Raw genomic sequence first — 72,089 nt, 5'->3', positions numbered from 1 at the left:
AGACAGGGTTGTGCCATCTTTTCACATAAGAGCCCATGTTTTCATGAAACACAAGTGTGACTTGATTATATATTATGACTAACTGTTCACCACGTCCATCAATCTCTTTGGATGTTATTTTGTATTATTACAATTAGCACACCCATCCCATTTCTTCCCTGCCCCCTTTCCATCTTTGAATATCTTTTTTCTGAACACGTATCCCACTTTGAGTCCTTTGCCTCAGCTCCGAGGCATAGTTGGACAGACTAGTGTTCTTTCCACTGGTTTTGATCTGGCTGTGCTTCAGCTTCACCCCAGAATGGAGTCTTTTTTTTTCCCAGCATGACTCATACGCAAATCCGAATTATCCTTAAATGCTACCCTATACTATTCATAGAAAACCATATTCAAAAGGGAAATGAAAAGGAAATCTTAATAGTTCTCAATGCATATTTGGAAATTTCCAGACATCTTTAATTCACCACTAAACAAACTAAGGAATACACTTTTCTAAGCAGAACCATTTATTGAAAGAGTTGAGAGATAAGCAGAGTAGTTAGGTCATGAAGAGACAGTTTCTGGAAGTATAGTCAGAATACTTCCTGGACTTTACTAGTAAGAGCTGGAGAGAGGGACAAGCTTACTGGGACCCAACTCCGCTACAAGAATATTTTAGTTTTAGTACATGGATGATTTGCTATGACCCCAATAATGTTAATGGAAATGATCAAAACCTTTCCAAATATTTCTTGCTTTTACTTTAAAAATCAATAGCCTGCTTTCCATCGAATTACCATGAGAAACCAAGCCAAGATATAGACTTTCCACAATCTGCCAGAACGCCTATTTCAAATGATCTCATGCAGGTTAAATTACACTAATATGCTTTGTGACACCCCCCCTCCCCCAGTGATTAAGCCACTGACATTCAGACTCGTGTCTTCTGAGCTAAGCCTAACAAGAACAGAGCACACCAACAGTATGGCTCTTTTTCTGGACTAAGATCAGAAACCCAGTTTCTACAGTCACGAAATTTCTTCCCCTGCTTGCTGTATTGACCTTGGACCTTGTCTACAGAAGAGTGCTCACATCACATTCAGACATCCAGACTCTCACATGAGACACTACTTGATGTCTGCCTGATTCAGATCTACCTGTCTTCGTGTTTAAGGGGCTGTTTTGTGTGCTTTAGTCACGTATTTGAGTAACAAATATTTGTTGAATCGTTAAACTGTGCTTGCCAGGTTCAGGATGAAATTTCGCTGCCTTCACTTAGTGTCCAGTCTATCTCGGTGATGTAAATTTAATAAGAAATTGCATAAAATATGGTGAATTTTAATTAGAGAATTTTTGTGTGCTCAAGTGGTTAGGGCTTGAGCTCTGCTCACACAATAGCTTATTAATTGTCAGGTTCCCCACCCTCTTCCCCTGGCTTCACCACAGTAAGCTCTCCCTGTCATAGTCTATGCTTAAAAACACTGGCTACATAAATCCGGATTCACTCTCCCGCCGGCTGCCTGCTCAGTTCTCCAGCCAGCCTCTGTTGCAAGATAGTAAACGTTAGTAGGACTTTGTGTAAATGTCTCAAAGAAGTGAGACCCTCCCCGCCCATACTAACTCAGTCCTGAGATCCCGAGTGGGCACTTAGAGGAGGCTGGAAACAGTCTCACTGTCTTCCCATGAATGTCCCCCCAACCCGGAACTGGCTTTCTCTACAGCCATAGCAAGTCAATGCCTTCTTAACAGACACTGCAGTACTTATTTAAGGAGTTGGCAAGCTCTTAGAAAGAGCCCAATCTCCTTTAAGACTGTTGTCCTGTTTACTTCCTCAATGGAGGATATACTATAGTCTCATGAAAACTAAAGACAAAATGCAAGGGTCAGAAAGATGTAACGTGGGGGAAGAATTCTTACTGCAAGAGCAGCATACACACTTAAACACCTTTATACATGCTTTCCAGGGGGCATTCCAGGGGTATAAAGAAGCGTTATACCCACCAAAAAGACTTGCTTATGCCCACGCAAGTCAGATTTACTCTTCACTGGGTGCCAGTTTTGTTTTCTAGTAAATGAAGGGCTTGGGGTGGGTATCTTCCTAGCACTCCTGTTGACTCCGTGACTGTCATTTCTTACTGATGATTAATCCACACCATATGATCAGCTAATACCCAGGTCCACGCATAACTGACATTTATTACACACAAAGCAGGAACAAGTGAACGTATCGCATATCTGCACACATGCCATGATTTAACACCTGGTCATGGTGATTGATGGATCGATCTAATTTTGAAGAGAAGTAGCGTATGTGGAAAACTGTCAGCGTCAGCATGCATTAAATATTAAATAAATGACAGTAGAATGAAGAACAGAATAAACTTATGCGAGCTAATGCAAGTGGATCATTTACCCTCATAATAAATGTGGGTGACACATATAAGGTGAAAGACAGAAAACCTTGATAATGTTCGTAATTTAATCATGGCAAAAGACTGGCTGGCAAGAATCCACACGCATGCTAATTACACAATGTAATGTAGGATTTCACTCTTCATACAAGACTAGTTGTCGAGAAACTCTATGTTCCTTACTAACTGATCTCTCTTCTGTTCTGGGAACCTGTTGTGAGCACAAAAGTTTACTGATAACATTAACTATGGACAACAGATATAGAACAGAAATGATCTGGGCAAATAAGAATGTGTGACTATTGTATTTTTTTTCAACTTTGTAAAGAAGGAGGAAAAGGTATAGTGATTTAGAGCAGGATCGTTTCCACAAACTCAGGGTCACACAGTAGGGACCCAAATGAGTATTTGGACTTGCTTAGTCACCATTATAACCTATCTCTACTCAGCTGCTGTGTAGGATACCCAGATCACAGCTGTTGACAGCAGACACCAATTGGTCTGTAGTTGAATCTTCATTTCCTAATCATGTGATAGATATCAAATTACATAGCTTGTCTTTGCTTGAATTTCCTCATCAAAACAGGGATGAAATCGCGAACACTTATGTAACAAGGTATTTATTTCAAAATATATTGTCTACTCTTATAATAGCTAATTAAAATTTTATATATATATATATATATATATATTCTAACAGGAGCTTGGCTAGGGAGTTCAGAAGGTTAACATCCCGACACTTGACGAAGAGCATCATTAGCTAGAAAACAGTGGATTTGAAGTTAGGAGTCTTTGGTGAAGATCCAGATCCTCTATAAACACTTCTTGGCAGGTCACATGATACACTTGACTTTCAGCACCTTCTTTGCATAAACCAGATCTAATACCCACCCCCTCCTGCGGTCAAATCCAGCACACAGTCATTACATTGTTGCTATTGGCAACTTGCAAATGTTTTTTGAGTTTTGAACCATGCCCTTGCATTACCTATTAGATAACTTGTTAGTTATCACTACAAGGCTCAATTAAAAGCTAAAAATAAAATCAGAGTTGCCAGTTCATGGTAAGGGCTATTGTGCTTAGAGGTTGTTTCTGGAGCCAAAGGGTGATCCTGAGAGCAATCAGTTACAAAATGCTCCTTGTATCCACGCATTTGAGAAATAGCAAGCTGAGCCATCCTGAATATGTGTTCTAAGTTCCAACATTGAAATATAAATTATTAAGCTGCTGCAGTCAGAAGACCAGTTCTGCTTGCTGGAGACCTCTGTGGTGCATTGCAGGGAAATATGAAAAATGTCAAATCCAGTTACACAAGGCAGCTCTGAGTCCTATGTGCTCCGGCTGTGAGGCAGCCCAAGGTACCCAGGGCACGGAGCTCAGCAACGGGATCGAAGGATCTTGGGGCAAATTTGCAGGGTAAAACAATGGCAAATTGGGGGAGAGCAGAACCTCTCTGTTCTGCTTCATACTGCTGCAAGCACCATGTTAAACGCAGAGGATTCCAAGGGAGAGTCCTCTGAAAGCGAGTCTTCAAAAATGTATTTTTCAAACCTGATATTTTCAAAGGACATAGTGACTGAAAGGGGATACTAGTCACTGACCTTGAATGAAATATGATAGGTCTCATGAGCACCCTTGCGGCCTGAGCAGATTCTGGCTACTTGGCATTATGATGCCGTTATTATCTTGATCATTATTCCATCAGCTAGGATCACTCCATTTTCTAGTTGAAGAAACTGATTAAGTTAACTGCGCTGAGATCAGAAACAAGCTAGTTTCAGAGTTGTTCTTTCTACTTAGTAACCCCTACCATGGCTCGAGTATACCAAGGAGGGAGATTTCATAAAATGCACTTTAAACTTAAGTGATTGAAAGAGCTCACGGTTTCCTAGCAACAGGGCTTTCGGAGGTAAGCAATGTGACAGGCTGAAGAAAACCTCTAGGCAGTAGAGGAAACCTGGCGTCTCCTTGCAGATTGCCTGCTGCAGTAAGTGGGAAACCCTTTGAGCAATTGGCATAAAGACCTGCAAAATGACCCCTGGGGATTGGGTGATCACCGAGTTCCTTTTACTGTGGTATCTGTCAAAAATGAACCATCAGGCTACTAAAGTCTCAGTTCCTGAGTATAGATCCTGTTTTTTTTTTTTTTAAATTTGTTTGTTTGTTTTCCTTTTTGATCATGGACCAGAATCTTCAGCTGATTCTGATCAAATACCGTATCTCACTCTTTGTGACTTAGCACTCTGTCACCACATGGTCCTTCTGCATAATTACTTGCAGCCTGAGTGCTTCTGCAGTGAGCAGAGTGCTCCTGGCGTGTGCTTACGCTCAAGAAATAAGTATGAATACATCTCATAGCCCGTCTCCTAAATCGTCAAAGGTCTGTAAAGGATAAGAAGATGCATACAGGTACCCTGAACATGGGGGAAGGGTTTTCTGTAAAGGCCCCTTAGCTAAGAACCTTTTAGTTAAATTCCAACGCTCTTTAGTGATCTTGGTGAACTTTATTTTATGATAAGGTTTAAATTATCATCAGTTCTGAAACTTCTCATTCATGTCCTATATCCTGAAAAAAAAAAAAAAGGGAGGGGGATTGAAACTCAATTGGCTTGCTTGTAATCACACAAGGCCAGCAGCAAAGATAGGATCCAGACTCATGCTTTCTGGTTACATATTCAACATTTCTGTGCAGGGTCTTAGATTCAAGCAGAGAATAGATAGTTACATGTAGTAGTTACAGTCGGATAGTTCCGCACAAGCCAGCGATACTGTTAGGAGCAGTCAGGCATGGGCCGGAGACACAGCTCTACACTGCCCCCTGCAGCCCGAGGAGTTCATTTCAGAGATCTCCACCCAAAGAAGCCAGGAGCCTCAGCTTTGCTTCAGAGAGGAATTTACCGAAGAGCCAGCATGCAGCAGCCTTGGAGTTTAGCAAAAGGAGACTGTAAGCGTAGAATAAAGACATAGGTACTCAAAGGCCATTAAAGATATAGGTGCTCAAATAAAGGAGGAGACAAATCAAAGTGTGGGTGTGAGGTTCTCAAAGAAGTGTCACCCTTGACTGTTTGGACAGTAGCCACTTACATGATTTGGGAGGCTGTGAGCTTCTATCTTCAAAGAATTGCTAAGAAACCTAAATGACCTCAGAGGCTGGTTTTTGAAGGGCACCAGACAGGATAATTGAAGTTGATGAGCTAAAACCCCAAATCCTAAGACTTGCACAGGAAGTTACGATCTTCACTGTAAACAAAAATTAACAGCCCTTTTTGTGAACTTTCTAGAAAATGTCTGAGAAAGGAAAAATGTCATGCTCAAGGTTTTATTGCTCAGTCCATAAGCATCCACTGGACCTTAACATTCCTTGGAAAATATTTCTACATTAAACGATTATTGTCTCTACATCAGCAACCTTCACAGCAAGCATTAATTGTGGTAGAATTTTTGACTCTTAGCTGGCAAGTCTGAAGTTAGGAATCCCCTTTTCTTCCCCTGTTTATTCACTTCCCCCCATCTTTCTATTCTGTTTTCATAATGATAAATGAAGCAATAAAGGAGAGAGACATTACATCAGGAAGGAATGGGGAAATAATTCATGAAAAAAGTAGCACTTTAATTGAACATTGTAGAATAAGCACAATTAAGACTCTGGACTTAAAAGTGTCTTTAGAAGAGGAAAGATTATAATTATATGAAGCAAAAGTATTGACAGTAAGATGACACGAGAGAGCTGATGAAATTGGCCAAGTATGTAACAAGAATGAGGAGGGAAGGATGGGCGGGTGGCAAAGGGAATAGTTAGCACAGTATATAGGGTGGGTCCAGTAGCTGTGATTGTGCTTCGCAAGCCACTGGGAGCTGTCAGCAGCGTTGACAATGGAGTAGCATCACTGAATGTGGTGACTTAATGAAGTTGCATTTATACTGCATATAAAATGTAGTAGCTCTAAAGACGGATTATATAGCTACTGTCACTATCCAGGAGAAGGCATGAGGTGACAAGGAGAATGAAGGCTGTTGGGGAAAAAGAAGGAATGGACTCAAGGCGTAACAGGCAGAAGGCATGGAACTGTGGAGTGGGACTGTCCAAGGTGAGTATCATGGGCACAAGCCAAGGCTGGCAGTAGGGTGATGATGCCAGAGATATAGTCATAAAGTTGGGCATCATCTATCCACAGGAGAACATTTTGTGAGTGGAGGTAGATCAATGCCCAAGACAAATAATGTGTATTATTTATAAATCTGTAGCACCCAAATGAAGCAGCAGGGTTCTGAATTATAGCAGATATGATTTTTAATAATGTTTTAATTAGAATATAATATACATTCAGGAAAGTACACCTACTCAGATCAGAAAGTATCCGGTTAGAGAAGGACGACAGTATAACATGATATGATTTTGCGTTGTAGTTCATGTACTGTTCAACGATTTGAAATGTAAAGAAACACTACTAGGACCTTCTTGTGTCTTTAGCAGCACAAATGTAAATATTTACATCTGCAATAGCACCGAGAGTCCGCAAACACGCATATGAGCGTATGTGTCTAAAGTGAAGGAGGTACAGCCTCTGCTGTGAAGTGTGGTGGGTCACAGTGAACCACTTAGAGCTGCTCCCGGAGGAGCGGAATGAGCAGACACAGGTCAGGCTAGAATATGGACACAAAGAAGAAAGATAGCATCTGAAGCCATGAGCAAGAGTGTGGCTCCGAGGCAGAGTGCTCGTCTAGCTTCTAAGACCATATGCAAATATTAGTGGGAGTGTCTATGAGTAACATTAGGTAATTGTTGATGGGGCTGCCACTTCTCTCTAAGAACATCTGATATGACTGTGGTTTAAAACATATAAAGACTTCCGTAGTGTGGCCATGCCTTATCCAGTGAAATCCAGGGTCCAGATGTTAATTTTGCTTAGAACAAAGTGTAAATCAGTGCGGGTGGTAGAGAAAATAGGTTCAGTTCCCAAGACACATGCCAATGAAGTTACATCAAATTCAGTGGGAGTGTTCATATTTCTCTGATTCCAGCCTCAAGTTCCCATGCCGCCAGGAAACATCAGTAGACACAGACAGAAGTCTAAGAGTGTGGTCTAGGAACTCATGGTTGAAACTGATCTCAGATTACAGTTCAGCCTTTAATCTAGTGATCCTGGGTGACTAGAGAACAGACTCTGAACTGGCTGAAGCAAGATCAGTCATCGACAGCATACAAGCATGCAAGTCAGTTTCCTCGCTGTCTTCTTTGGTTCCATTTAAAATGGTTCGGGACTAAGTTGGGGGGGTTAATTTTCCTCAAGGGTCTGGTTCCTGATAGGTGGAACACACTCCAGTGGATTCCTCCACCCCTGAGAGTACATAGACATTATATAGACAAAAGATAGATAATATTTAGACAGCACTGACTGGATTAGATAGGCTTAGAAATAATGAGGACATAAAGTTGGGTGGGTATGGAATGGGTATGGTGGGTCAGGAGGGGTTGACCAATGTGGGAAGGCCCATTTTAACTGTTGATAGGATTATTCCCGAAACAGATGAGTAAATTGAGCTGAGCACCAATGATTCCCTTAATAATTCTCTGCATCTTGATTGCAGATGCAATGTGACCAGCTCTCTGAAGCGCCTGCCACCATGGCATTCTCACCATGGTGACTTCAACGTTGAGTTGAAGTAATTTCTTTATCTCTTGAGTTCCTTTTATCAGAATAATTTATCTCAGCAATAGCAAAAGTAATTGAGTGAATTTCACAATTGCCAAAAACATGCCTTTATTTTCCAACTTTGAGTAAATAATGCCTTGTGATTTTAAGATCTGGCGTCCTAAAAATGCTTTGATTTGTTTGTTCTAGACATGACGGCATCCTGGGGGATCTGGGAATATGACTTTTTTCTCTTTGATTATGCATTGTTGCTTTCAGTGTCTCCTATCCTGCACGAGGCATTTTCAGGATTTGTGGATGTCTTCAACAAAATGTCACCAGAAAGAGAATAAAAATAGGGAAGTATGGAGTTAAAGAAGGTCCCTTTCGCACGACAACAACGACTAAACTGTTGTACAAGGCTCTGGCATTACTGTGAAGAGATTGCTCAGAGGCTGAAGATGCCTGTCGCCAAGCCTGACCACCTGAGTTCAATTCCCAGCGTCCCACTTGCTAGAAGGAGAGAACTGACTCTTGCAAGATGTCCTCTGACCTCTGCGCACACATCATGACACTTAGGGGCAACAAACTTGCGCATGTGCTTGCACACACACACACACATATATATATATATATATGCACAAAATAAATAAATATCTTAATAAAAATAGTAATTGCCAGCAATAGAGGATATGGGTCCTAGTATTACAGTTTACTTCTGTGGAAACTGAAGCACTGAGAATTTACTGAGCTTACTATTTCATATATGTGTATATATATATATATATATATATGTGTGTGTATATATATATATATACACATATGTGTGTGTGTGTGAAGAGTGTAGCTAAGAATCATTAATGGGCTTTTTCAGCCCACTCAGTGAACCGTCTCACTATGCTGTCCCTAAAGACCTATAAATAATATAGATAAAAAACATATCCTAGTTTCTTAAGTAAACCCCAACTTTGGCAACTTCTATAAATTGTGTATTCATCTGCACCAGTCATGATAAATCAATGGCCTAAAGTACAGATGTGGAAATAGGTATCCAAGCATAAATATCCAAGACTGCAGAGCTGGTGTGGAAGGAGGCGCATGCTAATGTACCCCTACCGTGCAGCTGAGAGGGGCTGCGTTGCTCTGCACACACATTATTGCTGCAAGTTTTCCCCAGCCTGTTTCAGTTTCTTTGTTGCTTCTCCGTGTCTCATGTTTATTCTGACTGTGGTCTAAAGAGATCCCGCAACCTGTCTTTTTCTATAGCTAGAAGAGGATAGGAAGACTAACTCCCACATTCTAGACCATGCAGAATCCCATTTTGCTTAAATATACCATCCCAAAAAAATTTAGTCTGGGGAGCTCTGAGGCTGGAGTAGCTGGAAAATAGTTGATGCTGTCAATGCAGTACAAACTAGAACAACAGCCATGCAATGCTTATACCAATGCAGGCACACAATCAATAAAACCCAAGGAAATGAATGAAAAGCAGGCATTGGTTAGAACACAGGACAATCTCCTGCTCCCCACCTGAGTGGATTTTTACTACACTATGTAATTTCAGATGGCTCAAGGCTGAAGGTCCATTAGCCTGTGTGATGGCATCAACACGCTAGTGATGCTAATGGTACTTCACAACTCACAGTACTAGTTTCTAGGACTTCCAGACCTGCCTTGGTAATTGTTTTCATTTTGCTCTCTAGCATGGAGAATAGTTCTCCGGGACCACAGCAATTCTGGAGTTAGATGGCTGTTTACTAATCTAGGACATTAATATTACTCAGCAAAACTTTAATACTTGATCTCTATCCCTGCCTTTGATGCTATAGAGCAGACCATATTCCTTGATATGCATTTAAAAATGAGGATGACTTGCTAAATCACTTTAATGATTTCCTCATGGAGCAAGCACTAACAAGGAAAGCAAACCCCTTGACAAAGGCAGGACACGATCACACTTCAGACAGGGGCCTGCTAATTGGAAACCACAAAACATGCACATGTGATTTTCCTGTGTGGAAACAAATTGTGTTTGTTTGATTTGGGGACAGAGTTGGTGCTTGCGATGAGTCACCTTATGTTGGGTTGAAGGGCATGAGTTTGGATTCTGGAAGGAAGGGTTATTTTCAGCTTTGTTACTTACTAGGTAAGCGACCTAGAATCTCAGTTTCCTATGTTATAAAACTGAGATACTTCCTGCATCCCCCTGCCCATAACATCTCTTCTTCTCATCTCCTCTTGTTGATGGACTTGTGAGAGATGAATGAGATAGTTGAAGTGTCCAGAAAATTGTCTATCCTACTGTTTTCTTAAGTTTGTTATGTAAATTGTTTGGAGAAGTTTGTTCAATAAGCAGTCCATAAAAGCACCACAAAAGGGAAGCCCCATTGGTACCAGTCCTTCTCATCTGGCTCCTGTGTTTAGAACAAAATAGAATAGTGTTGAGTGCATCAGTTAGACTATTTTTGAAACTTGATTCAAAATAGGCCATTGTACAGGCATAGGTCATGGAAATACAGCTGGAACAAACATGGAGGGAAGCATGTTGGATTGGAAGCAACACAGGGCAAATAGCAACTGTTTAGGGCTGAGCAGTCTGCTCTCTGCAAGATGTGGAACTTCTCCCAGGGTTTGTTTCCTCATCTGCATCCCAGCTGCAGCCACTGTTTGACTACGAAGCCAAATTCCTGAACACAAGGGGGATTTCTACAGCTCAGTAGACAAGCCTGCTGCCCTGGGAGTCAGAAGCTTTTACAAGAGGTGGCCGCTCACTCTCGCTACCATTTCCTGAGTGAGTATTTAGCTTAAGCAGTTTTTTGGGGATCCCATGCTGAAGCTGATGGTGTCAAGGAGGACGAGAGCTCAGTTGGTTATTTCCAAATGGGGAGTGCTCCACATAGCCAGGCCTGTTTTTCTTTTCTTTCCTTTTCTTTTTTTTCCCAGTTTATTTATTTTTTATTAAAAATTGCCATCTCCTCCCCTCCTCCTCCTCCTCCCCCTTCCCTCCCCTCCCCTCCACCCATACCCCCACTCCCTCCCTCTCCAGGCCAAAGAGCCATCAGGGTTCTCTACACTATGTTGAGTCCAAGGTCCTCCCAACTCCCTCCAGGTCCAGGAAGGTGAGCAACCAAACTGACAAGGCTCACACAGAGCCCGTACATGTCGTAGAAACCAAGCCCATCGCCATTGTCCTTGGCTTCTCAGTCAGCCTCCACCGTCAGCCACTTTCAGAGAGTCCGGTTTGGTCACATGTTCCATCAGTCCCATTCCAAGTGGACTTGGTGGTCTCCCATTAGTTCTGTCCTGCCGTCTCAGTGGGTGAACGCATCCCTCATGGTTCTGACTTTCCCCTTTTCCTTTGTGTTTCTTTTTCTATTGATTTTTATTGAGCTGTACAGTTTTCTCTGCTAGCCTCGCTGCCTCTCCCCTCCCCCTCAACCCTCTCCCAAGTTCCCCATACTCCCAATTTACTCAGGAGATCTTGTTTTTTTCTACTTCCCATGTAGATTAGATTTATGTATGTCTCTCTTAGGGTCCTCATTGTTGTCTAAGTTCTCTGGGATTGTGATTTGTAGGCTGGTTTTCTTTGATTTATGTTTAAAAACTACTTATGGGTGAGTACATGTAATAATTGTCCTTCTGGGTCTGGGTTATCTCACCCAAAATAATGTTTTCTAGCTCCATCCATTTTGCCTGCAATTTTCAAGATGTCATTTTTTTTTCTGCTGTGTAGTATTCCATTGTGTAAATGTACCACATGTTCCTTATCCATTCTTCAGTTGAGGGTTGTTTAGGTTATTTCCTGGTTCTGGCTATGACAAACAATGCTGCTATGAACATAGTTGAGCATATGTTCTTGTGGCATGGTTGAACATATACCCAAAAGTTGTATTGTTGGGTCTTGAGGAAGGTTGTTTTCTAATTTTCTGAGAAATTGCCACACTGATATCCACAGGAGCTGTACCAATTTGCACTCCCACCAGCAATGCAGAAATGTTCCTTTACCCCACATCCACTCTAGCATAAGTTGTCACCAGTGTTCTTGATCTTGGCCATTCTTACAGTTGTAAGATGGAATCTCAGAGTTGTTTTGATTTACATTTCTCTATTGGTTAAGGATGTTGGATTTTCTTAAGTGTCTTTCAGCCATTTTAGATTCCTCTGTTGAGAGTTCTCTGTTTAGGTCTGTATTCCATTTTTTAAAACTGAATTATTTTTGATGACCAATTTCTTGAGTTCTTTGTAGATTTTATAGACCAGATCTCTGTCTAATGTGGGGTTGGTGAAGATCCTTTCCCATTCTGAAGGCTGTCGCTCTATCTTGTTGACAGTGTCCTTAGCTTTACAGAAGCTTTTCAGTTTCAGGTGTCCCATTAGTTAACTGTTTCTCTCAGTGTCAGAATTTCTGGAGGCATCACAATCCCTGACTTCAAATTCTACTACAGAGCTACATTATGTAAAACAGCCTGGTACTGACATAAAAACAGACAGGAGGCCCAATGGAACCAACTCAAAGACCCAGATTTTAATCCACACACTTTTGAACACCTGATTTTTGACAAAGAAATAAAAAAAAATCAAATGGAAAAAAGAAAGCATATTTAACAAATGGTGCTGGCATAACTGGATATCAACATGTAGAAGAATGAAAATAGATCCATATCTATCACCATGCACAAAACTCTAGTCCAAATGGACCAAAGACCAGCCCGGTTTTTCTTACCGTGAGAGAATAAGAGGTAATTTAAAAGACATTTTCTAGTTCTAAATTCTGTGTTTTCAGTTAATTTGTATACTAGAATTATACATAGCCTCAAAGATTTGCTTGGGAACTGCACAGACTAAAGAGACACTAAAATGCCTCTTCTGCTCAAATATAGAATTGACTTACCAGTGCTAAACTCATTGCAGTCTTCTTAAACCTTGTGTTCAAATCCTCCACAATGTGTTACTTAACACTTTCAATATGACACATTCTGTGGTCCCTTTTGAAACATAATATTAAATATGCAGTGCAGAACTGATGTAGGTGTGTCTTCTATCTATCTGATGATTTCATTGGTTAATTAATAAAGAAACTGCCTTGGCTAGCCCTTAGGTGGGTGGAATAGACAGAACAGGAAGAAGGAAGTGAGGTAGATGGCTCAGTCAGATTGCCATGCCTTGCTTCTCTGGGGCAGACTGCCGTGCCTCTCCTCAGGGAGAGAGACGCAATGAAGCTCCAGCCCAAGATGGATGTATGCTAGAATCTTCCTGGTAAGACACCACTTTGTGGTGCTACACAGATTATTAGATATGGGTTAATCAAGATGTGAGTAAGAGGCTTAAACTAATGGGCCAGGCAGTGTTTAAATGAATGCAGTTTGTGTGTTGTTATTTCGGGCATAAGCTAGCCAGGCAGCCTGGAGCCGGATGGCAGGGATGCAGCCCGCAGCTCCCCACTACACAGAACTTTAGAGGATTTAGGGATTTAGGAAAATTTTCTTGTCACAATTGTTCATGGTTAGCTAGGGTCCATGGTCTGTAGTCCCAGCACTCTAGAAATGGAGTCAAGAGAATTGTCCTGAGTTCAAATCCAGTCTCAGTGTGATTGCTAGCAATTCTTAGTGGTCAATTCGACCACATTTAAAATTTATTAAGACCTCAAAAATTCTTTGAAGGATTTTTCTTGGTTGAATTATTTGAAGTGGGAAGATCCATTCTAAATCCAGATCTTTTGAGGTGGGAAGAGCCACCTTCAATCTGGGTTAAACTTTCTGGGGGGTAGCTTATATAAAAGATATAGAAGGAAGTGTTTTTTTTTTCTGGTTGCCCTTTCTCTTAGAGCCCATTTCTTCAGGATTCCAACATATACTGAAGACTAGCTAAGACATCCAGGCTTGTGAACTGAACAAATTGAATTTTTAGACTTTTGTTGGCAGACACCCATTGTGTGGACTAGTTGGATCACTCTAATAAATAAATCTAATAAATATCATATATATATATATATATATATATATATATATCCTATTATTTATGTTACTTTAGAGAATCCTGACTATTATAGCAGGCTTCATAGTGATACCCACTCTTTAAAACACACACAATTATCCGTTTCCTCACTTCATGTTATGTGTGTATGTACTTATATAAGTTCTTTTTTGTCAATTAGTTTAACTTTTTAAGGAATTTCATGCAGATATACAATAAAATATGATCATATCTACTCGCCAATCCCTGCCTTCAGTTCTCCTCATATGCACCCCAGCACGTCCTCCTCCCAACTAGATGCCTGCTTTGGTGGTAGTGATAACTTGCTCAGTCTAGCAAATTGACCATTGGCTGCTAGTCCCAGTTAGATAAAGCTTCTCTGAGCAAGGATGGGAGCATCCCAGGCCTGTGGGTTTAAACATAAATATTTAGAAGGCAAGTGTACAGCATGGCTTTGGCAAAACAACAACAACAGCAGGCTCTACCCTATGATGTATGGTTTCTTGAGTCATGGGCTTTTGATTGGGATTACAGTACCAGGTATGAAATTCTTCTCCTGTGAAGCAGACCTCTGATTCAGAAAGTAATTATTTGCCCCAATAGTCATCATGCCGCCATTGCACCAGTAGGCACATCATGGCTAGCAGGTTGGTATTGTAACATGTGAGCTTCAGCACTGGGAGGTCGTTTATGTGGTTTTCTCCCTCAGAATTTTGCACAGCACTGTGAAAGCTAACCAGTATGGAGGAAGTGTCTGGGTTTGTTTGGAATGAAGGCTCTACATCCTGCAGCCAAAATGTCCTTACCTCATGTCAGCCACCATAAATAAAGTACGTAGCTTTTCTTGTAGTTTGCATCACTGTGTTAAATATAATGCACAACAAAATACATGAAAGTTTAAATGAAAAATTATATAAAGTCTTATTTTCTTTGAAGTACACACATCAAAAGAGGTTTTGAAACCAATGGAAAAGTGAGGAAGGAGCATAAAGTGGAGGTCCTTTCACTAGAAACTTCATCCAGATCAGAGAGCTGGAACACTGATGGCACGAGAGCCGGGGGTTAGCCTTGAAGTGTCTTAGATGGATGCTCAGACGTTCTGGGTTAAACACATGCTGTAGATCAGATGTCCTTAGACTGTGTCCCCAGAGGCTCGTGTGCTAAAGCACAGCCCCCAGTGTGGTAGCGTGGCACTGTTGAGACTGTGGAGTGCCTGAGAGGTAGGGAATAGTAGGAAGGGGTCAGGTCATGGGAGTGTATGTTCATAGGTGGGATTGATGTGCTCTGCTTGGACCCTTCTTAGTTTCTTTGAAAGCAAGATTATGTAAGAAGAACACACCTGTCTCTTGACTCTTTCTGTCCCTTTCTTAACTTATGATTTCTACCCCTCCCACCTATGTTTTCCACATGATACCATCTGTCATATATATATATATATATATATATATGTGTGTGTGTGTGTGTGTGTGATATTATATATATATATATTTTTTATATATACTGGCTCCATGTTCTTAAATGTATGAACTATGGTTTAAACCATCTTTGTTTCCTCTGTCCAGAGAGGTTAATTTTTTTATAATAATAAAATTATAGAAAACAGATTAATAGTGATAAAGCTGTATAGCATGCAGAAGACATCAATTATGAAAAAGCAAGTGTCCTGATTTAAAACTTACTGGTGTAGCCCTAAGCAAACTGGACAGCACTTATGGACAGTTATTATTAAGTGAGGACATGTATTGCGGGATATTTAATTATACTGTGAATCCTGAGTTTGCATTAATAAAATAAAATTTTGAGTCAGGAGGCAGAGCCAGCAACGATCTGACAGGAAGTAGCCATAGAGAGTTAGAGGTAGTCTGGAACATGGATAGAGAAATGCACAGGAAGTAATAGGGAGGGACTTGTTGTGTGGTGGTCTTTTCTGGTTGGTGATGGAGGAAGACTCTCTTTCTGGGTGCCTGACTAAGGAGGAAGGTCAACCAATTGCTTCTCTGCCTTTCTGAGCTAGCAGGTTTTCACCTCAGTATTGGACTCTGGAGTCTTTATTGGTTAAAAAGAACAATAGAGACATTTGACTGCAGAGGCAGAGACAATTCCGGGAGGATGCAGAAGTCCTGCTGGAACTCAGACTAAGAAGAGGGCAGTGGGTTTGGAGTCACAATCAGTAGCTGAACCAGCAGTTGACTCAGGTCCAGCCACTGTGCTGACGCTGAACAACAACAATACACAGCAAGCAGCACAGAACACGGTTCTTTTATAGAGCTCACGATCTATTTAGTTTTTTCTCTAAATATTTTATAATTTGTGCCCTCCTCTACAGAGATAAAAAGTGTTGTCTACATGCGGTGTAATGCTTAGAAAGCTACTCTGCAATCTCTAAACTTATTGGAATCCATGCAAGGTAGAATTTCTGTGCAGCCATTTCTGGTTATTTCCATCTCTTTATTCCCCTTCAATGTGCTTCTTTTAGACTAAAAAAAATCAAATAATGCATCATTGCCAAGAATTATTATCCTCTCAGTGTTCAAGAAATAAGCAATAGGAACCTTTCTGTAAGGCAGCCTCTTTGGGTTAAGTTTCTGAACACACTGACAGATTTGTGGTTTCCAAGTGCAGAATGTATCCAAGGCCTACACATCAGTCATCTCTCCTCCACCCAACAGACTGCCAGCAAAACACCATAATTCTTGTAGGGCTCTTATAAACAAAGATTTAAAGATCTCCATATGTGTTATTGTGGAAGAACTGACCTGGGCTCCTGTTGTACCTACATCATCCTAAAGGTTAATATTGGCCTTCTGAGAGAGAACTTGCAAGGTTCCAAGGTCATGCTGAATTAGCTAAAATTGCCAGAGCAGAATTTCTGGCAGACATCCATTACTAGTCTTCTCGGGTCGATTTTAGAACTTGTTGTTTTCTAGTTGTGAACTGCAAAGAATCTAGATATTTCTGGGTGACATTTAATATCTTGGGGGGAGTGGCTCCCTCTCCTCATTCAGCTCATGTTCCCATGTCCTCTAGATCTGTTCTTCACAATGGTAACGACCTCTCTGGCTGTCTCTGCACAAATGGGACTCTTCCCTAAGATGCCCCTGAACTCTTTCATCTTCCTAATATGTCAAGGTCCTATCATTCTCATCTCACCAGTAAACTCTTTTATGATTTTTCCGACTTTTGTAAATTACAAGTTTCTTGCTCTCTTTTCACATCTATCCCTGAAATGGGGGATACACTGCTTTGATGTGCAAAGGCCTTTGAGTACCACGTTATCCTCCCCTTATCACAACAGCCACCAGTCCTGAAGATTTGCTGAGCATATATCAAAGAATCCACACAGTGCAACCAGAAACAAAAGGGTGCAATTTAAACAGAACATAATATCCCTAAGTGCCATGTATGGGGAGACCTCCAAATGGTAATGGTCAAAAATATTTCAGCTACAGTACATCTCAGAGCCAGAAGTCTTGCTTGCTTGCTTGGGGGCAGGGCACAACTCTTCTTAGGAGTCTGTGTTTTAAAATTCCACTCTCCTACCTCGAATCTGAAGTCATAGTAAGTGGGTACTTGGCACATCTGGGTCATCTGGCTCTTGTTGTATAGTTTTTTCTCTGAATTGAAACACTCCCTTCTGGATGGAGAAAGGAACTTTGTATGATGAAGGAAGTAAATGAAATTCACACGGCTCAGGAAGACCTGAAAATTACAAGATTCACAGGGCATCTCCCCGAGGTTATTCAAAGAGTAAAAAGCTGTTGATGAAGGAGACTCTGGTTGGCTGAGCTGCCTGCAAGACATGTGAGTTGTCTCCCTTGCCTGGTAGACATTTTGGTAGTGCAGGTGCCTTAGAGGTACTTGTGCTCTGGGGATAACCCTTCACTATACACCTGTAAGGAACCCCAGTGCACCCTCTGACCCACCAGTGGAGACATGAATGAATTTATTTCTTTGGGATGTCACTGGAACCCTATCTGAAGTGAACAGATATTTGTTCATGTCATGCCAGAAAAACATTACACAACAGCACTTTACATTTCATGCCCAAACATCTAGCCCTGAGTGCTTATTTTGTTGTTGTTTTGTTTTTTCAAGAAGGGCTTCTCTGTGTAGTCCTGGCTGTCCTGGAACTTTCTCTATAGACAAGGCTGGCCTTGAACTCACAGAGATCCGACTGCCTCCACCTCCTGAGTGCTGGGATTAGAGGCGTGTACCATTATTGCCTGACTTGAATTCCATACTCTTATGCATTTGTAAATCTTGTTTTCCCAGTCTAAATAGAAGGTTAAGAATTGCTTTTTCCTTTTATAGATGTGATATGAATTTAAGAAGCTAACATCTGGGCAAATAGTTGATAGTAATTGAATATTATCGACAACTTGACAACTTTCAAAGCCAGAATTTGAGGGCTATAGAGGCAATTCATCAGTTAAGTTCATATGGCTCCTATAGAGGACCCAAGTTTGGTTCCCAGCACCCGTGTTTGTCAGCTCACAACTGCCTGTAACTCCAGCTATAGAGGATCTGACACCCACTTCTGACATCTAAGGTTACTTACATACACGTGACATACACTCACATACCCAATAAAAAGTTAAAAATAAACTGTGCGGCTCTGACTGTTTTACCCATACATAATTTCTAATGATTGACACACAAGGCCGTGGACATGGATGCTGGGAGCTGATTGCTGTGTGCCTCAGTTTAAAGTGTTCACGCCTCCAACATTGGTCAGCATAGTGCCACCTTTCCATATTCCATCTGGTGCACTTTCTGACTGGTGAGGATGCAAGGATCCCCCAAACACAAGTGGGATTATTGTGGGGGTTATGTGTCAGAATGATTTAAAAAGACAGTGAAAAAAGTGAGATCCGATCATCCTCGCAAATGCACACACTTACATATAAACAGATGCCCCGGTGGTCTCTGTAAATGAGCATTTGCATGTAGTTCGGTGCTGTTGCAGGAACTAAGTTGTCATCCTTCATAGTCGGACAGTGGAAACCAGAGAAAATCCTGCATCTCAAGAAGGTGTAGAAACCCCTCTAATACACTTGGTGCTGCTTCTCACTTCCTTTTGAACTGCAGTTTCTCTCTCACAGGATAATGACTAGCGAGTCACGTTTTCCCACACACCAGAGTCGGGTGTGCTCATCTGTGAGACTCATTTCCAGTAATCCAGGTATGCTGGGAACCCTGGTAGCTTTCAATATAGAAAAGAGGTGGGCAATGAGGCTGAAACACATCTGAGGCACCTGCCTTTGCACCAAGGGGGCATCAGGTGGGGTGAGTAGTTGAAGCTGTGCCATGAAAGTTCATTTGCTATAATCTGATTATCAGAGGTCCTCAGACAGTGTATTCTCAAAATGGTCAGATATCACTTGTTTTTCTATCTTAGAAAATGCACTCCTTAAGTTGCAAAAAAAAGTTCATCTAAGTTCCTATAAGCTTACAAAACAAAAATCTAAAAGGTCTTTAAAACGTACATTTGTTTATTTGTGTTAGGAGTCGGGGTGGAGGTCAGAGGATCACTAGCAAGAGTTGAGTCTCTGCTTCCACTGTGAGGATACTGGGGAGTCGGGCTTGGTGACGAGCACCTTTACTCCATGGACTGCCTCACCATTCCAAGATGGAATTTAAATAATCCTCAGGTTTTGTTTATTTTATTTTTTTCTTCCTTGTTGGAAGCAGTATAAAACAACCATGAGGCTCTTCCTATTCAGATTCAAGTGCACGGGAAACATGGATCTCTCTCGTTCATACATTCATCACTGTCTGTTCCCCTTGGTTTCTCTTTTCCATGTAAGTCTTTAGTCCCAAACTGGTAGGAGTGCTTTGAGGACAAGGATTGACTTGAACATCTTCTCTGTTTCCTTTCACAAGGCAAACAGAAATCAGGCAGCACCAAGGTGAACTTTTGCCATTTCCAACCACACTTTGGTGACCCACCGGAAATACTGAAATATCACTGAGTATCATTAACTTTATATGAAAAAAATAGAAACAGTACCTGGCATGGTAGCACATGCCTGTAATCCTAGCACTTGAGTGGCTGAGACCTGAGGACAGTGAGTCATCTTGGGTTACATGATAGGAAATGGTCTCAAAACAAAAGTCTTTCTCCCTCTCCCTCTCCCGTCTATCTGTTGTAGGAAGCTGTTTGTTTGTTCCTGGCCGCTCAGCCCAGAAATAATCACACAGAAACTATATTATTTAAATCACTGCTTGGCTCATTAGCTCCAACTTCTTATTGACTAGCTTTTACATTTTAATGTAACCCATTTCAATTAATCTGTGTATTGCCACTTAGTTGTGGCTTATGGGCAAGGCTGGGCATCTATTTCTGGTGGTGGCTCCATGGCTTCTCCTCAACTCTGCCTCCTTTCTCCCAGCAACCAGTTTTGTTTTCCCTGCATAGCTCTGTTCTACGCTATCAGACCAAGCCATTTTCTTTATTAACCAATGGTATTCACAGCATACAAAGGGGAATACCACATCATCTCTCACTCTTTTTCTGTCTCCATTACACACTCTCTTTCTCTCCCCCCCTCACCCCCCACACCCAAAAGCTTTCACTACTTCCCTTTCTAATAGCTTGTCAAACACAACTGCATTAAGAAATCATTCTAGCTTTGTCTGAGAGCTGCTGGCCTGCAAGGGGACCTGAAAGTCTGCAGGAGGATCCATCGTTCTTTGGGGAGGATCCATCATTCTTTGGGGACACCAGACACCTCCGCGCTCCTTTTGAAGGAAGAGATGGGCAGGCGCCAATGCAGGAGCTCCTCCAACAACATGAAAGGCAACATGACATCACCACAAGCCAGACATCCCGAAACAACAAGAATTGAACACCCTACCCCAGAAGATATAGAAGAAACCGACATTAAACAGTACTTTATAAAAATAATAGAGGACCTTAAACAGGAGGTAAAAAACTGCCATAAAGAAATGGAGATGACAAACAAAAAGGTAGACGAAATAAATAAATCTCTCAAAGATACCCAAGAAAAACAAGAAAAACAAGAAAAAGCAATCAAACAGGTAAGGGAAACAGTACAAGACCTGATAAATGAAATGGAGGTATTGAAGAAAACACAATCTGAGGGACGACTGGAAATGGAAACTCTGAGTAAACGAACAGAAACTTCAGAGACAAGTATTTCCAACCGAATACAAGAGATGGAAGAAAGAATCTCGGACTCTGAAGATACTATAGAGGAAATAAACTCACAGATTAAAGAACTAAACAAATCTAACAAATTCTTAACACAAAACATTCAGGAAATCTGGGACACCATGAAAAGACCAAACCTAAGAATAATTGGGGTAGAAGAAGGAGAAGAATTACAACTCAAAGGCCCAGAAAACATATTCAACAAAATTATAGAAGAAAACTTCCCCAACCTAAAGAAGGATGTTCCTATGAAGGTACAAGAAGCCTACAGAACACCAAATAGACTGGATCAAAAGAAAGCATCCCCACGCCATATAATAATCAAAACACAAAACATACAGAATAAAGAACAGATATTAAGAGCTGCAAAGGAAAAAGGTCAAGTAACATATAAAGGGAAACCTATCAGAATTACACCTGATTTCTCAATGGAAACCATGAAAGCCAGAAGAGCTTGGATAGATGTGCTACAGACACTTAGGGAACATGGATGCAAGCCTAGACTATTATACCCAGCAAAGCTTGCATTCACCATTGATGGAAAACAAGATATTCCAGGACAAAAACAGATTTAAACAATACGCAGCCACAAATCCAGCCTTGCAGAAAGTAATAGAAGGAAAATCACAAACCAAGGAGTCCAACAACGCAGACAATAACTCAGGCATCTAGCGACCCTTCACCAGCACAACTAGAAGAAGGGAAACACACAAACTCTACTACTAAAAATGACTGAAGTTAACAACCACTGGTCATTAATATCACTTAATATCAATGGACTCAATTCACCTATAAAAAGGCACAGGCTAAGAGACTGGATACGAAAACAGAATCCAACATTTTGCTGTTTACAAGAAACACACCTCAACCACAAAGACAGGCACCTACTCAGAGTAAAGGGTTGGGAAAAGGTTTATCAAGCAAATGGCCCTAAGAAACAAGCGGGTGTGGCCATACTAATTTCCAACAAAGTTGACTTCAAACTAAAATCAATCAGAAGAGATGGAAAGGGACACTTTATACTCATAACAGGAAAAATCCTTCAGAATGAAGTCTCAATCCTGAATATCTATGCCCCTAATATAAAAGCTCCCACTTATGTAAAAGAAACACTTCTAGAACTCAAGGCAGCCATCAAACCACACACACTAATAGTTGGAGACTTCAACACTCCTCTCTCACCAATGGACAGGTCAATCAGACAGAAACCTAACAGAGAATTGAAAGACTTAATGGAGGTAATGAACCAAATGGACTTAACAGACATCTATAGAACATTCCACCCAAATAGGAAAGAATATACCTTCTTCTCTGCGGCTCATGGAACCTTTTCGAAAATTGACCATATACTTGGTAACAAAGCAAACTTCCACAGTTACAAAAAAATATTAGTAACCACCTGTGTCTTATCGGATCACCATGGATTAAAATTAGAATTCAACAACAATGCTACCCCCCAGAAGGCCCACAAACTCATGGAAACTGAACAGTCAACTACTGACCCACACCTGGGTCAAGGAAGAAATAAAGAAAGAAATTAAAGTCTTTCTTGAATTTAATGAAAACAAAGACACAACATACTCAAACCTATGGGACACAATGAAAGCAGTGCTAAGAGGAAAGTTCATAGCACTAAGTGCCCACTTAAAGAAAACGGAGAAAGCACTCATTGGTGACTTAACAGCACACCTGAAAGCTCTGGAAAAAAAAGAAGCAGACTCACCTAGGAGAAGTAGAAGACTGGAAATAATCAAACTGAGGGCAGAAATCAACAAAATAGAAACACAGAAAACAATCCAAAGAATCAATGAAACAAGAAGCTGGTTCTTGGAGAAAATCAACAAGATTGACAAACCCTTAGCCAAACTAATCAAACGGCAGAGGGAGAACACGCAAATTAACAAGATCAGAAATGAAAAGGGGGACATAACCACAGACACAGAGGAAATTCAGAAAATCATTAGATCTTACTACAAAAGCCTGTATGCCACAAAATTGGAAAATGTAAAAGAAATGGACAGTTTTTTAGATAAATACCATATACCAAAGTTAAACCAGGACCAGGTAAATGCTCTAAATCGTCCTGTTAGTCGCGAAGAATTAGAAACTGTTATCAGAAACCTCCCTACCAAAAGAGCCCAGGACCAGATGGTTTCAATGCGGAATTCTACCAGAACTTCCAAGAAGACCTAATACCTATACTCCTTAAGGTATTTCATAATATAGAAACACAAGAGTCACTGCCAAATTCCTTCTATGAAGCTACAGTTACCCTGATACCTAAACCACACAAAGACTCAACCAAGAAAGAGAATTACAGGCCAATCTCACTCATGAACATGGACGCAAAAATTCTCAATAAAATACTGGCAAACCGAATCCAAGAACACATTAGAAAAATTATCCATTACGATCAAGTAGGCTTCATCCCAGAGATGCAGGGCTGGTTCAACATACGAAAATCTATTAATGTAATCCATCATATAAACAAACTGAAGGAAAAAAAACCATATGGTCATCTCATTAGATGCTGAAAAAGCATTTGACAAAATTCAGCACCCTTTTATGATAAAGGTCTTGGAGAGATTAGGGATACAAGGGTCATTCCTAAATATAATAAAAGCTATTTACAGCAAGCCGACAGCTAACATCAAATTAAACGGAGAGAAACTCAAGGCTATCCCACTAAATTCAGGAACACGACAAGGCTGTCCACTCTCTCCTTATCTCTTCAATATAGTGCTTGAAGTTCTAGCAATAGCAATAAGACAACATAAGGGAATCAAGGGGATTCAATTTGGAAAGGAAGAAGTTAAACTTTCATTATTTGCAGATGATATGATAGTATACATAAGCGACCCCAAAAACTCCACCAAAGAACTCCTACAGCTGATAAACTCCTTCAGTAACGTGGCAGGATACAAGATCAACTCCAAAAAATCAGTCGCCCTCCTATACACAAAGGATAAGGAAGCAGAGAGGGAAATCAGAGAAGTATCACCTTTCACAATAGCCACAAATAGCATAAGATATCTGGGAGTATCGCTAACCAAGGAAGTGAAGGATTTATTTGACAAGAACTTTAAGTCTTTGAAGAAAGAAATTGAAGAGGATACCAGAAAATGGAAGGATCTCCCCTGCTCGTGGATTGGGAGGATCAACATAGTAAAAATGGCAATTCTACCAAAAGCAATCTATAGATTCAATGCAATCCCAATCAAGGTCCCATTAAAATTCTTCACAGAGATTGAGAGGACAATAATCAACTTTATATGGAAAAACAAGAACCCAGGATAGCCAAAAAAATCTTATACAATAAAGGTACTTCTGGAGGCATTACCATCCCTGACTTCAAACTCTATTACAGAGCTACAGTATTGAAAACGGCTTGGTATTGGCATAAGAACAGAGAAGTTGACCAATGGAATCGTATAGAAGACCTGGATCTTAAACCACAAACCTATGAACACCTGATTTTTGATAAAGGAGCCAAAAGTACACAATGGAAAAAAGAGGGCATCTTCAACAAATGGTGCTGGCATAACTGGATGTCAACCTGTAGAAGAATGAAAGTAGATCCATATCTATCACCATGCACAAAACTCAAGTCCAAATGGATTAAAGAACCTCAATATTAATTTGAACACATTGAGATTGATAGAGGAGAAAGTGGGAAGTACTCTACAACAAATGGGCACAGGGAACCGTTTCCTATGCATAACCCCAGCTGCACAGACTTTAAGGGCAACATTGAATAAATGGGACCTCCTGAAGTTGAGCAGCTTCTGTAAAGCAAAGGACATTGTCACTAAGACACAAAGGCAGCCTACTGACTGGGAAAAGATCTTCACCAACCCTGCAACTGACAAAGGTCTGATCTCTAAAATATATAAGGAACTCAAGAGACTAGACGGTAAAATGCCAATTAACCCAATTAAAAAATGGGGCGATGAACTGAACAGAGAATTCTCAACAGAAGAAGCTCGAATGGCCAAAAGACACTTAAGGTCATGCTCAACCTCCCTAGCTATCAGGGAAATGCAAATCAAAACAACTTTGAGATATCATCTTACACCTGTCAGATTGGCTAAAATCCAAAACACCAATAATAACCTTTGCTGGAGAGGTTGTGGGGTAAGGGGCACACTCATCCATTGCTGGTGGGAATGCAAACTTGTGCAACCACTTTGGAAAGCAGTGTGGCGGTTTCTCAGGAAATTCGGGATCAACCTACCCCAGGACCCAGCAATTCCACTATTGGGAATCTACCCAAGAGATGCCCAATCATACAACAAAAGCATATGCTCATCTATGTTCATAGCAGCATTATTTGTAATAGCCAGATCCTGGAGACAGCCTAGATGCCCTTCAGTGGAAGAATGGATGAAGAAACTGTGGAATATATACATGCTAGAATACTACTCAGCGGTAAAAAACAATGACATCTTGAATTTTGCAGGCAAATGGATGGAAATAGAAAACACTATTCTGAGTGAGGTAACCCAGACCCATAAAGATGAACATGGGATGTACTCACTCATATTCGGTTTCTAGCCATGATTAAAGGACATCGAGCCTATAAGTTTGGGATCCTTGAGAAGATAATAAGAAGGTGAACTCCCAAAAAGGATATAGTAATCCTCCTGGATATTGGAGGTGGACACGATCGCCAGGCAAAATTGGGAACTTGAGGGTTGGGCAAGACTGGGCCAAGGGAAGATGGGGAGAGAAAAGTGTGAAGGGGAGAGCGGGGGGAGCTCGGAGGAATGGGGTGCTTGGGATATAGGAGGGGTGGATGTGAGAGCAGGGAAGCATATATCTGAATTTAAGGAGCTACCTGAGGGTTGTCGAGAGACTTGACCCTAGGGGGGTTCCCGGGTTTCCAGGGAGACGCCCCCGGTTGGTTCCTTGGGCAGCTGAGGAGAGGGAGCCTGAAGGGGCCGGTTCCTGTAGCCATACTGATGAATTTCTTGCATATCACCATAGAACCTCCACCTGACGATAGATGAAGAAAATGACAGAGCCCCACCTTGGAGCACCGGACTGAGCTCCCAAGGTCCCGATGAGGAGCGGAAGGAGAGAGAGCATGAGAAGGAAAGTCAGGACCGTGAGGGAACCTCCAGCTGGCGACAGATGGGGAAGGTGACTGAGCCCCACATTGGAGCACTGGACTGAGCTCCCAAGGTCCCGATGAGGAGCAGAGGGAGCGAGAACATGAGGGAGAAAGTCAGGAACGAGAGGGGTGCGTTCACTCATGGAGACGGTGGGACAGAACTAATGGGAGATCACCAACTCCAGTTGGAATGGGACTGATGGATCATGCGACCAAACCCGTCTCTCTGAGTGTGGCCGACGGAGGGGGCTGACTGAGAAGCAAAGGACAATGGCTCTGGGCTCTGATTGTTCTTCATGGACGGGCTCTGTGGGAGCCTTCTCAGCTTGGTCGATCGCCTTCCTGGACCTGGGGGGAGTTGGGAGGACCTTGGTCTTGGCATGGAGTGGGGAGCCCTGATGGCTCCTTGGCCTTGAGAGGGAGGGGGGGGGGGGGGGGGGGGGGGGGAGGGGAGGGAGGGGGGGGGAAGGAGGGGAGAGAAAGGGAAGAAGGAGGGGAGGGAGGGGGGAGGAGGAGGGAAGGAGATGGAAATTTTTAAATATAAAAAAAAAATAAACCATGAGAAAAAAAAAATAATAAAAAAAAAAAAAGAAATCATTCTATAGCTTTTGTAACCAAGGATAAAAAGTAACACATGTAGCATATTATCCTTGAGAAATTAGATTATGAATAAAGAGATTTTTAATCAAATGAGAGCAAGAGTTAGATGTCATTAGCTTAAACTATTTCCTAGTTTTTATTTTAACATAATCATCCTTAAAAAAAAGTCTGACTTCTCCTATACATAGCCACATCCTTGGAATCCACTAAAAATATTAAGATATCAGCAAACAATGCAAAACTGCACAGTCACTGTCTAGTACTATGATGTAATCCAAGATAAAAGCCTAAGAACTGTGTCTAATTAAAAGAGTAGATCACTTCGGAGAATCCTTGGGTTATCGTGAAAGCCTTCGCTCTGTTAGCTGATCAGTGCCCCTGATAGATTGAAGCTCTCCTAGACCCCATCTTCTAAAGCTGGGTGGACTTACACATGCAAAACAATATACATAGAAAATCCACACAAGCAAGCAGACTTGGTGGACACTGGCTCCCCGCTCTGGGACTACTCATTCCATCTGCTTTCGCCGATTCTTACCAAGTCACCTACATGCCCAGTTCAAACTAGTTTCAGCTTTTAGGTCTTGATGCTCCCTACATCACAGTTCTAAGGCATCATGCTGCCCTAGCTTCTCCCACTCACCCTCTGCTTTGTTTCTGTCAGAATTTTCGATGGACCTCTGGCACCACATAGTGTTGATCAAGTTTGACAGCCAGCAGGGACATCAGGGACACAGCCCTTCTCCTGCGTTCTCCACTAGGGAAAGCCAACATTAAATAATGGGGAAACATTTTTTTTATTGAGGGATAGAAATATTGCCTCTTTTGGTGTTTCAATGAGGAAATAAAGACAGCAAGGTTATGTCAAATTGATCATTACTTACTCATTTGTGTGAACGAGCACTGTAGTTTCTTAAATAACTTACTGGGTCTCATTACTTACCCCCTTTGAAATGTTTTATATAAATTACACATAACTAAATATAGCAAATAATGGTAAAGCATGTCTGACGAAATATAGAAACCTCTGCCCTTGATGTTCCAGTCCTGGTTCCCTTTGTTACATTATGCACAAAATAACACCAAACTGTTAAGTTTTTTTTTCACTTTCAGCTGAGCCCATATGTACTTTTTGTGGGCTGTTGTGCTGTTAGGGTTAGAACTTTACACAGAGACATGGAAGAGTTACATGCAATTCAGGCTTTGCACTAGATCAGTGGCTCCAGACTGGGCACAAGAAAATTTTGTTGGACAGAGATAGATGAGAGTGCCATTGCCTTCTAAAATAAAACATCTCTGTCCCTTCAGTGACATTTATGGGGCTCAGAATAAGAGTTATAGTGGGGCCTAATGGGAGAGAGAAACTGGATCGGCGGGGACATTGCTGGAACGACATTTTAGTCTGTTCTGTTCTTGCTGTTCTTTGAGGACGAGCAGAGAACGTGCACTGTCTGAGAAGTCGGGAGCTAGACCCTGTTTCCAAGATTATGGATATTTAGCTATTTTCTACTTATTTAACCTCATTGTGCTTCGTTTTCATTGCTTATCAAAGCAACACATTTTATTTACATCTAAATCAATATTAATACATCTCTGTATTCCTGGAATAAGATTTTGGGTTGTCAGCTATTAACATAGTATATGAGTAAGACTATTTATACATATATGTGTATTATATATATTAGATTTTAAGAAATCTAACATATACTTTTTTAACAAATATGCATATGTATATATACTAAATTTTACTTTTATTTTTAATTATGTTTGTCTGTGTGTCTGAGAGGGGGAGAGGGGATCGTTCATCGTCCATATGCGTGCAGTGCCCAAGGTGGAACAGAGGAGGGTGTCAGATTTTCTGGACCTGGAGGCCCAGTTGCCTGCCGAGACCTGAAGTAGCGCCCTCTGTCAGAGAAGTGGGAGCTATTTACCACTGAGCTTTCTCTTAGCTCTTGAGCTGATATTTAAAGCAATATTGTTTTTACATGAAGTGTTTGCTGATGTATATTTATTATCAATTATCATATTGGTTCGCTATAATTATGTAAAGGTTTGCTTTAAATACCTCAGACTTAGTCTGCATTATCACCTCTGTTTCGACTTGCTTGCCATTCAACATTTCTTTTCTCAGTGAAGTGACTTGTGAGGCCTCAGGGCTGCATGTCAGTTTAGAGAGCAGCTGAACTTCCCACTCTCCCTGTCCCCTCTCCACACGCTCTTCTCTCTGTTTCTGTTATTTCTGACTCTGTGAAGCCTGGCACCTTTTTACTAGAGTAGTCATTCCCCTCAGCGTTGTCCCCTTTTTTCTCAAATACAAATTAAGCCATATTTTCATTTAAGTCATCCGATTGCCTGTAAGACAACCACAACAAGAAATATCCCACAAAAGCCACCTTCAGTCTTCCTCAGTATACACTCTCCTATATGCAGTGCATCATACATCAGTGCATCATACAACAGCGCATCTTCGTGTCCTTGAAATAAAAGGTCAAATACAATAGCAGGCGCAGCAGGAACACAGGTGCAACCTCACAAGTTTACAATAAGTGTGGGTTGAACGGTGTGGGCTAATAGAAATGGAAACCAGCTGGAGATAGTGCGTTTCATCACGCATCTTAATTACTTTTAATCTCATACTTTCCCACAGAAATCTATAGTCACTCTGGAACTCTGACTCCCTCTTTGTTTGGCTGTTTTAGAAGAGAAGCAGCCTTTGGTAACCTGGTAAAGAAGATGGCAATTTTGGCTATCGAGATGCGGGAAGGGGCGCCATGTAACTTTACCACATTACCATCTCTCTGAGTGCATGTGTTCTCCCACTTGTTGGGTTAGGGTTCAAGACAAGTGACTTCCGGAGCAGAGCCCTCCTGCTAGCATTTGGTTTAGGCTTGGTGTTAGTGGAAGCACTAGGGTTAGGTTTAAGAGCAAGGATAAGGTTAGGGTTAGTTTTAGGGTTAGGGTTAGAATTAGGGTTGAGGTTCAGTTATTTCCAGAACTTGTCAATGTCTTCTTCAGAGTAAACACCAGAGACATTCCAGAAGATTGCGTTAATCTCCAGTACCTTTATCTGCTGAACCTGACATTCACAGACCTGAGTCAGGACTTCCAAGGAAAAGCAACTCCAGACTCAGGATGTGACCTGCATGTTTCTTTCTCATCCTTAGCATTGACATGAGGATGCTGGTGCTGATGATGCGAGGAAAGGTTCTCTAAATACAGATGACAGCAGGACTCATCTCAGTTCATTTATGTTTTTCCAAGAAGTGAACAATGACTTTTATTTTTTTTTTTTCTGGATCCCTGCCAGATGACCATCAACCTTTGAAGTTTGTCTTCCCTCTAGGCTTGACTAGTGGAAATCTGCGAAATTGATACCTTGCTGCTTTGTGGAGAAACCAAGTAGGGGAAGGGAAAGCTGATAGCTGATGTCTTCCCAATAGCTCCTAAAGGATCAAGTCTCTTCCCAAGGTGCTGCTCCTAGGGCATTTCATTGTCTGGATGAATCTATGGTCACATCAATCAGCTCAGTACTGGGGCGGGTAATGGTTGCAATCAAGACTTTGGCTTGAGTTCTGTTTAGATTCTTGTATTCCCACTTGCTAGCGGTGAGCTGGCATTTCACACCTGGGATCACGGTGGCGGGAAAGTCACACCAAGGCCTGGGGCCCCTCCGAGAGACCAGGCAGACTCCCTCTTTTGTCTGTCTTATCAAAGTGATCACTCTTCTGGCACATTTTTGTTTTACTAAAGGAAGGTGGACTCTATCAAAGCCTCTGTCTCCTTGCTGAGCACTGTCACCCTGAAGTCACCAGCCTCTACTGCAGCATCAACTCTGTCGTCCTCCTTCTTTGCTTAGTGATGATGGCAACAGCCATAGAGGACTTTCCAGGCACACAAAGCTGAACTAAGAGACCACACAGGGAGGGTCCATTCTGTGGGAAAACATATTCCAGAATGTGAGGACTTTGAAGACAGAAGGGTTTTCAGAATCACAAAAGATCTGCTAAGGAGTGGCCCTAGAAACCAGTAAAAGCTATTAAGATTACAGATGGAGTGTTACCTTGAACATGAACATCTCAGTTACGGTCTGCTCTTTCCTTCACCTGCCTCTGCCTCCCATGTGCTGGGATTAAAGGCATGCGCCACCACGGCCCAGCATGCCCTGTGTTTTTTTGCTTCATCAGAATTGTATCTCACCATCATAGGATGGAGGAAAAGCATGCTCCTTAGAGTTTCTCTTAGAAACTAAGAGAGCAAAGCATGCTCTCTAAATCTGAGACACCATTTGACTTGTTTGGATGTCAGTTTTCTTAAGGTATCACTTGGAATTAATAGTTAACTCAAAGAGTTGTTTTATATTACATAAAATAATGCAAACGAAGTGTGTAGAGCAATGTTCTGCACATAGCATGTGCTCAGTAAAAGTGTTTGTCCTCAAGGCAAATATCTGATATCCTACAGTAGGCAGCCCTGCCTCTGAATTCACTTGATTACGAGTCTCTAAGACAATTCGTCCACCGTTTCTACCTAGCTAGCATCCCCTGTGTTCCCCTTCTATACCATTTGTCCCCAAAGACCCCTGAAGCCTTCAAGTTATCTCTGTCTTCTTTTCCTGGCAATCAATACCCATTACACATAGCTCGGGATTATAGACGTCCTGGTGAAAAACGTTAATGGAGCCGGTCAAGCCACATCACAACCACTTCCTTATAGAGAGGCACTCGAGTCTTCTAAAAGCCTGACCTTCAGTTAGAAAGTGATCGGGAAGCTTCAAATAAGCCAGAGAATCTGATCAATATTTCTCACTCTTTGGCTGTGATTAGCAGAAGGACATCAGTTGTCACTAATACTCTACCACAAAGCCAGATACATCAACTAAGTGTCCAGCATTTCTTCACATTGGTCATCCATTGCAGATCATTAGGATGAGGGACAAGGGCTTTTCAGGTTTCTATGGCAGCAGAGGGCCTCTTGCTGACCTTCATAGAAACAAATGACAGGACAGTACATACTGAAAACAAATAAAGCCTATCCCCCTTTAGCGTTCAGAAGTCTCGGTTTTTGCTGTGTTAGTGTCAAGAACATCAGAGCTGAAAGTAAAGCCATGTGTTTTTCTGGTTGGATGTCTCCAATCAAAGGTGTCAGATTGCCGTTCATCTCCCATTCTGTTTTGTTTCGGTGTATGTCTTCCCTTTGACCCATAATCTTGGCAGAGTGAGAAATGAGAGCGGCAAAATTTCACACCAATTTCCATTTCTGAGAATTGAGAATAAAGTTAGTAAATTTCTTAGTAAGTTTATTTCAAGTCATCTCTTTGAAAAGTCCAGGGTTCTCTGGGTAAAGATTCATTCACCTGAAATACAGCTAGCTATGTCGCCACCTTGTGTTCCTTCTGTGAACTTCATTGCGGAAATGCTAGCTAGCTCTCCAGTTTGAGCACTTTGAAAGTGAGTTTTCTATTCTGCAGTCATTGACAGGATACATGGCTTGAGAAAATGGGAGTGAGGTCTATAATGACAGATATGTGTGTTTGGGATCCTGGAGGGGACCACTTTGAGTCGTCGAGACTATCTCGCGGATCATTTCTATAGCTCATTTTGTGGCCCCATAGCTTCATTCCTGACAAAACTGACTTGAAAATATATTTGAGATTCCTTGGCATCACAACCTTTGGAAAATATCGCAAATGTCGATTCTGTTTTATGTGTTGAGTGTTTGAAAGGTGACTCTACTCCTCACAAACCTCTCTGTGACCACATGGTCCTTCAATGTGCAGTCACTGAGGCGTCTGATCATGTTTCAACCACCATATTCTAGGTGTTTCTATGAGTTGCTCATGTCTACGTAGTTTACAGCTCAGTGATTTGGGTAGTAGTTTCACCTAAACCCTAGGAAGTAATGGTCTGTGTGTAGACTGTAGAGCATGGTCACCGGTCAGCTGGTCTTCAGTCCTTATTCTCTATGTTCTGGCTCTGGTTCCGAACCCCACACTGAGGGATACATGGATGGACAATGGAAACATGGACGCTTGAGTTCATTCTTAGAGATCCTCTCCATCCAGTGATCAGGTTGGTCCTCCCCCAGTCTCAGCTGCAACTAGCAAGCTCAGTTTAATCAAAGTACATCTCCGTTCTGTTTTTCAGCTACAGGCTTTGACACTTGTGCACATAAAGATCTTGCTTTTCTCCTACAGTCCATTGCAGGCCAATTAAAAACCAATTAAAAGATGAAGCTTGATAATAGAATGTGTGTTTTGCATGCACCAAGACCTGAGTTCGATGCCCAGTTGAGAGGAAAAAAATAGCAATAAACACAGAGGTAAAATGAGCTGAAAGATACTGGGACATTACAAGAAGTTGTGCTCAGGAGAAGCTTCAGCTTTCTCTACTTCCTGATACATATGCCTCAGCTAGGGACAAATGGGATATGATTCATCGGCAGATTAGCTTGAGCAAGCTTAGAGAACTATAGGTAACATCTAAGGGATGTGAGAAGCCTGTGAGAAGGATCTGGGATTACCTGAAGAAAACATAGAAGGTTAGAACTCTGGAGAGATTGCCTAGTGGGGAATCGGGAAGATGGAGCTTGGGGAAAGGCCAGACATAGTTATAGTGAGAGAAAGAAGACGTTTGGGGAACAATAACAAGAAGTTAGCAGTCAACTGAATGTGGAGACCAAGGCAAGATAAGAAACAATTGGGCTAAACTTTTTTTGAAGAGATGTTGGATAGACACCAATGAAAAATAGAAAAAAAATCAAAAGGGTGATCCTTTAATAAGGGGTTTGAATGACACCACAATGTGTGTGTTCTTCACCAACACATGGCATATTCAAGAGACTTGGGAAGTGAGGCTTTCCCTTACGTCTGCATGCTATGTTATTGCCTGGTTCAGTGGGACTGAGGAGAACAAGCTTGACCTGTCCTGAGTTTCTGTGTGCCGTGTGAGATATCAGCTCACACATCCTTGGTTGTGCCCAGGCTGAATTACTCGATTTTATAAACCCATGGTCTGTACCAGCGTTAACCCAGTTTGAGTGTAAGAAAGAGCCAAGAAAGTGAGTCTATGTTTTCCTCTAGATGTAATGACCAGCCACACCAGGAGATACAGACTGATCATTTGTGCCAAGTATTAAGGACACCTGAAAATGTATGATATTATGATGAACACTGGACCATGCACTGACCAATCACACCAGATTGAAGTCCTCCCCCTTATCTCATAACGTTAACGGAGCACCCCAAGACCGAAGCACAGCAGGCAAATTGACTGCTTACCCAGTCGCTTGTCCTCATCCTCATTCAGGTGAGACCGAAAAGGACTCTTGCCTCAGCCCCCAAGCTTGAGCTCAGCTTCTTCTGTCTATGACATTTGGACCATTTCAAGCTGACCCTTGTCACCTTCTGTCAGTACCTGCATTTGACCTGAACAGCTCTGCACCCGGGCTTGGTAAGACTTCTCATCTGGTCTCTACAGACTGTTTCTGGACCTTTGCATCAGCTCTCCCCTACGGACCATTCCTGAACCCCTGCATCCAGCTCTCCCCTATGGACCATCCTGGAACCCTTCATCAGCTCTCTCCCTCTGTTAGGACAGCACCTCTCTCCTCTGCAGCCTCATTATTTCTTTCTTTCTTAGTCATTCTGTAAAATACATAGCAGTATATTATTGTGTATAAACTACAAGTTAGTATTAGTAGTTAAGATAGAATGATTGAACCCGTGACCATCAACGGCCAGGCCAGCTATCAAGCAAAATCACAGCCAGTGAAATTAAAGCAGCACCTGCAGTTGGCATTGTTTGATACATTCTGCCCTTGTAGGAAGACACAAATATGTTTATACTTCTCACACAGCACGTTTGGAGAAGAACTTCTCACTGAATAATGGAATTTCTCTTTTAGTCCTCATAGATTTACATAGAATATTTTAGTGTCTTCAGGCATAAAAAACGTTACCCATGTACCATTCTTTTTTCTTATGGTGCAGAGATTGACCTAGAAGTTTTAGCAGTGAACTCTACCACTGAGCTACATCAACAGGCCACAGTTTTTCAAGACAAAGTCTCGCTGTGTAGCTGAGATTGCCCTGAGCTCACTACACAGCCTAGGCTAGCGGCAAACTTTGTAGTTCCTTGCCTCTTTACTGCAGGTACTGGAATCCCCTCTTCCTCCTCCCCCCACTCCTCTTTCTTCCCTCCTCTTTTTCTTCCTCCTTTTACTTCTCTTCCTCCTTTCTGTTCTCCTTTCTGCTCCTTTCCTTCTCCTTTCCCTCCAGTTCCTGACCTTCTCTTCTTCCCTGCCCCTCCTCTTCTTCTTCCTGACCTGACCTGACTCTCCCTCATCTATTCCCCCCCCCCCCCCCACACACACACCATAAGCTACATCTCCAGCCCAATATTTTTTTTTCTTAAAGAAGCAACTTCGGTTAAATCCATTGATGAGATGTTGTGGAAAACTGATGTGCTGAGTCACCAGGGCTCTCAGGGATGCTCCCAGGAGGATAAATTGCAAGGGCGCAGCAACAGAAACACCGCCAAGGACAGTACACTCTGTTCTTTTGCTTTTATTTCATTGAATCACAAACATTTCGTTCAGCGTTTGAGATCTTTATTTCAGTATAGGGGAAAAATAGCAATAGCTTCAGCAGGCTTAGCGGTCCCCAACAAGAAAACAGACACCGTGAGAGCAAGAGTGCTCCCACCCACAGACATCTGTATAAGGAAACAACCCCACACGAGGCAACAAACTCACAGGCCTGCAGAGATCTGCAGGACGGGAACTGAACACTGAGCACTCTTCCAGGTATCCTGAGGCTTCAGGGGTCTAGCAGGCACATTAGGAGGTGGAGGAGACTTTAAAAGTCCCTGACATCTATAGAGCTGCTTACAGAACTCTAGAAAGGCGGACCTAGGAAACCAGACTTTCTAGCAGCCCTGTGCTTTCTGGCTATTTCTGTACTCAATGAGGACGTTCTGTAGTTCCCTACACTTATAGTCTACTGCTGAAAGTCACTGTCCTGCACTTACCTCCCTGACATGTCTATGGGAGACAATCTAATTTAAACCAGATTTCAATGATGTATCTTGAAAATCAAAATAGGCACTCTGTTTTGATCTTTCTTGGGTTTTGTTTTGGTTTGTTTTGGTTTGGTTTTAGTTCTGGGGTTGAATCTAGGGTGTGTTTTACCATCTTATACCACTGAGTTCGTTCCTAATGTCCCTAGTCCATTTTCAAATGTTATGCTTTTGTTAAAGAATTCTCATCAAGTCTCCCAGTCTTGACCTAATCTCTTTTTGCAGCCCACATAGACCCTGAACCTGAGATCATCCTGCCACAACCTCCAGGGATCACAGGCCTGGGCCATACACCAGGCCTGATACAGTGCTATTATGACCTTAACAAAGTATCCATGCAATCGCTAGCCTTGCTTGTTCCTTCTGTGTGAGACTCTGAAATGATCATTGTCCAATTTAGTTCTTAGAAAAGCAACAAGACTAACATCATGTAGGAGATTACTAGAGGAGAGAGACTTCCTATTGGGACATTCAATTAAAGCCCACTGGAAAATTCATACACAATTAATATGGAGCTTCCAATCGGTGCTCGTATGGCTAAATGTTAAAGGAACTGTTTCTCTTGAGAATTTTCTAGCCAGTTAAAGACTATTTGGAAAAACAGCCAAGATCTGTTTAGCAGGTATCAAGGCTGGGGCGAGCTGCACGGAGGCTCTTCATCCCAGTCTTGCGCAGCCATTCTGGATATCCAGTTTCAAGTTCTGAACAGAAGCAGATGGTTAAGAATGAGTCGTTTTCCGTAAAATCTGTAATCATGTATTTCAGTCCTTCATGGATTCTGTTTTTTGCTAATTTAAAATTACCTATTTGTGTGGTGTGTGTGTGTGTGAAAGAGAGAGAGAGGGAGGGAGAGGGGGGAGAGAAAGAGGGAGAGAGGGCAAGGGAAGGGAGCAGAAGAGGGGGCAGGGAGGGGTTGAGGGAGAGGGAGAGGGAGGGATGGAGAGAGAGGGAGAGAGGGCAAGGGAAGGGAGCAGGAGAGGGGGCAGGGAGGAGTTGAGGGAGAGGCGGGGGTGGAGAGAGAGAGAGAGAGAGAGAGAGAGAGAGAGAGAGAGAGAGAGAGAGAGAGAGAGAGAGAGAGCACCACAGTATGGCTCTGGAGATTAGAGGACAACTTTAGGGAGCTGGCATTCTCCTTCCTCCATGGGGTCCCGAGATGGAACTCAGGTGGTCTGGCTTGCCCCTGCTGGACCCTCTCACTGGCCCGTTGATCTACTTTTATTCACACCCTTGAGATAGTAGTCATGGTGACTTGTGCTATAAAATGAATGGACCAATAACAACAGAAAGACGGTGAAAGAGAAAATGCAGCAGTTCAGAAACACAGACTAGAAATAGTCGTTCTGTTTCTTTGACAAAACTAATTTTAAATAATTGTTTCCAATATAGATATAGTGATTCAAATGGGACAGTGCCCCTCACCCACAGTCATCAGTTGACTTGGTAAGAAAAATCTTTAGTAATGGAGCGATTTAATAAACAATGTTTCCTTGCCATGGTAACGAGCCCATCGTGCCTCTAAAGTATATCAAGGAACCCTAGCTTGTGGGGATGACCAATACAATTTGAGAGAAAATTCTCATTTTCGTTATTTCTAGAACATCTCATGAGTCTGACACTGTTAAATTTTAGCTTGCTCCTTCCACAAAGCTTAAATATGCATTATAGTGTACTCCATAGAAATTTCTGAGTGTTTGTGAACACAATTTCAACCATTCTGTCATCCAGTAAGTGCAGATGATAGCTCTAGTTAGTGAATGGGTAGGTAAGGGACACTGAAGAATGCGAGCATTTGAAAAGTTAACTAGGGATGCACTCAATGTCACAGGAACCTACCACGTCATCACTTTGCTTGAGATCTGCAATGCCTCTTGAATCCTTGCAGACAGATTTCTATAACACATAACATATGCTTTATCAGGACCTAAACCAGCTATTATGAGTAGGATACATATATGCACACATGCACATGGGCCCTCCCCCCCCCACAGGGCAGAGTACTTTTGCTAACAGGACACACATACACATGCATACCCATAAGCACAGACACAGGGCACACTGCTCTTTTCTCCATAAAAAAATACATCTAAGGTAGTTCATAAATCATTAATGGACAGGGAGGCTGTGGAATTTCTGCTTAGGGAAGGTCCCATGGGAAACCATGCAGTTCTAGGAAAGTGTGTGAATCTCTAAGAATATGTTATGTAAGGAACTATTTAAGCATGTCTCCTGAAACCCCCTAGCGCCATCTTTGATATGGACCACACAGGTTCTGCAGGAAATACAATTGGAAAGCTGCATGCACAGCTTCTTCTGGGCACAATTCCAGATCCTTTCTGTGATACTGAAGAACCCCAGAGAGAAGTGCTCTGGCCACAGATGGCCTCTTGCTCATCCACTTAGGGAGGACAGCTGATTTTAAGCTCAGAATTGAGAATCTTGATGTACATACATCTCCTAGTTCCAAGTGTGAGGTACCGTCCCGTGAGACTCTGAAGATGCGCAAAGATTCGGGTCATACTGGAGAATCTATAATAAGTTTCTGTTTTCACCATGTTGGTAAACTGAGAGTCCAGAGACCTGGAGCTAATCAGGGCCACAGTGAAAACTATCACTCTGTTTCTCCCCTCAAAACTGGGGCCAGAACTGGGGTGATGAATAAGGCACTCATTTAAAAACAGAATTTAAATAATAAAAGTAAACTCAGTAATTATAGTGACCCATACCAGCTAGACCACTTCTGGACACACCCAAAGGACTCCAAACCCTTCCAAGGAGGTTCTTGGACTTTCATTGTAATGTTGTACTATTCACAATAAGAAAGTGGAACAAGTCTACGTGTCCTTCAACAGATAAATGAGATAAGAGAAATATATACATATACACAATGGAACTGTATTGGCAGGAAGGTGGATGGCTCTGGAAATTATCCCAGTAAGTGAAATAACCCAGACATAGAAGGACAAATATATCACATATATATCATGTGTCTCTCCTGTGTGGACCGTGGCTTTTAACTTTTCATTTGGTTGTGGCTATAGATCACAAAACTAGAATGAGGGTTTGAGATGTGAAAAGTGGGCTTAAGGAAAGAGGTGGGAGGAGTTGGTAACAGAATAGATGTGGCACAAAAGAAGAAAGGGGTGAAAGGGCACAAGAGAAGTGGGGGGGGAGATGAGGGCGAGAAGCAGAGAAGGAAGACAAAACAAAGTCACTGTGAAAAATGCCACACTGAAGCCTGCAACTATGAGAAATGGTTCTTAAAGATCACAGATAATCAACAAGAACTTATGACCAATTATGGACGTTTTAAACAAAGTGCATCCCTGGGAGTGTAGGGTCATTTCCTTCTCGTCTGCTCAGCCCCACCAGGCTAAGCACGTTATGTATTAGAGTCAGTTAGTCATATTTCAAACCAAGATCTGGGTGCTGTTACTGGGTCTTTTCAAGGAACTAACGGCAGTTAAGTGAGAACAAGGAGATGAGATGGAGATGAATGGACACATCCCACCAAGGGAAGGGACGCACCAGTGTGATGTAGTGAGGGCTTGAGAAGCTGGACGGAAGGCTCTCCAGTGTCTCCGCAGCACTCTGTTGATGAAAGAACGCTATTAACCAGCGAGTAGTCCTCGAGAAAGGACCACTCTTTCCAAGACCACAGAATGTATTTCCTGAGACACAGATCCAGGAAATGCACAAATAAGAAGAGTTGTGGAAACAGTCATCTTCCCTAGACTGCTGTCTTACCGTGAGCATATCTAAGACCTGTTCTGTAAAGAACACCCGTGGGAGAAGATGAGATCTTCTTAGTATGCTGTGGTACAAGTAGTACTGGAAGGGTCTACTAGTCTCCAGATCTCAAAAGTCCTGGTGGCATTGAGAAAGGCCACAGCCACTTACATTGTTATGAACCTGGAAGCTCTTTGGGTGCTCCCAAACTGCCTATGAATATGTTTCGCGACTGAGGTGCCCCTCTTTAATTTACTTTCTGTTAGCTCCTCAGGAAACAGTGAAACAATGGGAAAACATGGATCAACAGAAGCAAGACCTTGGAAGGCACTCCCTTCCAAAGTACATTTAGAAAATTATCACACAGTACTTTCTGTGTATAAAAACCGATTAAGATTTGTATTTAACCATCTCAGCGTTAAATGTGACATAGTAAAAGGCACAAATTGATAAAGAAGATGATAAACTACCATCTAGTAGGATTAATTATTCCTGCCTAAATATTCCATTGGAGTTCAGGAGTGGTTTTTGTTTGTTTGTTTGTTTTGTTCCCCCTGCCCCGTGGCCTCTGAGCATCATGAGGATGGGGAACAGATATTCTGCAACTGTTAGACAAAGCCCAGAATTTCTAGAAGCAAAGCATATAAGCAAATGCCTCAAAATATCTAGAACTGTACCATCAGACTTGTACCAAACCCCTCAAAGTCCTGAATTTTATAATACTGGTAACATAGACTGAACAAGGACTCAGTGGTTAGACACACTTGCTGCTCTTGTGGGGGGCCTGTTTGTGGTTCCTAGCAACTGCATGGTCACCCACAACTGCATGTAACTCCAGTTTAAGGGACGCTAATGCCTTCTTCTGACCTATGAGGCACCAGCACAAACATGGTGCATATATATACCTGCAGGCAAAATACACTCATAAAACACAAGCATCTTTAGGAAAGATTTATCCTTCTATTTTTATTGTCAGTATGCCTAGAATCATCTGACTGATTGAACAGAAACAATTGGAGGCTCTCCATCCTTTGCTCAAGTCTTGGGTCCTAACAGGCATTTTACTGTTTTGTTAGGGTAAACTTGTCAAGAATGGCATCAATTACTTATATTAAAACACAGAATGCCTGGCAAGATGTAATGGTGGCACATGGTGTGATTCCAGCACTCAGGAGCCTGAGGAAGGAGAACAGCCTTGAGTTTGAGGCTAGCCTGAGCTGTTTTTCATTTAATGGGGGAGGTTTTTTTAGAGTTTCTTACTAAAATTTCATTTGAGATTTTTTTCTAGTCTCTTTCTGTTTTTTATTACTAATACAATATTATTTTGAGAATATGGTTTGTATGTGGTCTAAATTTTCCTGAATTTAATTCAATTTGTTTTATACCCTAAAGTTTACAATTGTAAACTTTCCCACTAATACACAAGGTGATATTTTATTTAGTAAGTACTTTCTATTCTGAAATACTGAAATACGTCCTGGATATTGCATGATATCTGTTTGATTCTGCTGTCCGTCTTCCCTGCCCCCACTTAAACAGTGAAATCTTCCCTGTATAGCATGCCTCTAAGCATCTCCCACTTCACTTAGCTTAGGGTGAGTTCCACATTGAAAATATATACTTACCAGAGAGACAGAGCCGGGAAGATGGCTCATCTTACAAATCTTACACAAGCCTAAAGACTTAAGTTCGATCCCCAAAACATACTTAAAGGTATAAGGAAAGAACTGGCTCCAAAAAGTTGTCCTCTGTTCTCTGACTACACAGACATATGACAGGCAGACAGGCAAACAGGCAGACAGGCAGGCAGGCAGACAGGCAGACAGATAGACATACACACACACACACACACAGACACACACACACACATAGCCAGGCAGACAGGTAGACACATATATACATATATATATATTAATAATAATATTAATAATAATAACAATAAATAGAACACTACGATAATAAAAATATATGAATATACATGTGACAGTTCATTAGCTGTCACAAGTAAAAGTATCTCACATGTAGGGGATGGATATCTGTCAGGACTGGGTCCCTCCTTGTAGGGTTCTCATCAGGAAAGTATCCTTTATTCTCCACTCCCCGCATTTCCCTAGGAGAGCTGTGAAGAGGGAACATGGAACACTGACACAGGCTGTTGGAAAAGACAAGTGATTATAATTAAATGAAGTGATTATAATTAAACCCCACAGGATAATTTTAAGTGACGTGTAGCTTGTACCTTGTAACCACTCAACTGCAATAGCTCAGAGAGAAGCCAACATTTGTATTGTATGGAAGAGCTAAACAGGTTTTCAGCTTGTAAAGAAGTTTGGAAACCAAGAGGATAAGCATCTGGACACGAACAGGCATGTAAAAGGTTGATTTGGCATTTGTATCTGGTCTTCAGTAGTAGACTCAGATCACCCCACACTGATATATGTTTTGAGACCATGAAGTTAGCATGTATTTAGTGATGGCCTCCCTTGACACAGAATATGTAGACATACTCTTGAACTGGCTTCATCTTGATGCATTTCTGGTAGCGGACTAGTAATGTGACAAGTCCAACCCCAATGATGACCATGACAAGCACAACGACCATGATAGAAACACCTACAACATAAAAACAGGTAAACCGAACATCAGCAGGCCATCCACTTTAGGACAGTAGACCATACAGTCTAATTTCTTCCCCAAAGGGCTTTAGCTCCCTGCCCTCCAACAAGACACACATTATTATAGTCTCTATTCGCAATTAACCATCCACCCCCAAGATTCCAGCATGCTTAAGGAAGGCCACAGTCAGCAAGAAAACTTTTGCTTGATAGCTGTTAACAAATGCTAGAAAAGGCCCCATTGCAGTTTGGGTTTCAGAAGTCATAAGTGACAGTTGGCTAGAAGATATATTAATTCTAAAAAGCAAATGTAGTAAATTTAGTTTGGGTCTCCAAACATGCAAAATAGGAAGGCGGGGCCATAAAAACCCATGTGGAAACACAACAAATACATGGTAGATGAGACAAAACCTTCATGGCAGAAGACTCTGAACATACATGAGAGTTATATTCCTTACTGGTAAGGTTTAATGTTTCTCCCCAGTCGGTAATTATTGCTCCATCCTCACATTGACACTCGTGTTCTCGGTCATCCACCTGGAAGAGCAGCCCATCATGTATCGCTACTGTTATCGAATGACTGAGAAAAGCTGTGCTTTGCAGCTCATTTCTGCTAATGTTAGTTTTGCATCAGGCCCATACATCCATTTATCCATAACTATAGATTTCTAGTACTTGAAAGAGTATCTGATACATATTTTAATAACTTTTAAGTGATAGCTGGGTTTCAGGACAATGTTCCACCCAGATATAAACCATTAGCATTGAGCAGTGTTGAGCTAAAAACAAATTTAGAATGTGCGTGTTTTTACAAAACCTTTGGGCTGATGTTGATACCGGTGTAACTTAACTGTAAGTAACATTAGGAAAAATTAAAATTTAAACTTCATATTTAAGCTTTATATGTATATACAAAAGTAGGTTTCTAAATTATCAATATAGATAATAAATTATTTCTCTTTAACACTGGTAATGTCTGCGTTCAATAATATCCGGGTTGGCTCTTTGCACTGACTTTATTGATTATACATAAAATGTAAAGAAAATATATAGCTCTTTAAAAGAATAAGCTTACTTCCACACAGGCTCAAGAGTGAGGACTAAGGCAAGGGGAAAAAAGGATGCTGAGACACTATTTAAGAGGCAAATGAAATCTTACAGCGCTTTCCTCACACGGGGAGGGGCAGCTGCTGGAGTTGTAGGCCTTTTCCATTTGTACGCATTCGCCATAGCTGCAGACCTAGAGGGGAAGCAATCGGCATGAATCCGAGTAACGCAACTTACGGGACACGTGATTTTACACACTGACAGATGCAATGATGCGTTCCTTCTTATGTGGCTTAGTTGTGTGTTGGATGCAGCACTAGGGGAGATTGCTTTGACACCTGTGACACCTATGCCAATCTCCCTGAGGGGAATCACAAGCTCAGCTAAGGTATAATAGTGAGAAACGTCTTGCTTTGGCTTACCAACTTTGGGTGTTTAGTCAAACAAAGATAACCCCAAAGCCAGTTTCAATTCCCCTATACCAATGGATAGAATAACACCTCTTTCTCTCTCCCTCCCTCTCTCTTCATCTGATCTCCTTTCTTGTTCCTTTACTCTCCAAATCTTTCACTATTCTTCTCTTCCCTCCTCTTCCCTTGTGCCTCATCCTTTTTTGTCCTGTTAGTACTGTACTCTAAACAAGCAGATGGGAAACAAAGAGCCCTGTGTTCTGTTTATGCAGGACTTTCTTTCTAAAAAAGTCTTTTCTGTCCTCTCATGCTTTTTGAAGAATTATTCATGCTAAAGAAGATAGTGACTCAACCTAAGTGTCCACCAATACAAGGACATAAAAGTGTGCAAACGTGTAACAGAGTATAGCTTAGATGCAGAATGAATAAAAGCACATCATTGTGGCACCTTGAGTAAGCGTGGGAGGCAGGTTACGTGAGGTATGTCAGACACAGGTTGGGAATTTCACACCTGAGACAGTTCAGGAATTCTCAATCACACACGAAAGCTAAGAACACTGATCTTAAGAAGCAGAGAACTGGATTGTGGTTTCCAAAGGCTGGTGGGGTGGCCAAGAAAAGGAAAAGGGAGACTCAAGATAATATGTTTAAATATTCAATTAACCAGGAATAATAATTTCTAGTGGATCTTATGGCAGAATGTTTGTAATTAATAATATCTCATTGTATGTTTTAACATAGTTAGAAGAGAGGGTTTTGGATGTTCACAACATGAGGAAATGGTCAGCTGTTAAAGAGGTGTCTATCCTAACTACTCAGACTTGGTTATTACTCATTCTACATATGTGCTGAAAGATGATACTGTACCCAACAGATATGCATAATAATTAAGTGTGGGTCATAATAATTACCTAAATCTGGAATATAGAGTAAAAAGTCTTCCTTGTTTTCTCTTTGTTAAAATTAACGGTAGCAAGTCAAGCTGAAATCTGAGTAGACCCAATACTCTATGAGTAGTCAGCTCTTTTCCTTTAGATCCAATATTCCCCGGTCTCCACAGCGCCAGGAAAGCATTTCTGTGGCCAGGCTCTGTGTATGACATTATCAAGTACACTGTTCTGTAGGCCGTGGGTATCCAGCCTAATTACCGAAACCCTAGTACGTAGTCCGTCAACATGGTGGAGGGAATAAAAGCAGAGTGCTTGCTGGCATCAGTAACATTAACTGGAGTAGAAGTCATGCATAATTTCATTAGATGCCTATTTTAAGATACCAATTAAGCATACTTATACCAATTACATGGAATTTAGGATAATTGCAATTAAGCAAGAATAATATTACCATATTATCACTACCCTCTCCTCCAATAAGTAACAGGAAACGTGGCCATGGTTTCCCTCTGTTCCCCCACAGAGAAACCCATCTGGAGTCAATCCCAGCAGCCATGATGTTGGCGATCAGCTGTCCTCTTACCATTCCGTCCCCACATTTTGTTCCAGAATTAACCAGGCCCATGTCTCTAGAATTGTGGTTTAAAAACATGGTCTTGCATTTGATGGTCACATTCTGCTTCTGATTAGTTAGGCTATACACTTTATTCTCTCCGAGCTGTGACGAGCGCTGCCCTCCAGCACAGAAGATCTTTCCACATTTGAGATCTCTGGAGGAAAAGAAGTAGAATGTTCTCAGTGTCGGAACCAGGAACCAACGTCTCAGAGATGAGACAACCAGCCCAGCCGCTTTCCTCTAATCCCCATTGGTTGGCAGTTTCCAGGACCCTGGTAGACCGAAAAAGCTCTCAGACATTTAAAGCCCCAACTCTAAGAACTGACCTGAATAGATAAAGTGTGCGAAATAATCACTGAAAGAATTTTCAGTTCTTAAAACGCAATATTTATTAACACTCACAAAGGATATTTGTTAGTGATTTTGATTAGCATAACTTTAATGGGAACACTAAGAGCTGTTCTTCCTCTCTTGATATTAACTAATTCTAGCAAGCCTGGGGGCCGCGGCTCTTCAGCACCCACTGTACAGAGGGCTAGCCACTGAAAGTAAGTGGCTGAGAGGGAAGTGAAGGGCACTCCGTTTCCGCATGGTGTATATTGGAGCCACGAGGAGCTTGACTGGAGGATTCTGGGATTGTTCCTTTCAGTCCAGTCCCTATTTTGCCACACATGAAAGGCCACACAGAACCGCAGCCTAAGGACCCGGAAGGGAGTTTAAGTCATGGAGATCAGTCTCACTTCCAGCTTCTTTAGAAGCTTCTACTGCTTTCCTTCTCTCTTATTTACACCCTTTAAATCATGGTTTCCATTCATGTTTTCCCTGCTTTGGTAGCATTCTTTCCCTCCCTTTCTTTCCACCCATCTCTTAGCCCTTCTTAATTATTTCTATTCCAGGATCCCAACTAGTAAACTCGGAGAGCAAATTCAACTAATGACGCCAGGGGTCTGGGCTCTCCAAGCTCCTTCTAATTCTCAGCAAAATGAGAATAACAGCTTTCAAAATGGAGTCTTTATGAGTTCTCAATACACTTTCCTGAACATCTATTTCCATGGGGCACTTACTTTTCTTCACAGGGAGCAAACGTGTTTCCCTTTTTCTTGCAGTATCCAAATCTGTTTCCTTTTTTATTTATCTTGTAGCAAAGACCGTGACTCTCTTGGGCTCCTGGGGTTCAAAATTACATGATAAAAAGAAAGAAAAAGCATGAACACTGAGATTCGTAAAGCACTTCACTTTCTAATGCAGTTAAGCTTGCCAAATCATGCCGCAGAATGATGCAGTGGAAAGAAGTCAATAAATCATCGAGGAAATTTCCATTGAGTCAGGAAAGGTTTTGAAGTGGGAATAAAGAGATGTGTAACAAGGACAGGTGCAGAGCAGCTCTGACGCTGAGCCAATCAATTGGGAAGTAAAATCAGCAATAAAGATTGCAACCAACAATGTGCTAGATGAGACCTTGAAACTATATCACGAATTATATTATCTCCAATTATGTCCCAAATTCTTAGATAGTAACAGAAATAGCGACTATTGTCTTGATCTTTCATCCCGGTGACTGTCTCTCACCATCACTGAACAACTCTGAGCACTGATCATCTGGAGTGGGACACTGCCCCATAAAGCAGTAGCCTTCGCCATTCTTGCAAGGAAACCCGTTGACCTGGAACTGGTCCTTAGGACACTCAGGGGAGTGGCCAGTACACATTTCAGGAAAGTCGCATTCATTTTTCGCTGGCCTACATATGGTCCCTTCCTTCTTAATCTGTTGAAGAGAAACAGGTATTGGAATCTTTGATGTGTGAGTTGGTAAAACTGAGTACAGGCAGAAAGCTGATGTACTTAATTGGTCTGTGAGAGACAGGCTCACAACTTCCTTCTTGATGCTAAGGATTATGATTACCTATAGAGATCATGGTTTTTATGCGGCTTTAAGAATGAGAAGATAGTGAGGTATTTTTAAAAGCTTTAATTATTTTCAGTGTCTGAGTGTTTTGCCTGCATGAATTCATGCCTGGTGCCCACAGAGGCCAGAAGAGAGCACCAGATTCCTGGATCTAGAGTTACATCTGCTATGTGGGTACTGGAAACCTAACCTGGGTCCTCTGCAAAAACAGTCAGAGCTTTTAATTACTGAGCCAATTCTCCAGTCCAAGATGATGGTTTTGAAATTTGGTATTACATAGGCAGAGCTGACATGGACAAAAATGATCAAATGGGCAGATGTTTTTGTTTACCTTATATTTTCTGCCTTCCTAGCTCTTGTATATCACTCCAATGAATCCCTACCCATCTAGTGAATAACACAGAATCTCTGTCACCAACAGATAATATTCCACTACATAAACTGTAACAATACCCTGCCTCTCATTGTTCAGGGACGTACATAAAGGTATTCTCTTTAATGTGTGAGGTTCCCAGGAAGAATTGAAGATGCATAAAATGATTATTTCCTTTGTGAGCTTACAATTGTTATTCAGTGGAGTCAAATAAGCGTAAGAAAATTCCTTGGAGCGATCTGAACTTCTGGCCATTTTTAAAAAAATTCTATCCTTAGGCATCTAATGTCTATGTATACTCTGTTTGCCTTCAGATGAACTGTTGTCGGTATATCAATTTCCATCCCACTGGAGGTTAGACTGATACTGATCCACACATGGGTAAGGAGAGTGTTGGTCACGTGATTTGACTCCTAAAAACACCAAGATGCTAACTAACCATCTTCTCTATTACCCGGAGCAGAGCACCATCTGTTCAGACATCAGACTCTTTCAGACTAAATACTCTTGGGTGTTCACAAGGGACACTGCATTCTGGAATTATAACTGCAGGGCCAGCCAGGGCCAGAGAGCGCTTTGTTATTGCACACACTTGAACTGAGAACACAGCAGTCCTTGGGAGCTGAGGGTCTCACCTGACATGATTTGCAGCACTCTCCTTCCACACAAGTGAATCCCGGCTTCAGGACACATTTGCGTGCGTCACAGCAAGGGTTGGTGCATTCCTGGTAGGAGGAAAATGGAAACATGGTCACAAATGGGTTCATGTGTTGGTTCCTATTTGATGATCTAATTACTTGCACCCTTTCAAAAGCTCCATAGAAATGCGGGACCCTTAGCTTTGGGATGTGAATCAGATTAGTGGTGCAGCTTGCATTGGGGGTTTCCACTTTGTTGCCTTCCCTCATGTTCCTTCAGTAATTCCCAGTTTATGAACTCTCATTGGTGGGAAGAGTCCAAAGACAGTGACCCCCCAGGCGCTGTTGTTTCCAGATGCTAAAGTCTGATGTGAGATAATACAATGTCTTTCCTCTGGCTTGAGATGCCCTGGATTTCAACCTGAACTCACTCTCTCTCTCTCTCTCTCTCTCTCTCTCTCTCTCTCTCTCTCTCTCTCGTTCAATTCATCATTATTACATTATAACAATAAAATAGTCACACTTAGGTGTCCTGTCTTCTTGAACTTAACTGAAACTTCTGAGGCAGTTGTCTGTCTGCGTCTGATCAGTTAAGGCCTCCAAACATTCAAACAGAGCTCTGGGCTATTCCAAAACATGCACGGAGCAAATGGATGCCTGTTCAAAGCCAGCAACTTTTTCTTGTTGCATCTGAGAAGATCAATTTTCAAGTTCTCTGGGCAGGTCAGCCCCACCCTCATTATAGTGTCTCCTGGTTGCTGTCCTGTTACAGCACTTTGAACTGGGCAGTGTCTAGAGCTAACATAGAAAACACTGTCTTCAGCATACAGTCTCAGCAAATCGGTGGGGCCGTAAACTGAAGCTACATTGGAGGACTACTAGCCTCATATTTTAACACATCTCCATTTGTTCATTTGAGGCAAAAGTAGTGGAGGACGCGCATTTATTGGGTGAGTTTCTAGAAAAAAAATAGCTTCTAAAAGCAGACTAAGAATTACCTGAAAATTTGCCTCTAAGGCTTTTCTAAATGATCTAGACTTCAATAAATATATAAAAAATTTGGAGGCCATTGTCTTTCTACTAAAAGAGACTTTTCTATAATAACAACTGCCCAGCTATGATATAGACAAGCTTCCCAAGGCTCTAAGTAAAGCTTTACTGACTAGGTGATGTTATAGAATAACTACCACCTACTATGCGTGCCTGCGGGATCTGGCTTAAGGGTACTTCCCACAAGACAAGGCAGTTAACATGTAAGCTAGGCAAATGGAATGCTGCTGATCTCCAGCAAGGTCCTCACATATGACTTGAGATTTCCTAAGAAGGCTTGAAATGAGGCTCCCTCAACAGCCGGGCTCCAAGTGGACAAGAGGAACAGCTTCCTAAGGCTTCACCGAGAACATTGTCTGCTGAGGTTCCAGCTGAACCCCAACCTTGTTAAAGATGACATCATTTGCAAATACCTGAACTGATCCACAGTCACACTCTTCTCCTTCGTCTACCTTCTTGTTCCCACAAAATGGGTACTCAATAACATCAGCAGGCAGTGGATTGTTGAATATGCACGCCGGCTTCTGATCATTCAGATATTGCTGGTATTGGGTTTGGCTGCATTTACTGAATTTTATTGCAGGGATGCTAGAGACAAGGTAAAAATGAAAGTTTATCACTTGAAGGAAGCTGTAAAAAATTAATGAGGGATTGGGAAAGAAATACAAATGCTAACTATGAGAGCAGAGCATGTCACAGCTCCTTATTACTTACTAGTTGTGCTCCAAAAACACAACTATCAAACGCCATTTCAGTAAAAAACTCGGGTTATGTGTCTTCTGACAAACCCTTCCTGATGCCAACAGTTACTTGATTGTCTGTGCTTCCGCTTCCTATTTACCCTCTAATGTGTCCCTCTTATTTAAAAAAAAAAAAACAAAACATTCTTTTTCTTTTATGTCATGAGTGTTTGCCTGTATGTATGTATATCTATGACTATGTGCGTAGTACCTGCAGAGGTTAGAAGGGGGTGTTGGATCCCCTGGAACTAGAGCTAAAGATGGTTGTAAGTCTTCATATAGATGGTAGCAATTGAACCCCAATCCTCTGTAGTAGAGCAAATGGTCTTAAGGACTGGGCTATCTCTCCAACCTCTAATGTGCCCTTTGTAATTCAACCACACAAGAATATAAATCTGATTCACCATCCCTGAAAGATCACAAACTTCTCCACCAAGTCAAGGAGGGCATCGAGTTCAGTTCTTTAAAAATAACCATAAGTTAACACGGTGCCTGGGATGGAGTAGTTCTCTATTATACTTATGCAAATAAACTTCTTATTAATATTAGAAACATTCTCATGACTTCTAAATGCCGCTCTTTAAACAACACTTCACTCTTTCTTTATTTGGTTTGATTATCTTCAGTGACTGAATACAGAAGGACTTTTACAGACTTGAGTCCATTAAATGGAGTTGTTATGACCTTGATTATATTATTAGTTTGATATCAGATACTACATATCACATTTCCACTCTCTGACAGCCACTGAATTTTGAGCTTTACCTATTTTTAATCATTTTTAAAATTATTTATTTGTTTTAAAATTATATGTATTTGTGTGTCTGTTGATGTGTGGGTATGGGTACAGGTACCCACTGAGGCCAGAAGAGGGAATCAAAATCCCTGGAGCTGGAGTTACAGGTGGTGGTGAGCTTTCCAATGTGGATGCTACTAAACGTAGGTCCTCTGCAAGAGCAATATATGCCCTGAACCACTGAGCCATCTCTCCAGTCCCAACATTCTAACATTTAATCAACCAGCATCCATAAGAAACCCATGGTATGAACAGACAATTTTCTTATTCTTTTTCTGCCTCAAAGGAGTCCAAAGATGTACAACACCAAGACCTGACAACAAGGTAAGCCACTCAATCTCATATTAACAGCTATTTGCAAAAAACAAAAACAAAAACAAAAAAAAACTGAGTTTTCTCCAAAGGAGTCTCAAAGGGTACATAAGAGTAATTAAGGGTACCCTGCCCAACAGTAAATGGTCAACAGAAAACAAACTAAATTGTAGTTTTGTAGACTCTTGTTGTCTCATATGGCTTTGCTTGAACATTTGTTTTACTGGTCTTTTTTTATATATTATGGTTTTAAATTTTGTGTTTTTTAGGGCTTGGGGATTTTGGTTTGTTTGTATTTGTATTTCTTACGTTTTTGCTTTGTTTTGTTAGTCTGTTTTATTAGGGTACTTTTTGCTTTTGTTTTTTTTTTGCCTGTTTATCTTTTAAAGAGAGGGGGGATAGAGTTGGGTGGGTGGGGAGGAAGTGAGAGAAGTTGGGGTTTGTGGAAGGAAAAGTGTGATCAAAACATATTATGTGAATTTTTTTCAAAAATATATATAAGGTAAATTTATTATGTGCATTATCAGAGGCTCACCTTCCACTTCCGCCCATCACACATTTCCCCACAGGACAGGTACAGGGAAACTCATCATGTTGCATGCCCAGGCTATGCCCCAGCTGATGCGCCATTCTGTTCCCAATTATATTTACATCTGGTAGAAGATCCTGATTGAAAAAAAACAAAACAAAAAACAAAAACACAGCAGTAAGAGATGTCTGTAAGAGACCCCAAAGTAGCACTTAGGTATCACTTTAAATCAGTGTTTGAAAGGCTCAATTTCTAAATTTTAGTTAGCCAGTACGGATTTGGGAAGAGATGGTCCATAACTATAATTTATAATGGAAATTGGGCAAATGACCTTCTACATATTTCTAACTTGAACTTTTTGATGCACAGTACACTCCTATTTGTTGTGTTGGCAGAAACTCAGTTTTCCAAACAGCTAAAATCATTAACTAATGTTACTATGCCTGACTGCCCTGTCCTTCCCAAACTTACGTTCTGAAACCTTAAGCTCGAAGGACTGAAGTGCTTAAGGCCATGAGGGCAAGCTCCTCAGCTGTGGTAATAACGTCCTAACCAAGCAGGCTCTGGAGAAACATCTCTCTCTACTCTACCGTGGGAGACATGATGAGAAGGTGTCAACCTTCATCCATGAGGTGGACCCTTGCCAGTTACAAATGGATTAGATCCTTTCCTTGGACTTCTCAGATTTCAGAATTGTGAGAAATGCATTTCCATGGCTTACAGCCTACTCGGTTTCTGGTATTTTGTTACTGAAGCCCAATGGGAACTTAAGACAAATGTCCTACACAATTTTATGGATGGTGTTGGTGTCTTTTCTGTATTAGATATTCCAGGGCTTCAACTGAGAGGTTTGGTGTTCTTGTTTTTGATCTGTCTTGATCTGTATCGAGCAACAAATCTATATAATCTTGTAAAGAGTGTTTCTGTCATGAGAAACCTCTAGGAGTAAGAAATTAAAATCCAAGGCAGAACTGATTGTTGCCTGGCCTCATAGACCTTGTTCATGCTTTAACCTATATATTTATCAAAAAATTCAAAGAGGCATAGGCTATCCAGTTATGATAAAGTTAATAGGTCACCTTTAATTTGTTCATTTCCTCTTTGCTCATATGAAGTTTCAAAGGTTTCTTGGTTTGGCTAAAATAAGATAATTGACAAAGTAATAGCTTCATTTGGGGTAAATTGACTTCATAGGCAGACCTTATCTCATCCAGATACTAAAGACAAATCTATAGTCATGAAAGTGATTATAAAATAACCAGTGGGTGAGGTTATTTGAATAAATACTAGTTATTTTAAGCTTGGCTCTCAGCAAGACTAAGCTGGAGAAATGAATGCAGATAAGGAAATAAATACAAACCTTCATGTCTTCAACCATGTAATAGAGTACATGGGCACCATTTACTGAAAGGTTTGAGCCTTGGATAAAGTTCGCACAGGCAAGGAGAGACAATAATTCATAGGTCCTCTATTGCTGAACATGATTTTCAAAGTTGTCTTGATATGACAAATTAAGTGACCTTTGTATTTGTTTATTTCAGTTTAAAAGCAATTCTGATGATTAAATCACCCTAAGTGGCATGGACTTTACTTGTTCTTATAAGTAATTACGTTTAATACATAGAAGAGTTTTACAGTTACAGAACACACCGTGGTGGTTTTCCTCCCTGTCCTTCTGAGCTTTGAACTGTGTTTTACCTTCATTCCTTCCCCTACAGTTTTTCATAAGACACATTTGTTATTCTCAATAACAAATAAAGGGAAGATAGGTTTCGTCATGACACACCTTGGAAAACAGAGGTCAAACACAAATCACACATGTCTTCTCAATGTGTTTCAGATAGATATAGAAAATTCACTCAAATATTTGGGTAAATGGTACTATGTTAGAAATGTTTTAGACCCACCTTAACAATGCTGCAGGAACGCAGGGCTTGGCACATTCCTCTTGGGTGAGCAATTCCTTGCATAGGTGTGTAGAGCCACTTCCCACTGTAAGCAAGATGCTAGAATACTTAGTTTTAATCTGACAGAACAGTTTCATTAACACCAAATTCAAACTGCAGTGAACCACCATAGGGGTCACCCTTTGTTCTGGAAACAGTCTTCTCATTTCTGAAGTTAATGGGCACCATGGAAGACCTGAGTTGATACGGGGCTCAGTTAAACCTAGAGACACTGAAAAAACTAAAGGAGGTCTTAGGATGAAATTGGAAAACAAAAAAAAATGTAATGTTTTCTAAGAAAAAGAAATGAAAAAGGAAGAATCTCATTTTTCTTGATTCTTGTTTTCTTTGTACTGTACTTTGCATAAAACAATTTAAGTGGTAAAAGACACAAAAACTATAATAAGCTAATCAATTAAATTTTAAACTGTTTTTGGGGAAATATAGTGGATACTCTCAGAATCATTATTTAATTATGGTTGATGACATTTAAAGTTATTTATCAATTATAGAAACACAAAGGGGCAATGATAGGTCTAATCCAACATTTAAATGCCCTGTTGTATAAAAATAGGGCCATCCCCAGAATCTCTAAAATGGTAGATGTCTACATTGTAAAGATGTAATTTTCACTTCACTTGAGAGCAGTGCTTAGATTTGGGCCTTTGTAAACAGAGCCATCCTGACCTGGAAGACAACATTTAGAAAATCAGGACATTCAAATACAAGAACAAAGGTGAAATGAAGGGTCCGGTTTCAGCCTTTTACTATTTTAATTAAGAAGATGCACTCTCTTTTTATCCCTGTGTTCAATGTGTCAAAGTTTGGCTGTGCTTCTTAGAGAAACACAGTATTCTGGGCTTGCCAGTCCTTGGAGATCTTGGAAGAACACGAGAAATGTGAAGGACAGGCCAGAGGCTGGCTTCTCTCAAAGTCATCTGAATTTAAACATAAACATTTATAATGTCACATGCATTGTCTTTCCTTCTATATCTATGTGACTACAGGTGGAAAACATTCAATAACTCAATGCATAAGAAGTCCCAGATACAATGTCCAGGTGAATAGTGAACAGTCCACTTTAAGGCCTTGTTTCAAATAACTTATTGATCTGAAAAGTTACCTGTGAAATAAGCAAAATTATTTTCTTAAAATATTCTTCCCCATTACACCTATTTAGATAATGTTATGTGTTCTAAAAATTCACACATGGCTTAAAATTAAGTCAGTAGGTACAGGTACTAGCCTCTAAGCCTGACACCCTGAGCTTAATACCCAGGATCCACTGACTCTTGAAAATTGTCCTGTGACCTCCACAAATGCACTGTCACACACACACACACACACACACACACACACACACACACACACACACATCATAAATAATAAATACATATTTAAGCATTACTGTACGGATATGAGCCCCATCATGCCCACCCTGAAGTTTATGATGATGTTTTACTGTGCTTCATCCCCTATCATTTTTGGTCATGACAGTGTATGAGTGTCTACACCCAAGGTATATTCCTGAAGAGAAGTGCTTTGGGCTCATCAGATGAGAGCTGATGTCTGGCTCACTCTCATCAATCTATTAGATGACTGGACTGGACATCTCATGACAATCTTTAGAACTGCTTGCTTCTGAACTCAGCCTGAAAGCCCACCTCTAGTTAACCCTGGAGAGAGGCTCCGCAGACTAGATTTGAGGACTCTGTAGATATTGGCATTATAGGCAGAGAAACAGGTAGGTGGAGTGGGTGTTTCTCTAACACGTAACTTTAGCAGCATCAGATGACAAGCTGGAAGCTACTACTGCTCTCAGGTAGCTCTCCCCGTGTGTGATATGGTTAAGATCACAAAGGTGCTTATTATTACAGAGCCTATGAATTTCATTCCTGTATTCATCATTTTCCTCTAGGCTAAGTGTAATGCTAGATATATTGAACAGAGGAATTAATAATTGAGTAGATCCTCTCAAATTTGTGTGTAGGGATATTGAAGCTATAGCAGGATAAACTTATCAGATGAGATAGTCCAGAAAGCCAGATTTAGTGGAATATTAGAGAGGAGCTGGCTTTGGATAGTGATAAGAAATTGCCAAGGGTCCCCAACTTATCCTTGCTTGGGCATATTTTCAACTCTACATAAGAATATTTTTTTTCTTTACAGTCTTAATTAGTATTAGAAAAATTATTACAAAATATTCTATTTATTTTAAATATTCTAAATATTTTTCTATACTCATAATTAAGACTTTCCTTATATAATAAAAATCCCTCCAAATAAATAATTTTGTGTTATTGTGCATTATTTATTTGTCCTATTCTATTTTTCTTTTTGTGTGTTTGAGTGTGTGTAGTTTATTTGCACATGCATGTACACATATGTGTGCCCATGTGTGGGCATGAGAGGTCAAAAGAGGCTATCAAGTGTCCAGCACTATCAGGCTATGACTTTACTTCCTCAAGACAGGTCTTCCACTGAGCCTGGAGTTAGGGTTGGTGGACAGCAATCTCCCATGATTCTCTTGTCTCTGCCTGACTCTAGGTGCTGGGGTCACAAGAGATTAAAAAAAAGTGCATGGCTATACCTAAATTCTTACATAGGGGCTTGGGTTCAAATTCAGGTCCTTATATTTTTATAGTTAGTCCTCTGACCCACCAAGCCATCTCCTGAACTTTGTTTTCTTTTTAAATAAAAATAATCACCCTAATATGTGAAGGAAAATAGAATAATTACATACCTCAGTAAAATCACATGATCAAAATCCTTCCTTTTCTTGAGAACTGTTTCTTGCCAAGTTGAAAAATGCAATAAGGCAGTTTCTAGATTTGACGTGATTTCTATCTTGTCTCCAGCTGACCATATTTCAAGGCCAGCCAATGCCACATGAATGTTCAAGGTTTTATATATCTGTCCAAAGAGGAATAATTTTCACAAAGCCAAATTGTCAGAAGTTTCTTTCATTATTACCTGTATTCCCTTGTATTAAAAAAAACAATTTTAACTTGTTATGTACATTTTAAATACCACAGCTCTTGTTTAAATTGATATACTGAACTTCAGTGACGATTATTATATAGAATACTGGGCGAATTTCCATAAATTTCAATAAAGAAACTATGATAAACTATGATAAAAATTGTTTGAAAATACTTTAAGTATAGAGATAGAAATGATAAGCATGAATGAAAATGATAGAGAAAATCATAGGATTTCATGAGCACATTAGAGGGCTATAAATAATCAGGGGAAGAATCCTGCTGGCTCAACAGAAATTACCCAGAATTATTCAGGAATTACAAAGCACTGAAAAAAATGAAACAAACAGAAGACAGGGAGGGTCTAATGCTGTGGGAGAGAGCTAAAATATTAGCCACTTTGCATATGACCCTAGTATTCAAACTTCTGAATTATGTATGCAAAACAAATGAATATTTATTTTTGTACCTCAGAGTGTGCATAGATGTTTAAGGTAGTTAGCAAAAATGCAAATAGAAAATGTCCTTCTACTGTGAAACGAGGCGCCACTAACCTAGGTGGGCCACTCTTCCCAGTGTCTTTCTCCGCATCTCCTTACCTGACTAATCTAGATGGGCCACTCCTCCCAGTGTCTTCCTCCGCATCTCCTTACCTGACTAATCTAGATGGGCCACTCCTCCCAGTGTCTTCCTCCGCATCTCCTTACCTGACTATTAGACCTGGGATGTCTCTGAATGATTCAGCAAAGGAAGATGAGTACAACTCACGGTTTGTTTTAATCATGTTTCTCATTCATTAATATTGAGATCCACTAATAATCTTAATAGATTATAGTGGAGTTGTCCTAATTCCAATGACAAGCCACAGACAATAAATCACAGACACGCCACATTCCCCAATTTTTGATACATTGCCTCATAATTTTGGTGTGAACAGAGATTTAAAAATTTTTATTACTTATTATAATTTCTGTATGTGCATGTGTGTGTGTGTGTGTGTGTGTGTGTGTGTGTGTGTGTGTGTGGTGGCAGCAGGTGCATATGGCAAACACATGTGTAGAAGTCTGAGGATAACTTAGTGGCATCTGTCCTTTCCTTCTACATTCCTGAAGATTCCAGGAGTGGAACTCAAGTTGCACCTTCACGGTTTGTGTCAAACACCTTATATTAATCCATGGAGGCATCTCACTAGTCTGCATCAGTGAGCAAGTTCTGGGATTAATTTAAATAATAAGCGTAATTTACTTAGTAAACCCAGACTTCAGCACTGTGGTTTGTTGCTGACTGTTTTGAAGCATTTTTTACTAACTAGTTGACCTAGTGGGCCTGTGGTCTATGCTGGCTCGATGTCAAGGTTATTACTACAGTCTTTTCAGAGATCTGCCATAAAAAGTCCGTTGCATTCATATTTTCAGATTGATTCAAGTTATAGCAAAACTTACCATGTTGACAAAATTGACCATTCCCCAAATTCGTTTCCTTAGCTTGTTTTGGGGTCTGTTATTCCTGTGGTACTGTAAACACAAATACAGTACTTGTTACTTACCAATATTGAGAAAAAGCCCAGAAAAATACTTCAGTTACTATTGAGATAGTGTTAAAAAAATAAAAAGAAAGAAAGAACAAAAGAAAGGAAGGGAGGATGGAAGAAGGGAAGGAAGAAAGAAAGAAAGAAAGAAAAGAAAAAGTAAAAAATGCAGCCTCTAGGGCAATAGAAAATAGTTCTCTTTCCAGTGAACTAAAAATTGAACAAATTATGCAAATTATGAAGACATAATAGATTTTTAAATAAAATAACTAGACACAGCGATCCCTGGAGAAGTGCTTTGGCTTAGCACTTTAAGGGCTTCCTTTAAATTTGGTCATCTTTTCCAATTATATTTCATTACATTTGTTGATTTTTTAAAAAAGCAACTGCTTACTATTCTTTAGAACACAATTTTATTTCCAAGCTACAACTATTAAAGTTACACAACAGCCATGCAAGCATCAGCAAGTTTACTCCCCCTGGCCCCCGAGAATCTGAACGTAAAAAAAAAAATCACAAAAATCACACAGTCAAGACAGAGCCCACATTGAGCCGTGTACCAGAGAAAGACAGGAACCTGACCATTGCTTTTCTCCAGGATAAGGCTTAGGAGGGCAAGTCGATTTAACTGCTCTGACTTTGATTCTGTTCTTATAACCATATTTCTTTTGTTAGTTATTAATGAAATGTATTGAACGATAGAGGAGGATTTTCTGTGTGAGCACACATGGTCAGTTTCCTTTCCTGCTAAAAGTCAGAGCCAAGGATGCCTTTCCTGAATCCTGCTGAAGTCTCTGAAATTCTTCTCTTGGTCCACACGTGTCTTCCTCTTAACTCTATCAAGCAGCTGTTCTTCATCTTTCTGGGTATCTTGGATGCAGTTTGATGACCAGCTTCCTTTCAAGGCGTTTCTTTACATCTTCATTTCTACTACCATTTACCCGCTCACCGCTATTTCCTTTGCTCCCACACTATCCTTAAATTCTAAGGGGTAAATATGATTTCTAATAGTCAGGTGGGAGGGGTTGCCTAAAATACACTGTAGAAAAAGAGTCTGGGGCTGTCTGGGAGACCACAGGGTTAAGGTTTGCAACCCAAGGAGAGTAGAGGGGAATGATGGGTTGGAGCCTTGTGCCTTTACTTCCAACCCTTTATTCAGTGTTTGGTGTTGCCTGACAGTTAGACAAGTGTGTTCTTCTTTCTCCTTGAAGTTCTTATGTCAGGGGTACCAACTGTATTTTAAATGATGGCCCCCATCCTTGTCACTGCCAAATACTTTGTGCCAAATTTGAGGATGATATTTTCACTGAAGTTTTAAATGTATTTTCCTTGAAACATACACAATCTCCTATTGCTTATAGCACATGCCCTGTAAATTTCACAGAGTTAATGTATCTCTTTGCTTCAGCTGATCTGAAAACCATATACATCTCCCTTTGTCTTTAGAGTTTTAAATTTTCATACATAGCTATCTGATTTAACATTTCTATTTCTGGGAAACTCTTAAGGATTGCTTGTCAGATACCCTCTGACATCAGATTACCTGTATGCTCTCTCCCCTGCCTGTTCATCTGGTGTTCATGTCCATTACTTCTTTCACAGTTTGTACTCTTTACTTCCCTGTGCTCTGTAAGCAATTTCCTTGATTCGTCCTCTGCTTCCCACAGTCTCTCTTCTCGTGTGTTTAATCTCCATTTAATTCACTAGAAGATACACACTTTTTCCCCCTTACAGATTCTAAAGTAGTTTTTCAGAAAGCCCATTCTTTATGCAGTCTCTCTTTTACTATCCTATTTATTTTGCTCTATCCATTTTTCATATTTTCAATGACTTTATCTACACCTCTATTATATGGTATAACTGAATCATTGGCTGATTGATAGCTCTTGAACAGCTAACCCATCTCCTATTACTCTAGTCGACCTCAAGAGGTCTATTTTATCTAGGGCTACTGAAGTGGCTTTGTTGGGAAATTTCTGTTCGTGCTTTCTCCAAACAGTTTTTATGTTGAAAATTTTGCTTAGCCTATCAGCAGCTGAACAACAGATGCTGTTGTGGAGCATCTGTGCAAAGCACAGACCTGGGATCTGCCATCCCACAGTTGCCATTTTCCCTGCCATGGCTACAGGCAGGCAAGAAATGCTCTCTATCTTCTGCGGTTCTTGGGGAGATCTTCAGTGATAGGGTTGACCTCATGGCTAGAGGTACCACTGAGAAGAATTAATTCCTCCTTTATTAAAATGTTCACATCCTTAATTATGTCTTCCCATATGTTCTAAATACAGGTACACAACCTTCGAAGTTTACTTCCTATTCTGAAGAAGATTTTTCTCCTTAACTTTTAGCATCTGAAAGTTTTCAATGTCTTCTGTTGAGTTCAAGTCTAGATTATCGATCTGTTTTCAAGGTTTTATAAATTGTTCAAAACTTCTATTAGTCACAGTAGGAAGGGGGGTTCTAGTTAATCTGCAAGACAGTGAAGAGACTCAAGAGTTTCTTATAATACGTATGTTTTGAGGAATTGAAAGCAGACACGTGAATCCAGAAGGGAAATTAGTGGAATTTCCTCCTCTCTAAACGAGAACCACAGATTTGTTTTATAGAGAAATAAAGAGTCTGCTGTCCCTCAGAGAACTCACCACATAGTCATCAACAACAATGAACAGCTCAATAAATTTTTCTTTGTGGAAGCCCTGAAAACAGACAAAAAGTTATATGAAACCTACCACCAGTTCACTAGAAAGCAACAACTTTTCATTATAAGGAATCTTAATGCTATTGCATTTGAAAGTGAGGCAAATGAGTACATCGAATATGTCTATGAACTTTTATTATTAAAGCCCTGGACCTACACACTAAATTTTAATAATCCTTGAGTAACATTCCATCATCTACCATTTTGCCTTTTTTGTTTAGTCTTCCAGCTCAAAATAAGAGTTGTAAATTATTACAAATTAAGTAGTTTTATATTTTAGGTTTCTTGTTTTCAAAACAGTTAGTAACTAAGCCCATGTGCCACTAGCCCATATATTTGTGTACTTATATCTATATATGCAACCATACATAAGTTTATGTCTGCATCCATGTATGTGTAACTGAGAAATAATGAAGAATGGCCATATTTCTCCTCGGTGTTCCTCACCCCTTTTCACTATGTGCTGTTCTTAGCTCCAAGGACACTTATAAGCACTGCTAATTATAGACCTTTCCTTTATAGGAAGCACAAATAGAAAATGCTTGAGTTTTTAGTTCTATGGAGCAAGTGCATTTTCCAAACAGTGTCCAGGGCTACTCCTCATGGTTTGACTAAGTCATTCTTTGCTGAACTATGTGATTATTTATCCAACGAGGTAGTCAACAAAGAAATACCTGTGAGGTATATGATGTCTTAGACCCCCACTATCTAGACCCTGGGCGTGAGAAGGAAAGCAAGTCTTCCAGCTAACATCTAGGGGAGAGTAAAAAAGACAACATCTGATTGTGGGGAAGCCTAAAAGCGCTGAGCATCTTGCCGTCATCCCACCAGAAACTAAACTTGTTATCATCCTTGGTGGTCTTTTATCATAACATTTGAGTCTGATGTAAGAGGTGAGTTTGTCATCATCAGCTTCTCCCAAAGTGGTAAGAAACAGTAGGCTAGGGTACTGCAAACATGCCTTTTCCAGTTGCTTGCAGCCTTAACGCTGCCATTGTGTAAAGAGGATGGGAAGCTTTCTCCTTTATTGAAACTGATGGAACAAACTGGAATTTGCTCAAGAGGAAAAACTGCTTTCGACATAGATATGAAGAAGTTTGAAGTTCAGCCTTTGGATCATGAGTTTCCAGTTTAGAAGAGGATCCGTGTTCCACTAGCTGTGTGCACAGACTTTTTCTTGAAGGATCATAAAGGAAATCGGAAGTATTTTTTTTTTCTTAAAGAGGATTTAGAATACTCACTTCCAGTTTGTGCTCGTTTATGTTTTTAACATCTATTGGAGCAGACTTCTTGGTAAAATTGAGCCCTGCACAGGAGTAGTTGGTAGCATAGGGCGCCTTAATGTTGTATTTGAACACCAAATGTTCTCCGTCATCTGAGTATTTCACCGGTTCAATGAGATACCGTTGGTCATTCACTCTGAAGAAACCCCTGTGGAAAATGGCAACACAACATTTCAAATCTGTAGCTTTCTCTCTCTATTTTATTAACATTAGCCCTCTTTGAAAGGGAAACTACTGGATCCAAAACTTCCTGAGCAAACAAGTGACCCAGCCTGTGGCCGTTGACTGAGTCAACTTAATCTTTGTCTTCTAAAGCTTGTCAGCATGATTTCTGCTTAGAGAATAGGTCAAAAACAGTTTTCATCCAAGGGAGAGCGAGCCCCTACCTCTTTCCTTTTAAGAGGTCAGGAGAAGCACCACCTCTATGGGGTCAGATAGTCCAAGGTCATGGGCAGGGCAAATACTCACTACTGCAGTATCTGTGATTGCCACGAAGTTTTTGCACACATTTGATAAATTTATCATGTGCTAACTGTAGAGTGGGTATCTAAAGGTACAGAAACTACTGCCTGGTTGTTTGGTAATAAAAGAGGTTCTCACTCATGAGCACTCTGGGAGCTCCTTAAACAAAGTAAAAAAAAATGAAAACAGAACTTTTTTTTCTCTTATGCCTTCCATCTCTCCTCACATCTTCCATTCTTATATTTAAGTCCAAAACTAACAGAAAAATTATAATCTTTATTTCTATTTTTTTATTTTCTAAACCAGAATGGGTCTGGCATAGTTTAAAGAAAAATGACTGGAACACCCACAGACCTCAGAGTCAGAAGACCTGTACTGGGGGGATCAGCTGAATACTTGCAAGTTCTGTGCTCCTAAGCAGCTGGGTGCTTTTGGTATCCTGACCACAAATATAAAAGTGCATGCTAGTGCTCTGGAATTGACCAGCTCTGAATCCTTCCATCCTGTGCTGGACTCACCTTCTTGAGGGCTGTGTTTCTGGCACCTTGGTATTGAGCATCAAGCACAGGCTGGAGTCCACACGCATGATTGAGAGCACACGGCACCCCCCTTTTCACTACCTTTTAAGCTTACTAGATTAGTGAAAAGAAATCAGCCAAGTGTTTGCCATTGAAATCTCTAGGACATGAGTTAGGAAGGTACTCTGCCTTACCTCAGACCGTTGCAAGTGCTGATACTAGCCGCAGAATCGAATTCATGTATGACAGACCCTTGGTAAAAGCAATGATCCTAAAACAGAAGAGTCGGTTAAGGCAGGTATCAGTACCGGGACTGGAAAAATATTGGTAGCTAGCAATTTCTGTTGAGAATAAACCAGTATTTCATAAGTGATATTTGCCTTGAGTTTCTACACAGCATTCGTTTAAGACATTTGAAACTGATTTAGAGACCTTTAGTTCTAATTGATTGACTACTTTGGGTAAACCCATATATAAATTCTTTCCTCATACATTTATCTATTAGGTGACAAGACCAGTTTCAGATATGACTCCTTCTCTTATAAATACGACTCCTTATCTTATAAATATGACTCCTTCTGTCATCCTCAAATCCTCGACAAATTTCTGTCGTTTCGCACGCTGCCTATTAAATCAAGCCAAACTTTTGATGGTTCTAAAATTAGATCTTGCTCTCCAGCCTTTCCTCCCCAATGCCCTTCTCTCTTGTTTCTCTGCTTCAGTCCAGCTGGTGTCTTCATTACTCCTGCTTGGTGCATTGCTCACAGTAATTCCATCAGGTGACGACACTTTTCATCTCTTCTGTCTGCACATCGGCCCATAGGTGACACTTTTTGTGACCTTTTGAGTACCTTTCACTTGCTAGTCTGTGTTCCTTTTGTCCTCTATTTTAAGCTGGCATGGTGATATGGATCTTAAAGAAGTTTAAAGTTGATTTATGTGGAGGAAATAGGGTTCTAAAAGGCTACTTTTGGGCAGAGGAAGTCATTCCCTTGTTTAAGGGATATAGATAGAGAGTTCTGCAAAGGCGATGTGAAAAAGGGCAGATTCTCTAACTCTAGAATAGTAGTAATGGTTGATGAAAAGCTTCCCCTGGAGAATGAAGAAAAGACTTTCATGATAATGTACCAGTGGGATGGGCAGGTTTCACAGACCAGTGTAGCTTTGGAAAGTTATTTCATGTAGTTAGACTTACTTAATTACAATCCCATCAAGATATGCTATGTTTATTTTGGCTCCTGCTCAGCTTTCTTTCACTTATTACCATTGTGAATATCCAGAAACCTTAGCAAAGAAAGATAGGAAACAATCTTTGCTCTGCTTGTTAGGAGGTGATCAGCTCCTGGCGGGGCTCAACAGGTGCTTTGTTCCATCCTATCACCATTTAGTAAAAGTAGTCAACTCAGGGCTAGTTCTGTTACAGAAGCTTTGAAATAGCCTGTAAATCTGGCATTGCTGTTTAAAACCATGCCAGGAAGTAACAGTTTCAGAGAGGAGCAGAGGGAAGTTTTACAAGGTACCAAGATCGGTGGATGTTTGATGAGCATCTCTCCCTTTACATTGTAGTATGTCTCACTGTAATTTGAGGTGAGGAATTCCCTGAAAGAGAGAAGTAATGAGATTTATTAATTCTAAAATCATTACACACAAAACCAGTCATATGGTTGTAAAGCCTCAAAGATGCCTTCGAATCTCAAGAAGTTCTTTTCTGTACACACACACACACACACACACACACACACACACACTTATAAACAATATCAAGCATGTTGATGGGAAACCATTCAAAAACTGAATCTCATACTATTAGGCATGCTACAGAAAATTTGGGGAAAAATGTGGCATTTTACCAAAGCAGTATTCTTAAAACTTTGGAAAAATAATTTGTGAATTGCAAATAGGTTTCAAACCTAATCATGAGAGGGTAGCTCAACATTTAAAACCAACAAGTGTCAATCACACTATGATCATTGTACAGAATGTCTGCTTCAGATACGACACTAGTGTGTATAAATGTGACTCCTTCTGTTTGCCTTCAGATCTTCGATACACTGATCCACTTGTGCTATGACAAAGTAATCCTAAAACACTTCTCAGTGAACTTTTCTAATCTGATAAAGTAACACAAAGACAGATCTTTGGGTATTAAATAAACTGAGTCATGATAAGAAGCCCTTTGACATGCCAACCAGATCTTTCCACATTGATTTATAGAGTCAATAAAATCCCAACTAAAGTTTCAGCAGATGGTTTCTTTAATTGACAAGATGAACTTAAACTTACAAAAAAATGCATCACGACCTTCAGCATGCTTTTTTGTTTGTTTTAATGCATACACTTTATACGGATATTTAGGAAAACAAGAAACAACAGTGAAGAAGATCACATAGAAATTTCTCTGTAATTACTAGCTTCCTTCATACTGAGAATGAGCAGTAACTCAAGTATGTATCAGTATGCTAATAGTCTTCTCAGAGAGACAAGATGGCACTCAAAATGCCCCCTATCAAAATAGGAAGAGCAAATTAGTAAACAGAGAGCAGAATATATAAGCTTTTTGCTGCTAAGATATGACAGGTTTATATTTGAAGAGGAGGAATTCATGAAGATTTGAGGAATTCACATTATTGGTAATATGTACAAAAATGGGGCTACTATATTATCTACTCCTATAAGATATGCCACCACATAGAACTTACCTTGATCTAAGCTGAGTATGGTAGTGGACACCTGTAATCCTAGCACTAGAGAGGCAGAGGCAGGAGTTCAGGGTCATCCTCATCTACATAGTGAATATGAGGATATCCTGGGCTATTGAAACAAAACAGGACAACTTACCTTGATTTCAGAAGGTGAAGGATTAAAGTTTTTCTGCCCAATTTTATTTCATACAACAATTCTTCTTCATATGCCTCCTGGAAAACAAGATTCTTCCTATGACTTTGACATCTGCTTATATAGAGGCTGGGTGGAGCATGGCTCAGGGGCCATAACCCACCTATAGCTCCCCATAGTAACTTCAGGGAAGAAACACCGAAAAGGTGAACTTAAAGAGAGACAGAATTGTAAAGATGATTTTTACCAATTATATTTTAATTAAAAAGACATTTCTACTAAAGAAATAAAATGGATAATTTATATTCACCCTTCATTTAGGAAAGTATAAATCACTTTATAGCCAAGTACTAATTCATATTAACTTGTCTTTATAAAAGACCTTTACTTTTTGTATTTAAAAACGTTTTGTGTGTATATTCTCCATATTCTTCCTCTTGTCATCATAATTCTTTACCACTTCCTCTTATAATTAGTCTCTTATAGAAGGTTTTTCATATCTGTCATACATAAATCTGAAAAGAACTTAATTTATTTACTCTATATTTATTATCAGAAATTTAGTTTGGGATGTTCATTGAAACTAGAGTTGTACTGTATACAACTTGGATAAAATAAGTAAGGCTTTTGATATGTGCTGGCAAGATGCTCTGAAGAAAAGGAACATAGATTTAGAAATTCTACCAGCACAGTCCATTGCAGTCATGGCTGGGAATGCCAACAGAAGTATCTAGTTCTGACTGGTCGGCTTTATTAGCTGTAGATGCTGTCAGTAATGAACAAATTCTAGCTCTCTCTTGCCTTTGATGACTATTGGCACAGCTGTTTTCTCCTGGTATAGTTATTAGGAATTTTCTGAATTTTTGATTCATCATGGTTTTGCTTTAATACTTTGTGAGAATACTGTATACTTCTGGTTCATAATTGCTGCTCATATGTGTTGTCCATTCCTAAGTTAGTTCTTAATTTGTCGGACAAAACTACTTCTTCAGGAACAGAAATTAATTGATGTGGGATTCCCCTCTGTATTCTGTGAATAGCACTGATTGATAAAGGAACTGCTTTGGGCCTATAGCATGGCTATAGGAGAACAGAGCTAGGTGGGGAAAACTAAACTGAATGCTTGGAGGAAGAAGGCAGAGTCAGGGAGAAGCCATGTAGCCCCACTGGAGCCACATGGAATTTTAGCTGGTAAACCACAGCCACGTGGGCAATACACAGATTAGTAGAAATGAGCTAAATTAATATGTAACAGTTAGCTAATAAGAAGCTAAAGCTAATAGGCCAAGCAGTGATTTAATTAATACAGTTTCTCTGTGTGATTATTTCAGGCATGAGCAGTCAGGAACCAACAAGTGGACTCCCTCAAACAAATAAAATCAATAGAGTAAGATTTTAAAACCACTTGAGATTATAATGTTGAGTTCCCACCCAAACTTCCTATTATCAGCATATTATATAATTTTCACAACTCATGAACCAAGACTATATTATCCTTAAAGTCCACATGCATTTTTATGCTCTAACTTTTACTGACTGTCTTTCTGTCCTTTTTGGTTTTACACAGTCCTATCCCCTATGCCCTGTGATTGTTGTCTGTCATATCCCCTTGCTTTCTCAAGCCACGAGTTTCATGGATTTTCCCTGGTTTTGATGGCTTGGACATTTTTGTCTTGCATTCATCAGTTGTCTTATAAGATGTCTCTTGAGTTTTTGAATGCTCTATGAAGGCCTGACTGCAGTTTATGTTTTTTTTCAATGAAAACCACTAAAGACAGTACCACAGTGTCACCTCAAGAGTTCGTACTGTCAACATGACTTCTTATGGGTGATGCTGGCCTTGGTCACCTGGCAGACATATTATTTATTCACAATTTTGTCTCTGTAGAGTGACTTTTCTTCTGCCCTATGCTTCACTCTTTGGAATGAAATCAGAGTGTGAAGCCCATGGTTAAGGGGTGAAGACCAACACCATACCTCCTGGAGAGGGGGAGATGGCTAGAAATACTCAGTTCTTCTGTATGGAACACTGGTCTATCCTCCAATGTGGACTTATTTATTCTCTAATTTATTTATATAAGTAAAGCCTCATGGATACTTCATAATTTATATTGCAGCATAAATAAACAACCATAATTTATCTTATTATTCATATTGTCTCATATTTTCTTTTAGGGGCTCTATAAGTTGGCTCTTGATTTCGTTTTATATGTCCCCACCAAATTGGATTTGGAGTTGGCGGCAGGTCTTTTGCTGCATGGGGGGAGGACACGACACTTTTCAGTTCCAGGCTCACCTCACACATTTCAATTTTACACAGTCAGAGTAAAGCTTCTGATATAAAGTTTGACTATCATAAGACAACTGTTCATGTGCAGTGGACAATAGGAAGCAGAGTCCCCCTTTGGCTAGGTATTAAACTTTTAACTACATAAAGGCCTGCAAAAAATGAGGTAAGAGTTGAATATCAGAAGGAAAAGCACAGAGAGCTGCCTCATTGTTGCGTTAAGTCATGAGACCATGTGAAAAGCTGAAATATAGCTTTCTAATGACTGAGAAATCCAAAAAGAGAGGGTAGGAAAAACGAGCTGCCACCATGGGAAAGGGAAGAAAGGTCATGGCACCAGGAGAAGTTTGTCCTCGGTCATTTTCAGAACAGAAGACCTGTTAGTATTTTCTGTGAAGCCAAGTTAGAATCTAGGACGTAACATGCAAGTATCTAATTATAACTTTCTGAGGACACACATCTAAGATCTTTATAATCTTGGATATTGAATCAATTATAATGCTTGTTCCATCTTATGTATATTGTCTTATATAGTAAATATTCTTTTGAAAGTAATCTTTTAGGCATTTTTAAATGTTAATACTCAATGAGGACCTTTGCAAGGTAAGGTGCATTTTGTTCCTGTGAAAGCTGTCCCATTGGGGTGCAGAATCTGTATGGCAAATAAGTCTGCCACTGAACATCCACAAAAGCAAAATAATGGCTGGAGAGTGTACACCAAGGTCACCAGCTCAGAAAAAAATGAGGGTGCATTACACAAGTCTGCAAAGAAAAATAGGAAATAGTTCCCTCAAAGCCTGAGCAGTCCTCTTTTTTGTTTGCTAACCCACTGAGGGTCAGTTACCCACAAGCATATGCTGTAAACCAACCAGAGGTCCTCTACAAAACTGAAACCCATATTTGCTTCATCCTTACTCCTGCTCAGAGGCAGAGGCAGCTTTCTGTGCTGTCAGAACACGGACAAAAGAATGGCATGGCAAACAATGCCTTGGAAACTGTGAGAGAAGCTCCAGGAAAAGGGCAGAGGGCCTTTAACCTCAAGTGCATTTCGTTCCCTGGATTGTTCTTCGGCATGACTTCATGCCTCCTGTGTTAAACATTTACATTCAATTTGTAAGACATGTTTATTCTTGTTGGGTGTCAGAACATAGCTACAGAACCCAGTCTGGTGAAAGTGCACCCTGAATCCGGAGATGGGCCTTCTGCCTTGCTTCCATGCTTTCCCAGACAAAATCTACAAAGTATGTGCCAGGCAACTGTGTTTACATTGGTCTGCCTTAAGAAAGTCCTGGGAAAGGGCTACGCTGTCAATAGTTAGTGCGTGCTCACTGCCATTTATTTACATGTTTTTTTTTCTAATCATGTTTTTCTAAACTCAAACAACCTTCCTTGGATCATCATTGCTTTCTTTGTTACATTTGTGTATAAAAGTACAGTGAGACTGAACTAAGATTGTCTACAGCACGAGAGTGTAGTTCACCGTGTTCTTTAAGGTTCTCAAAGACAGATCTGCATAGGCTGGTGGAAAGTCACTACTGCACATCTGCGAAAGCCATTAAGTCATATTTATTAAGTCAAAACACTTACCGGCATATCTGAGTCATGGGTGTGCTCAAGATCCCGCTTCCGTATCGGGGGAAGCTTTTTAGGACGAACCAGTTGTTGACCCTCTACTCCAACAATCCCCTTTTCTAGAAGAAAGCATAAAGAAAGGAAAATCCATGTATGATGACAGCCCACCCTCCAGTGACTAACAAATGGATTGATGCTCATCTAGCTCATGTGTTTTCAATTGCCAGCCATGCAGTCACATCATCCTTGGTGATGGGAGAAAGTTGAGATGGCTATTTATAGGTGAGGGAGACATAAGCAACACCAGCGGAAGAAGGACAAAGATACAGTGTCCTATGGCTATTTTCACCTTTGTTATTTTTATTTTCTACATTTCTCTCCAGATGCTGCCTCCTGTTAAAGCCTTTACTGGAATGACCTATTTCAACATTAAATAACTCTTTTTCCCCTCAGTGAGCTTTGCATTAGAAGTCTTAACTCTCATAGGTAAAGTTCAAAGCTTCCACTGCTGAGATAATCTTAGATAGCCCCACGACCATGCTAAACATTATCTTTTGTCATGTGCTATCACATTGGCAGTCAGATATGAGTTTATTCTGAATTGTGTATAGCAATAAATATAGAATAATATGGATTTCTGGAATGTAGTCAGATTTGAATCAAGGGTTCACCAGTTTATGAGCTGTATGATCACTAGTATTTTATCGAATCTCATCTGCCAATAGTATTTTCATATTCTTTATAACTAAAAGGGAAAATAGTATAGCATTTTAAACATTCACCATGACATAAAAGGTAGCTAAGGACCAGCACAGTGTCTGTTCTTCTACAGGTGTTTTATCAATATTCATTTCTGTCCCTGTCTCATTATGATCAGTGTTTAAGAGTGATAAGGGCTTTCACAGACTCATTAAATCTCATGACCAGTGCTAACACAATCTAAGCCTCAGGCAAGTCACCAATGCAGTTAGAGCTTTCATAACTTACAGTTTAAATATTGTAGCTAAAGAGATCGTGGATCAGGTGTAATAAATAAACCTCGCAGAAAAGAGTAACACATACCTTCAATCTGAGAAATAAGTACAGTCATCCAAAATATACGTATGGGGAACATTCTGAATGGTTATCTGAGAAAAGCTGCACCCTACTCCTTGTTCTTGCTTCCACTGCAAGGATGCCCAGCCTAGAAGGTAGATGGGCAGTTTTGATCCTCCACAGGAAACCCTCCTCGACCCAGTTAACTCATGAACGGCTTGAGGCTAAAACTCAGGGGTGGACATAATGTACCAATTAAAGACAACATTTGAGATACTGGGGGTGGAAGTGGACTTGGCACAGATCCTACTTCATGTCTAATAGGATCATAGAGGTTTTAAGACTTTTGAAGTTAGAAGAGTCAAAAATGTTTTAGGAAAAGAAATCATTGAAGTCTATTTATATTGGTTAAGGTAGGTGAAATAGAAGACCACATATAAAAATCACTTGAGAACACTGAACGACAACAAAAAACCAAACAATAACAATAAAATCCCCCAAAATAGAAAAGTCAAAAATGTATGCATGTTACAAATCATATATTAAAAACAAAAGGCATATTGAAAGGGAGATTTAAGTAGCACTATAGTGTAGCACCATTTCCTAACTAACACAAAGAAAGAAAATACAGTTGTACAAAGGGTCAACGACAAGCCTTTTCACACATTTGTATTATTTCTAATGTCAGTGCACCCACTTTGCTTCTATTTGGGTTTCATCATCTCTCCTCCACTTCTCACCGTCTCTCCCAATTCACCCCAGATAATCAGCTTCCTTCCATTTAAACAAACTCACCATTCTCCCAGAAAGTCCTCCACTGTCTGATTGAGAGTCTAGTTACTCTCCACTTCTTTACCATCTTCTTTTCAGCTCAACTCCCTCCGAGACTTCCCTCAACGTCTGGTGGTCGTTTTCCTCTGTCACATTTGTCTGTCTAAACTGACATCTGAATTTAAGACCCTTAGGGGAAATTTTCTTCACTTGAATGTCTGCTATCTCAAATGTTAGCATGAAGTTGAACATCTACCATCACCCTCCCCACTTTGGAGTCGTTGTAGTCTCTTCATAGTTCCTTCATAGACTCTCTTGTTTTGAATACAGCAGCTGCATCTTTTCACCCACTCCAGACCCATCTTCCAGTCTCTTCTGACAATGTGTATTTCCTCCACCAGCAACCCAGTTTGTCCTGAAGAGACAGCTGATAATCTCTCCCATGGCCTTCTCCTGTGCTGTTCCAAGACATCATTACCTCTACTCTAGTTTACTGAAATAACATCTTAATTTATCTCACTATTTTCTCTTGGTCCTTTGTCACACATTATGTACACATATAGGATGAGTT

At 40.5% G+C, this 72,089-nt stretch overlaps 1 protein-coding gene across 1 annotated transcript; it reads right to left on the bottom strand.

Moving 5' to 3' along the window:
- Positions 1 to 36,613: 36,613 nt before the first annotated feature.
- Positions 36,614 to 70,826, bottom strand: Adam7 (ADAM metallopeptidase domain 7). Its single transcript, XM_038310570.1, has 23 exons — positions 70,775 to 70,826; positions 69,728 to 69,831; positions 65,857 to 65,933; positions 64,539 to 64,617; positions 63,213 to 63,289; positions 61,997 to 62,186; positions 60,700 to 60,753; positions 57,975 to 58,046; positions 56,295 to 56,464; positions 53,513 to 53,597; positions 51,612 to 51,742; positions 49,642 to 49,816; positions 48,176 to 48,265; positions 46,831 to 47,026; positions 46,326 to 46,428; positions 45,229 to 45,415; positions 43,458 to 43,538; positions 42,757 to 42,835; positions 42,191 to 42,296; positions 41,703 to 41,802; positions 39,483 to 39,545; positions 37,791 to 37,847; positions 36,614 to 36,658 (listed from the first exon to the last, which is right to left on the bottom strand). Exons 1-23 carry the CDS (start codon positions 70,824 to 70,826, stop codon positions 36,614 to 36,616), a joined length of 2,373 nt encoding a protein of 790 aa, XP_038166498.1.
- Positions 70,827 to 72,089: the final 1,263 nt, after the last annotated feature.

This window comes from Arvicola amphibius, chromosome 13 (assembly GCF_903992535.2).
Source record: "Arvicola amphibius chromosome 13, mArvAmp1.2, whole genome shotgun sequence".
Taxonomy (NCBI): Eukaryota; Metazoa; Chordata; class Mammalia; order Rodentia; family Cricetidae; genus Arvicola; species Arvicola amphibius.
The sequence above is the reverse complement of the archived record's forward strand: the minus strand, read 5'-3'. Positions and strand labels throughout refer to the sequence as shown.

Excerpts from the sequence above, each read along its gene's own strand:
- Adam7 (XM_038310570.1), bottom strand. The coding sequence starts at position 70,826 with ATGTTCCCCATACGTATATTTTGGATGACTGTACTTATTTCTCAGATT. Across the intron at positions 65,934-69,727 it reads CCCATGACTCAGATATGCCG|GAGGCATATGAAGAAGAATT; the intron begins GTAAGTGTTTTG and ends CTTGTTTTCCAG. Across the intron at positions 41,803-42,190 it reads AAGATGAAGCCAGTTCAAGA|CTCTCCTAGGGAAATGCGGG; the intron begins GTATGTCTACAT and ends CCCTCTTCACAG.